At 50.0% G+C, this 71,483-nt stretch overlaps 1 protein-coding gene and 1 long non-coding RNA gene across 2 annotated transcripts; one reads left to right on the top strand and one right to left on the bottom strand.

The window, feature by feature from the left end:
- Positions 1-23,921: 23,921 nt before the first annotated feature.
- LOC123354957 lies at positions 23,922-30,375 on the bottom strand. The gene is made up of 4 exons (XR_006574978.1): positions 30,080-30,375; positions 28,007-28,110; positions 25,463-25,577; positions 23,922-24,119 (listed from the first exon to the last, which is right to left on the bottom strand). It is a non-coding gene; the product is annotated as an uncharacterized LOC123354957 (long non-coding RNA).
- A 19,975-nt stretch (positions 30,376-50,350) lies between these two features.
- On the top strand, positions 50,351-53,768 carry LOC123354625. The gene is made up of 4 exons (XM_044996738.1): positions 50,351-50,467; positions 52,271-52,998; positions 53,159-53,410; positions 53,728-53,768. The coding sequence occupies exons 1-4, from the start codon at positions 50,433-50,435 to the stop codon at positions 53,766-53,768; spliced, it is 1,056 nt and encodes a 351-aa protein (XP_044852673.1). The 5' UTR covers positions 50,351-50,432.
- Positions 53,769-71,483: the final 17,715 nt, after the last annotated feature.

The raw sequence follows: 71,483 nt of genomic DNA, 5'->3' as shown, positions 1-71,483 counted from the left end.
CCCTTGTCACTCAGCAAGGTATGCAGGGACCTGCCTATGGACAGAACTCTAAGGTTTTTCTATGCCTTGTGCTGGATAGAGTGTCCTTGGGACAAAGAAAGCAAAGACCACATGGCAAGAGACTATACAAGGCTGATGCCTCATCTCCATAGAATCATAGACTCTCAGGGTTGGAAGGGACCTCAGGAGGTCATCTAGTCCAACCCCCTGCTCAAAGCAGGACCAAACCCAACTAAATCATCCCAGCCAGGGCTTTGTCAAGCCTGACCTTAAAAGCCTCCAAGGAAGGAGATTCCACCACCTCCCTAGGTAACCCATTCCAGTTCTTCACCACCCTACTAGTGAAAAAGTTTTTCCTAATGTCCAACCTAAACCTCCCCCTCTGCAACTTGAGACCATTACTCCTTGTTCTGTCATCTTCTACCACTGAGAACAGTCTAGATCCATCCTCTTTGGAACCCCCTTTCAGGTAGTTGAAAGCGGCTATCAAATCCCCCCTCATTCTTCTCTTCTGCAGACTAATCAATCCCAATTCCCTCAGCCTCTCCTCATAAGTCATGTGCTCCAGCCCCCTAATCATTTTTGTTGACCTCCGCTGGACTCTCTCCAATTTATCTACATCCTTCTTGTAGTGTGGGGCCCAAAACTGGACACAGAACTCCAAATGAGGCCTCACCAGTGCTGAATAGAGGGGAATGATCACGTCCCTCGATCTGCTGGAAATGCCCCTACTTATACAACCCAAAATGCCATTAGCCTTCTTGGCAACAAGGGCACACTGTTGACTCATATTCAGCTTTTCGTCCACCGTAACCCCTAGGTCCTTTTCTGCACAACTGCTGCCCAGCCATTCGGTCCCTAGTCTGTAGCAGTGCATGGGATTCTGCCGTCCTAAGTGCAGGACTCTGCACTTGTCCTTGTTGAACCTCATCATATTTCTTTTGGTCCAATCCTCTAATTTGTCTAGGTCCCTCTGTATCCTATCCCTACCCTCCAGCATATCAACCACTCCTCCCAGTTTAGTGTCATCTGCAAACTTGCTAAGGGTGCAGTCCACACCATCCTCCAGATCGTTAATGAAGATATTGAACAAAACCGGCCCCAGCACCGACGCTTGGGGCACTCCACTTGATACCGGCTGCCAACTAGACATGGAGCCATTGATCACTACCCGTTGAGCCCGACCATCTAGCCAGTTTGCTATCCACCTTACCATCCATTCATCCAGCCCATACTTCTTTAACTTGCTGGCAAGAATACTGTGGGAGACTGTATCAAAAGCTTTGCTAAAGTCCAGAATTAGCACATCCACTGCTTTCCCCTCATCCACAGAGCCGGTTATCTCATCATAGAAGGCAATTAGGTTAGTCAGGCATGACTTGCCCTTGGTGAATCCATGCTGACTTTTCCTGATCACTTTCCCCTCCTTTAAGTGGTTCAAAATTGATTCCTTGAGGACCTGCTCCATGATTTTTCCAGGGACTGAGGTGAGACTGACTGGCCTGTAGTTCCCTGGATCTTCTTTCTTCCCTTTTTTAAAGATGGGCACTACATTAGCTTTTTCCCAGTCATCTGCGACCTCCCCCGATCACCATGATTTTTCAAAGATAATGGCCAATGGCTCTGCAATCTCATCGGCCAATTCCTTTAGCACCCTCAGATGCAGTGCATCCGGCCCCATGGACTTGTGCTCGTCCAACTTTTTTAAATAGTCCCGAACTACTTCTTTCTCCACAGAGAGCTGGTCGCCTCCTCCCCATTCCGTGCTGCATAGTGCAGCTGTCTGGGAGCTGACCTTGTCTGTGAAGACAGAGGCAAAAAAAGCATTGAGTACACTAGCTTTCTCCACATCCTCTGTCACTAGGTTCCCTCCCTCATTCAGCAAGGGGCCCACACTTTCCTTGACTTTCTTCTTGTTGCTAACATACCTGAAGAAACCCTTCTTGTTACTCCTAACATCTCCGGCTAGCTGCAACTCCAAGTGTGATTTGGCCTTCCTAATTTCACTCCTGCATGCCTGAGCAATACTTTTATACTCCTCCCTGGTTATTTGTACAATCTTCCACTTCTTGTGAGATTTTTTTTTGTGTTTAAGACGAGCAAGGATTTCACTGTTAAGCCAAGCTGGTCACCTGCCATATTTACTTTTCTTCCTACACATCGGGATGGTTTGTTCCTGCAACCTCAATAAGGTTTCTTTAAAATACAGCCAGCTTCCCTCGACTCCTTTCCCCGTCATGTCTTCAATCCCAGTCCCAGCTGCTTCTGCCCCACCCATGTCCCCAAACCTCTTCACCCCTCCAACTATCGGCTGTTGGTCTTCCTTCGCTGCTACCCCTTCCTGACTGGCAGAGAACCTCTAAGCTTGAGCCCTTTCTCTTTGCTTCTTTGCTGCCTGTGTGAATCACAGGTAGAGATGAGGAGCCATCACTTTCTGCATATTTTCTGAACATTCATCTAGTCACTGACACCTTCATTCATGCAGAGTTAAGGTTGCCCAGCAGTACGTTGGGCACTGCTAGAATGTAAAGTTCAGCAAAAGTCAAACCTCCAAAAACTAGGAAATACAGAGCTAATGTACACACCAATGCAACCTTAACTCTGCTCCCTGGAGCTGGCAACAGACACTGGGCATTCTCCGCCTATACTCCAGCTGCACTCCCTGTGTTAGGTGTAGCTGCACTGACAGGCAGAGGGATTAGTTAGAACAGCTCGGTGGAGGTGTGATTGTGATATGAGATGATCTGGGTCTGAGTCCCCCTTGTGTGCGATGAAAGGAGAGAGGTGCATGTGTACCTGGAGCTTCCAGTCTGTCTCCTTTCTGCACTGAGTGGTGCATGTTGTCAGGAGGAAATGGGACTGTTTGCCATGGGAATGGTCAGCAGTGAGATGGGATCTGCGAGCAGTCTGTGTGCTTCACGATGGGTGAGTGAATGTAGAATATTAGCTGGAACTTCTGCGAGTAAGGATGAAAGAGCTGTAAAAAGGGGTGAAGAGGTGTTCAGTTGACCAAGTGTGCGGCTGTGTCTGAGTGTAGAACAGGTGTCAGTAGCTCCTGTACAGCACAGTTCACGTGGAAACCAAATTCTGTCTTAGCAAAGATAAAGTGCTTGATTCTGTGCCATGGTTGTCGTTTTCCCTAGTACTTTAGTGATAGGCACTAGCTCAACTGGCCGGGGGCGCATAGATATGGTGTAGGAGTAAAGAAAGGGGCATTGCTCACATGGGTCAGAATTAGGATTACATTGGCGTGTACCTTATCTCTTCACTTCCTGATTATTACAAGTTTGAGTTTTGCTGATGTCTCTTCTGGAGGGGCACCAGGCAGCTCTGGGCAACCTTAAATCCTGCGTTCATAAAGTTTTTTAGAGTGAATTTCCCAGCATTTTGCACAGAGCGATGTTGGCGGGAGGAGTTAGCAGCCCTGTAGGCAGTTGTGGGTCTTGCACAAGTTTGCAATCGGAGGCCCAGAGAAGTTTTTGTTATGGTGGAATGGGAATAATGGTCATGCTACAAGTCTCTCTCTCCTTCCCCACCTCTTCCTTCTCCTGCCACCATTTCCAGCTCTGTCTCTCCTTGTCCATCCCCCCAGCCCTCTCTGGGCACTGTAGGAGCCGGCAGCTGTCTCCTGTCCTAGGCTGCTGCACACACGTCTTGCAGGCAGCAGCAGCAGCACACGCTCTGGCGCTTGGCACCTTGTGATGTAGCCTGAGCTGCACACTGAGCTGGGCCCCTCACTGCTACTTCCAGCTGGGCCCCTGCCCCTGGCCCAGCCAGGCCCTAGCTCCACCCAGTCTGCCCCTCCCCCACACAGGCCCCCGCCCCCATACACGTGTAGCGTGCTGTGGAAGCCAGGAAATAATTAACAAGGATTTGAAGGGATCTTAATGAATGTCAGTTACTTAGCATGAGTTAGGCTAGCTGTGACCCTAATGACGTGAGATTTGTAGAAGCAAGATAATGTGAGACAGAGTGAACTGTGTACAAAGTTATTACGACCTTGCAACAGTCTAACCAAATATGCAGGCTTGCTTTTTCTTAGTAGTGAGACAAATAAGATAGCAGAAAAGCTTATGTATAAACAAAATGTATTTGTTGCTTTTTACCATCTGTATTATTGCTAGAAATTGTCTGTAACAAAGATATAAAGCTTGCTGTAATTGTTTACCAGTTGAGAGACCTGTCCGGGACTCGGGCGACCCTGTGTCCTATGGCACTCTCTCCCTCCATTGTAATTACTGGAGAAATAATAAAGTATTTGATTTTGCTGCACCCAAACAAAAAGCGAGAACTAAGTTTTTCTCCGACAGTGCCTTTAAACTATTCATGCTTTGGATTTGGGACGATTAAATGTGTGTTACCGTCAGCTCCCCCCCACCCCAGTTTCAGGTGTTTCGTGGGGCCCCGATGGTTTTCCAGGGGTAGTTTGGGAGGCAGCAAGGCTGCTCACTTGAGCCCTGCGTTACCTTGCAGCTGACTAGTGAGGAGTGACGACTCCCTCTTGGGTGGATGGGCCAGTCCCGGGGCACGTTGCCTCTTGTGATTGATTTTCCATTCCAAGGCCATAGAGTAGATTTTCAGGATAGATGCTTTGTTCCTTACATGTGACCCATACACTGATCTCTCAGTCACTGAGTCCTGACCAGTGATGAGCTTTCTGTAGACACCTCACAGGACCATGCTCCAAGCGATGTGTTTGGTATGATGGGTTTGTCAGGTTTCAGGTGAGAGCTGCTGGCAAAGACCAAGTGACCCTTTGCCAAGGGATCTCTGTGTCACTGTCTGACCCCCCTAGGCCAGGGAGAGGGCGACTTTCTGCCAATGGCCTTCAGGACGGGTGCTGAGTTCACTGCAGTGCCCCTCGTCCCCTCTCCATTTCCCTTCTCGCTGTGCTGTCTGGGACGCTGCCCCGCTTCCTGCTCCCCAGGCCACCCCATGTCTACTCCATGTGCCAGGCTGCTGGCAGCCCCCAGGGAGAGGCCGTCCAGCCCATCAAACTGGTGCCCAACTGCTGGGCCTCAGGCCTTCTGGGGTGCAGCTCTGAGAGTCCCATTGCCCCCTGCCCAGGGGTGTTACAGGATACGTCCTTCTAGTGTGTCAGGGCTCAACCCCCTGGCTGAGGCCTCAGGGCACTTTTCTTCCTCTCTCGGGGCACCAGGTGAAACAGCAAAAGAGCCGACTGTCGGCAAACAAGGGTCAATAAAGGAATGAAAGAAAAGAAACGGGGGGAGGGGGACTGTGGACAGATCCCAGCAGGATATGGGCCCCTCTTACTTCTGGGAGCGTCTCAGTCCCCTGCGGAGTTTCCTGGGTCTCCAGCGCGAGTTTCCACCTGCTCCCGCTTTGAGCTCCAGGGATCCCCAGACTAGGTGAAGGCCAGAGCCCCGAATGCTGCCAGCCCTCTCCTTGGGGCTGGAGATGCTCCACAGACTGTTCCCACCCCCCGAGTAGAGCACGTCTCTCCTGTTAGCTCCTGCTCCAGGCCTGGCAGGGTTTGCAGGTGTGGAGGGGCTGGGCCAGTCCAGACTAGAGCAGCAGTTTAACCCCTTCTCTGCCGGTGTGGGGTTTATTTAACCCTTCACAGGCTCACAGGCCCAGGGAATGGCCCCCTGTCAGCCCCATGCCTGAGGAGGTGGGGTGACCCACTGGCAGCATTGCCCTGGAGGGTGCTGCTCCCACTCCCTCCCCTCCCCCTTTACTGCCACCACAAGGCCTGTCACCCTCACTGCCTGCAGGGTGACCCCAGGAGGTGTTTTGTTATCCCTCCCCCACGCCCCAGGATCCGTCGTGCCCCCTCCGTCACTCACCTCTGTCTGAGGGGACAAGGCGGGTCCTGGGGCGCGGGCGATGCTGTGCTGGGGATCCATCACTGAAGGGGCGGCAGCCTGGACCCCCCTTGAAGGTTGCCGGGATGCTGACGTGCCCTGGAGGAGAACTGGGGCCTGACGGAGTCCATGGACCATTTGGCCCGCACTGTGTCCTTGTAAAGCCTGCTCTGCAGTGCTGCCAATTGCTGCTGGTGGCGTTGTGCCCGTAAGTCTCTGTAACGCTGTCCCCAGTGACTCGACAGCACGAGCACCAGCCTCCGGCAGACTGGTGAGAAGTAGGGAACAAACCCCAATTGGGTGTGAGGTCTGTATGGAGATTTCACCAACCAAGTATCCAGTGTAAACACTTCAGGCTCTGTAACAGCATCAACATGGGCTCCCAGACCATCCCCTTGGGTGATCCCATATATCTCACCACGCAGGTGAGCTCACCTTTGTGACATGGTACCTTCCCCCGGGGGTTCTCAACCTCTTTCTTTCTGAGCTCCCCCGCCCCAACATGCTATAAAATCTCCACAGCCCACGTGGGCCTCAATACCTGGTTTTCTGCATATAAAAGCCAGGGCTGGCGTTAGGGGGCAGCAAGCAGGGCAACTGCCTGGGGCCCCGTGCCACAGGGCCCCCCACAAACCTACATTGCTTAGGCTTTGGCTTCACCCCTAGATGGTGGGGCTCAGTGCCCCAAATTTCAGCCCCATGTGCTGGGACTTCAGCTTTCTGCCCTGGGCCTCAGCAAGTCTAATGCTGGCCCTGCTTGGCAGCCCCCTGAAACCTGCTCCTGGCCCCACAGTGGTCCCCAGGCCCCTGGTTGAGAACCACTGTCTTACCGCACGAATCCCAGCAATGTTCAGGTTACTGTCAGTCCCGAAGAACCAGCCACTTACTTAGGTCAATTGAATCTAGATCTCACAACAAAGACAACACTTGTAGCCAGTCCTGTCATAACCTGTATTAAGATTTATTTAAGGGGAAATGAGAGTTGCTTACAAAGTTAAAGCAGGTAATCCTAGAAGTGCAGACGAGTTAGTCTTAAATATCAAAAGGTAATAGAAGCTTCTATAATAAGCTAATGGGAACAGTCATTTGCTTTCTTTAACATCCCATAATACTCTATCTGGTGTGGATGGACCTTTCCTGCCAGGCAGGGTGTAATGCATTCAGTTGCCAATCAGCACTTCCCCTAGGTAAAGTCTCTCTCCTGTCTGGTGATTTACAGAGCCATAGAGACTCACAATCCAGCTAGCCAGATGTTAACCCAGGCAACAACTCACAAGCATTCAATAAAGTCTAAACCCTAAACAAATTCTTATCATTCTAATACCTGGTGTCTCTAGCCTCTGTTTGCCAGAAGCTGGGAATGGGTGACAGGGGATGGATCACTTGATGATTCCCTGTTCTGTTCATGCCCTCTGAAGCACCTGGCACTGGCCACTGAGCTAGATGGACCGTTGGTCTGACAATAGGCCATTCTTATGTTCACAGTCTCTATGAGGCAGATCTACTCATTTGAACTCAGTGAGGAGCCACAGAAAGAAACAAGATGTGCTGAGGCAAGAAGGCCCGGTCTCAGAGCCCCCGGGGTCATGCTTGCCAAAAGCTAAAACTAGGCCCAGCCCATGAAAGGGGGCACTCCCAGGAGAGACTGTGTAAAGGCTGGAGCATCCAACTTTGTAAACCTGCCTTGGGGACAATGACAGGGAGAATCCCTCAAAGTGACTCCTTTGATTCTGCTCTTCTCTGGCCTTTGGTTCATAGAATCATAGAACTGGAAGGGACCTCGCGAGGTAGCTAATCCAGTCCCCTGCACTCAAGGCAGGACTAAGTATTATCTAGACCATCCCTGACAGGTGTTTGTCTAACCTGCCTTAAAAATCCCCAATGATGGAGATTCCACCACCTCCCTAGGCAATTTATTCCAGTGCTTAACCACCCTGACAGTTAGGAACTTTTTCCTAAGGTCCAACCTAAACTGCCCTTGCTGCAATTTAAGCCTATTGCTTCTTGTCCTATTCTCAGAGGTTAAGAAGAACAATTCTTCTCCCTCCTCCTTGTAACAACCTTTTATGTACTTGAAAACTGTGATCATATCCCCTCAGGCTTCTCTTCTCCAGACTAAAAAAACACATTTTTTTCAATCTTCCCGCATAGGTCATGTTTTCTAGACCTTTCATCATTTTGTTGCTCTTCTCTGGACTTCCACCAATTTGTCCACATCTTTCCTGAAACGTGGAGCAGAATTACTGCTTGTGTCTTGCTTACAACACTCCTGCTAATACATCCCAGAATGATGTTTGGTTTTTTTGCAACAGTGTTACACTGTTGACTCATTGAGTTTGTGATCCACTATGACCCCCAGATCCCTTGCCGCAGTTCTCCTTCCTAGGCAGTCATTTCCCATTTTGTATGTGTGCAACTGCTTGTTCCTTCCTAAGTGAAGTACTTTGCATTTGTCCTTATTGAATTTAATTCTATTTACTTCAGACCATTTCTCCACTTTGTCCAGATCATTTTGAATTTTAATACTATCCTCCAAAGCACTTGCAACCCCTCCCAGCTTGGTATTGTCCACAAACTTTATAAGTGTAACAGAGAAACCCTGTTCCTGGGAGGGTTTTACCGTGTCTCAGAGGGTTACACCCTGGTGGGAGGGGGCTAGGCCTGTACTGGAATAAGGTCACTCTGTGCTTCACAGTGTGGCAGAACATAGAAGGTCCATTAGCAGGGGAAAATCTCGCAGGAATCGGCTTGTGGAATGGACAAAAGCCCCGTCTGAATTCTCTCACATTGCCCTTCTCATCCTGGAGGCTACAGGATAACATCCACGTTTCGCTCCAGATCAACCCATCCTCCCAGGGGGAAGAAAGTGGCTTCAATGGAGCTGGCTCAGGTAAGGGATTACCAGGGAGCTGGTGGTGAGTTCTGCTTGGAGGGAGAGGAGCAGTAAATGCATAGGAGGGTGAAAGCTGCTGGAGGTGGTGGGAGGCAGGAACTATCTAGGGTGGAAAAAGGGAGGGGACCGGATGTGACAAACCTGCTGAGACTTATGAAATGTAGGGTGTGATGGGTTGTCACCCCGGGGTGCAGTCTGGGGAGCTTCTGGGAACCGCTGTACCCTCTAACCTTCAAGCTGGGCTGGCCCTTCTCATACTGCTTTGCTGGTGATTCAGCCAGCCTCTCCAGGCCCTGTTATCACCCAACATGACAGCAGCTGGCGCCATACACCCAGCTAAGCTACCTGAGTGCTTTACCTAAGCCAGTCAAGGACAGAGAGAAGACAGCAGCCAATTTCCCAGCTCCCTAACCTTGCACACCTGCTGTAATATAAATCCAGAATTATACCATCTTATACTGCACAGGGATCTGTATAATGTCAGCTCATTAATACAGTTCACCTTCCCCTCGATATGGGACAGATATTCACAACAAGCTTGTGCTAACCCAGCTGAGATTTTCCCTGGACACTTCACTCAAAATACACAGGTTAAGATAAAGCATAAAAGAAGTTTATTAACTACAGAAAGACAGATTTTCAGTGATTATAAGTGATAGCAAACAGATCAAAGCAGATTACTTAGCAAGTAACCAAAAACTCAAACCAAGCCTAACATACTAGATGGATAGAATTTGAATGAGCAATTTCTCACCCTTCCTGATGATACAAACACCAAGTTTCCATACACAGGCTAGAAATCCCTGTACCCTGGGACCAGCACTTCCCCCGGTTCAGTCTTTGTTCCTCAGGTGTTTCCAGTTCTCTTGTGTGGGGAATGAGGCCAAGAGATGATGTCACACCCCACCTTATGTAGCTTTTCCATATAGCAGGAACCCTGGGTTCCAAACTCACTTCCCAGTCCAGTTTGTGGAAAAATACAGGTACCAAAATGGAGTTCAGAGTCATGTGGTCTGGTCACCATAGTATAGTAAAGAGAGTCTTGCACTGTGCATACTTACAAGTTACGGATACCATTGGAAACAGATCAAGGGGCAAGGGAGCCCATCAGAAGAAGGCCTCCTTCAGTTTACACTGTCTTGGTGACCTGACAAAATGGTAACTAAGAGAGGTATTTTATCCACTTCCTTATGGTAATAGGATGGCTATATACTATTATCTGCCCCTTTACTCTGATTACAGTAATGTCAATAGCTGCCCCAACCCATATGTGGCCTTTGGGAAGTCCATAATTAAGCATCAAGCATTAATACTCATGATTTACATCACTTATTTATTAATAATTCTAATACATGAATGCAGCCCAACTGCTGAGATACTGCATAGCAACCTAACTGCTAAAGCCCACCCCTGCTTTCAGAATCCTGTGGGTATTGCACCTGTTGGTGAGTATGTGTTAGTTTTTAAAAATGTGGGGTCAATATATCTCACCTGGGATTCTCTCCTTATCCTGAGGCCTATTCAGGTAAATCCCAGACTTCAGCAGAATCACTCCCACAAAGCCCCAACCTAATATAAGACTTTACCTGTAGCAAGCTCAGGCTCTCTTTACATTACCGCGGCCAGCTGACCTATGCTGCGCAACTCCAGCTGCATGAATAATGTAGCTGGAGCAAACATAACGTAGGTTAAGTTACTGCCGGGTGTGCACTGCGGGGGGTTGATGGGAGCGCATCGGGGTAGAGTCGGGTAGAGTACAGGGGTTGACTGGAGAGCCATCTGCAGTCAATCTGCAGTTGATTTGGCCGGTCTTAACTAGACCCACAAAATTGATCACCAGTTACTCGATCTCAGAGCGTCGATCCTGGCTGTAGTGTAGACGTGCCCTTAATCGCCCATTTATCTATTGTTGGAGAAAAACTCAGTTCTCACTCTTTGGTTGGGTGCAGCAATGTCAGATACTTTATTTATTCTCAAGCAATTGCAAAGAGGGAGGGAGTGCACTAGGACACAAGGTTGCCCCAGTCCTAGGCAGGTCTCTCTCCAGGTAAACAATTCCAGCAGCATTTATACTTTTTGCTACATACAATAATAAGCAGCAGCTGCATTTTGTTTATACATAGGCCATCTTGATATCTTATTTTTCTCACTTCTATTTAGATGCTAGTCTGCATTCCTCATTATCGACACAAGGTCGCAACTTCTCCCACAGTTCTTTCCCCCTCGCCTCACACAATCCTCGCTTCTACAAATCTCGCGTTAGTAGGGTTACAGCTAGCCTGACTCTTGCTAACAGAGACTGTCATGCATTAAAATCCCCTACAAATCCCTGTCAGTTCTTTCTCTGCTTCCACACCATGTTCACCTCCTTGCCCCTCCACGCATGTTCCAAGCTAATAAGCAATTTTCTGATAATGACGTTTTATCTCTAGTGAATATAAAATTGCCCACAAGACTTGAGACTAGGTCAAAGATCATAAAATCAGGTCGGGGTCAATAGGAGTGAGAGTTTGGAGAGACTCTTGGTCCCCCCTCTCCCCATCTGCAGCAGTCACAAGCTGTCTTCCCTCCGGGCTCCTTGATCTTTGAGCCTGTCCCTCCTGAGGTTGCGTGGCCCAGTTCTTGTTTCCTACCTTCTCCTTGTCCAGAAGGATTAGAGGCTTTTGCTCCTGAATGTTTGTGTTTAATTCCCCAGCCTTCTCCACACATTGGGGGAGTTTAATTCTCTCTCCCATTACACCTGAATCACCAGATTTCCTAATTCCCCAGAATGTGCTTTTGCGATATCACAGCTCTGGGATAGCTAAGCCTCTGACCTACCTCCATGGTGTACTCAAGGAATGGCCTCTCAGGTATCAGGCCTCTAGCCAGCCCCTCTCTATGGGTAGGGACCCACATGCCTCTCCTTTTTGACCTGGTTTGAGGACTGCAGCTTCTCCTACACTGCGTTCACTGGACTAACCTCCAGTTCCCGTGCTTTGCTTTCTCTCCAATGGTTGTGAGCAGTGTGTGTGTGTGTGAGATAGAGGTGGGAATTTTGGTGATACTTGTATGATGCCAATACACACCTCAGTTTCCCTCTCTGATTGGTGTTGCTATGATTAGAAAGAGCAGGAGACATGAAGTGTTTTGTCACATAGCTGTCATGGGGTGATATGAATGGGTCATTAAGGACTGGCTGGGGCCAATCTACATCAATGGAATACCCAACAGAGACAAGGGAATAATTGTCACCTGTCCACGGGAGGCTCTCCCCTTGGCTGAGTGAAGCATTTATGGACTTGTTATGGTTTTGGGAGCAGGAAGAACTGGGCTCACAGATGCAGGGAGCTCTATTGGAGAGAAGACAAATGGACAGGTACAGTGAATGGAAACCAAACTGTTTTCTACAGCAGCGTGGCTCAAGGGCATTGGCCAGTATGGACTATATTGTCTTCTTTGCTTCTCTGTCCTAATCTATGAACTTTCCATGCTGTGTTTCGGTTGACTAATAAACCCTGCTCTGTTTTAAAAGTCTGCCCAGTGTCACAGCACAAACTTGCTCTCTGCATTGAATGACAAACAGTCTCTCAACAGGAGTGTTGTTCAGCTGGGCATGTTGGCAGAACTCACAGGTTGAAATAGGGGTGTTAAAGCCAGAGGCTCAGTCGTAGGTGAGCTATCCTTGTGGAAGAGTGGGACCCCTTCGGGGTGCAGTGCCCTCAGGGGGCACTTCCCAAGGACTGTTTAAAAGCCAGGGCATTGCCCAGATCCTGTGGATCCATGACGCTGTCATTGTGCCTTATGGGGAAAAGATATAAAGCAAGAAAAGCATGAGAATGCATATTTACCATCAGTCCTCTTGGGAATCCTGCATCATTTCCAAAGTGTATTAAAAACCGTCTTTAAAAGCTTACATCTGGGTTATCAGGTCATATCAGTTTGTAGCCCCAAAAGATCCCCCCCCCAATCAGATCAAACTCAGCTGTTTCTCCCCCAAAAGTCTGTCTGTCTTCTTCAGTCTCCTGAAAGAGGTAAAATCAGTCACTGCCCCTTTCTGTGTGGGGCAAAGCTTCAGAAGATGGAGTTCTGCATAACCAGCCTTGAGATCCAGCCTTAGTGACACCAGATTGCACAGGAAACCTATCCCTCAGCCTCCCTGGTATCATCTGGCCCATCTCCGTCTGTGAAGTATTCGTGCTTTCAAGGGCCGGCTCAAAGATACAGATAACAGACAACTAGGGCCAGTGTTTGCTGGCAACGAAAACAGAGTAATTCACAAGCATGAGCAATATATAATCCTTTACAGCCCGAAAGTGCATGGGGGGAGGGGACAGGAGCCAGCTGTGAGGAGGAAGTGGGGTCCAGACACTGGGCATTGAGAGCCTAGAGCCGGCTGTGTGCTGGGGAGACGGCACATGAACCAGCTGTGTGCAGGGGAGATGAGCAGGGGAGAGGTCCTGTTCATGCAGTCGAGAGCAAGTGCAAGCACCATCTGCTCTGCAGCACAATGAGGGAGCCCAGCGTCCCACTGCCAAATGCCCCGCCTCCCAAGGGGAAGCTCCAGCGTGTTTTTTCTGAGCCCAGAGTTGTATGAGGAGCGAAGAAATTGGCAGCAAGTCTCAAAAGCAGCCAGCCCCCAGCCTCTGCCCTGTGCCCTGGGGAGGAGTCAGGTGTCTCCAGGCAGAAATGTGGGGTTTGTGACCCTGCATCCCCACTCACTCTCTGTTCAGCTATTCTGGATATGAAGGGTGATTCCAGAAATGAAGAGTAATTTCAGGGGAAAATGCAGTAATAGCAGCAATTTCCAGAAAACACTGGCCCTAGGCACAACATTAAATACAATAGTCACAAGTTCTATACCTGTGTTCATCAGATCTGTCACTCTGCCTTCATATAGTTTACTCTGCTGGTGGGTTCCACCTCTTCCCTCATCTGTGTCTGTCTTGTCGATTTAGACTGTAAATTCTTCAGGGCATGGGCCATTTACTGTTCTGGGTTTGTGCTGTGCCTAGCACAACAGGGGCCCACGGTTTGTTGGCTCTTAGGCTCTAAGGTAATTAATATGATTTATAATAATCATAACTCTCCTGCCACTTTGAGCCAAGGAAGCCGGCCATGGGATGTTACATCTTAAAAATGAGCTGGGGATTAAAACCATGGAATATTCCTTGTGACAAGTATCACACAAATTCCAAGGACCTTCCTTGTTTTCTTTGCTTTCCCAGGATTTCCAATTTCCAAACCTGATGTGATCTCACAGCTGGAATGAGGGGAACAGCCGTGGGTCTCAGACCTCTATGGCTCCGAAAAAAAGTGCTCCTGAGAACTGTCTGCACAGGTGAGGAATTGGTTAAACCATCTCAAAAACTGTCCATGGATACAGGAAACCTTTGGGATGCCCTACAAAGACTCTCCAAGTTGTGAGCTCTCCAAGTTCAGGATTCTTCCCTGCAGATGTGCAATCATTTGGCAGATGTCATTCATGACTTCCCACCTGTCCTGACTGACGGTTGGCAGCAGGTCCCTCCCAAATATCACTTTCCCCTGAGAGTTCTGGTGAGATGCACACACAGAACTGATCCCTTCCTCTCTCCTCTGGGGAAGGGTCTGGGGAAAATCAGCTCCTGATGGGTTTGATCTCTCCTGCACATATTTTGGTTTGTTCATCCTTTTTCCATTCCTCTCTCTGAGATTTCTTCTCTCTCCGGTGCAGGGAGTGACCTATGTCTGGATTCGCTCTGTCTCTGTCAGGTGATGGGGTGGTGTGTGAGAACGAGGAGACACCCCAGCAGGAAGATGCTGAGCAAGTAGAACCACATGGGATGTTATCAGGAAGCGCCAAAGGGAATGTTTCCGGGAGTTGTGCACTCCCAGAAAAAGGAAAAGCCTGTGAGACTAAGCACAGGCCAGAGGAAAACTTCAGTAGCCACTCAGACCTTATTACACGTGAGAGCATCAACTTGAAAGAGACACGCTGCACATGCCATGAGCGTGGGAAAAGCTTCAATGGGAACTCAGACCTTCTCACACATCAGAGAATCCACAGAGGAGAGAAGTCCTACATATGCTCTGAGTGTGGGAACAGCTTCAATTGGAGCTCACACCTTATCAGACATAGGAGCATCCACACAGGAGAGACACCCTACATATGTTCTGAGTGCGGGAAATGCTTCAATCGGAGCTCAAGCCTTATTAGACATCAGAGAACCCACACAGGAGAAAAACCCTACACATGCTCTGAGTGTGGGAAACGCTTCAGTTATAACTCAGTCCTCATTTCACATCAGCGAATCCACACAGGAGAGACACCCTACACATGCTCTGAGTGTGGGAACAGCTTCAATCGGAGCTCACACCTCATCAGACATAGGAGCATCCACACAGGAGAGATGCCCTACACGTGCTCTGAGTGCGGGAACAGCTTCAATCGGAGCTCACACCTCATCAGACATAGGAGAATCCACACAGGAGAGATGCCCTACATGTGCTCTGAGTGCGGGAACAGCTTCAATCGGAGCTCAAACCTTATCAGACATAGGAGCATCCACACAGGAGAGACGCCCTACACATGCTCTGAGTGTGGGAACAACTTCAATCGGAGCTCACACCTCATCAGACATAGGAGCATCCACACAGGAGAGATGCCCTACACGTGCTCTGAGTGCGGGAACAGCTTCAATTGGAGCTCACACCTTATCAGACATAGAAGCATCCACGCAGGAGAGACGCCCTACACATGCTCTGAAGAGTCCTGTGGCACCGTATAGACTAACAGAGGTTTTGGATCATGAGCTTTCATGGGTGAATACCCACAACGAAGTGGGTATTCACCCACGAAAGCTCATGCTCCAAAATGTCTGTTAGTCTATAAGGTGCCACAGGACTCTGCTGCTTTTACAGATCCAGACTAATATGGCTACCCCTCTGACACTGTACACATGCTCTGAGTGTGGGAAAAGCTTCAATCGGAGCTCAAGCCTTATTAGACATCAGAGAACCCATCCAGGAGAAAAACCCTTCACATGCTCTGAGTCTGGGAAACACTTCAGTTATAACTCAGTCCTCATCTCACATCAGCGAATCCACACAGGAGAGACACCCTACATGTGCTCTGTGTGGGAATAGCTTCAATCGGAGCTCAAACCTTATCAAACGTCAGCGAATCCACACAAGCCAGATGCCCTTCACATGCTCTGAGTGTGGAAAATGCTTCAGTTATAGCTCAGCCCTTACCACACATCGGAGAATCCACACAGGTGCCAAACCCTATGGATGCTCTGAGTGTGGGAAATGCTCCATTCATCGTTCAGCCCTCATCTCACATCAGCACTCTACCCTGATTCTTCTGAATGCTGCCCCAGAGGGGCGTTTTCTTCTTTCACTCATGGCTGCTAGTGCGGCTCTCAACACTCAACTGAAGCAGACAAATAAGCAGGCTGGTAGCAGAGTCTGAGTGAGGGAAGATCTCAGCGTTTTAAGGGCCTAACTGGCTCCTACGATGTCAGTTGATTGCCTCAAGTGTTCTCCTCAAGTGGGATCGGAAAAGCAGCAGGAAAAAGGAAGCTCCCTGAGAAACTTGTGTGAATCAGTCCAGGCTCCTGGGGGTGCTTGAGAGGTACATAAGAGGCTCCTCCTCCTCTCTCTCCCTGCAGCTCCTGCTGCTTTCTGTGATTCCCTCTCAGCTTTTCTCCTGCCAGCCTGTTATGTCTCTTGTGACCTCCTTCCTCCAGCACAGCACTCCACCCTCTCTGTGCATCTCGAGCAGAGAGAATACATATGCACCAGCACCAGACACAATTTTCTACACTCTGGGTCCTAGTGGTGCCCCCGCACAGTCTGGCACCTGAGGCGGCCATCTCTATTCACCTCATAGTGAGGCCAGCCCTGTCCTGTGGACACAGAGACCCTAACTCTCATTGAGGTCAGCCAGGAAGGCTGGATGTGCACATTGCAGGAAATAGACTGTCAGGGCAGCATAATCCACTGAAAAACTGCATCCTACTAATTGCAACCCAGGCTCTCCCTGTGTGGCTCTTCGTCCTGCCTCTGTTGCCTAGAGCTTGAGCAGAGCTTTCTGAGACAGCTGCTGCTGCTGCTAGCCATCGAAGCACATTTCCCATCGTCTCTCTTCTGGCTGCAGATGCTCGACTGCAGCAGCTCTGCAGAGGTCCCAGCCTCATTCTTTAATGTCCATTCTCCCCGTGCTTGCATGGCACTTCATGGACCATTGAGTAGCCTCAGGAAAACATCCCAGTTGTGGACACGGGCACCAGCAACCAATTCCCCAAGTGAAAGTCCCCTTCGCAATCCAGGGAGCCTTAGCCTGGGTTGTCTGGAGCACAGGGTTTGACCCATGGTGACTGCAGACACTGCCCCTGCTGCACAGCCACACGGTGATGCCTGGGACCCCTCTAGCCCATCAGCACTCGGCCCTCCCGCATTCTCACTCCAGATAGTTTGGGTGATGGAGTGAGAAACTATATGGCAGAAGTGTCCTGTAGGAAGGAGGAAGGACAAGGGATTTTATCCAATATATCTGAGAAATACATGGGCAGTAAAATGCTACCCTTCCATTTAAAAAGCAGGGTCAGATGCCTGCTCAGGGAAGTTTTATGGGCAACTCCAGCAGCTGCCAGTCAAACAAGGCCAACTACAGCTCAACTGTGACTTGAGTGAAGTTTTGGAGTGAGATTTAAGTTCTGTGCACATTGCCCAACAGAACGGTGACAAACAGGGGCTGGATCAGTTTAAGAGAAGGAAATAACTGGAGAAACCCAAATCCCAAACTTAAGACCTTCCAGCACTATAATAGTTAAATAGCTACTGCACCGCATAGGCAAGTGGATACTATTTAGGTGGCATCACTGCAGCTGGGGTTAAATGGAGAAATGGCATTCACATAGGAGTAGATGCCCTCTCTAAACCAGACCCATCCACGCATCATTTCCTCCCTGGATTTGCTAGTGTAGAGAGGAAATAAAGTCAGTTGCTCATAGTGTTTGTTAGCAGCCTCTTGGAAGGCAGATATTGACACTACTAAAATGTTACTGTTATTGATCCAGTTCCTCTCCCTGCCTCCTCTACGACAGCTAGACTGCTGCATTCTTACAGAGGGGATTGCTGCACATGGAAGCGAAACATTGGTGCAATGAGATTTAGTGAGCGGACGAAGGAGTGAGAAAGAGGACTTGGCAGATACTTGAGTGGCAAATTAGGTCCTATCTGAGCACCAAGTGCAGTCTAAAGCCTCAGTACAAGAGATCTAGTCTCAGCTGGGTTGGGAGGGGGCGGTGTGGGGAATGAAGGCCTCTAGTTACATTAAGAGCATTAGTCTATAGTTCTTACTTGATAGACACCGGGAGTGTCCCTCCAGGGACCTGCAACAACAAGACTTGCAGCTGTTGTACCTAGAGGGAAACAGAAAAAGTCACCCAACATTGACTCTACCTCCTCTATAGTAATCAGCCCAGAGCACGCTGATCTCTAAGAAGAAGCTGGAGCTGCAGGAATTAATATTAACGACGAAGAGGGAGCTTTTCCCTCTCCGCCCGTGCTGAACCAATGCTCCAATGTTATTTGACGGCAGTGTTGCCTTTCACATGAGACACAAGATAGAGTTTACGAGCACATCTTTGTTGAGGAGCTCCTGGCACTCTTGTAGGGACAATGGGGGAAGCAATATCCTTTATGTTTTAGGCAAATGAAAAGATCCAAAATCCTTTTTTTAAGATCTCATGATTTTTTGGGTCCTGACTTGCAATTTTTGGGTGCTTGAGTAGGTGCTGTTGACATTAGCCTCTCTAAGGGCTTGTCCAACAAGCACTTTATGGAACTTGAGGTGCACGGTAGCGGGTAGAGTGCTTTGACCTACTGCTGTTGGACAAAGCCCTCAGTGCACAGGAGGTTAGTGCGCTGGACATTCACATCCTAAGTCTCCGTGAGGGCAATCCCTTCCATTGCATCTGTATGTAAAACTAATGAAAGGCAAAAAGCTAGGGCCTAACCCTCTTCCTACTGCAACAAATGGGAGTTTTTCCATCACCGTCAATGTAAATGGGATCATTCCCTACCGGGTTAACACTCTTGGAATCATTGGTTCAATCCTGTTTCACTGAAGTCAATGGCAAAATCTCTTCCAGGACACCCCTGGGAAGTGGTAGAGGAAGTAGCAGTGGGTGGCAACTTGGGCAGCAGTGACCATGAGATGGTCGAATTCAGGATCCTGAGAAAAGGAAGGAAGGAGAGCAGCAGAATACGGACCCTGGACTTCAGAAAATCAGACTTTGACTCCCTCAGGGAGCTGATGGGCAGGATCCCCTGGAAGAATAACATGAGGGGGAAAGGAGTCCAGGAGAACTGGCTGTATTTTAAAGACGCCTTATTGAGGGTGCAGGAACAAACCATCCCGAAGTGCAGAAAGAATAGGAAATAAGCCAAGCTGGTCTCCTGCCATAACAGAGAAATCTTCAGTAAACTTTAACACAAAACGGAAGCTTACACGAAGTGGAAACCTGGACAGATGACTAGAGAGGAGTATAAAAATATTGCTCAAGCATGCAGGGGTGTAATCAGGAAGGGCAAATCCCAATTGGAGTTGCAGCTAGCAAGGGATGTGAAGGGTAACAAGAAGGGTTTCTACAGGTATGTTAGCAACAAGAAGGTCTGGGAAAGTGTGGACCTCTTACTGAATGGGGGAGGCAACCTAGTGATGATGATGTGGAAAAAGCTGAAGTACTCAATGCTTTTTTTGCCTCTGTCTTCACAGACAAGGTCAGCTCCCAGACTGCTGCACTGGGTAGCACAATATGTGGAGGAGGTGAGCAGCCCTCAGTGGTGAAAGAACAAGTTAAGGACTATTTAGAAAAACTGGACATGCACAAGTCCATGGGGCCAGATGCAATGCATCCAAGGGTGCTGAGGGAGCAGTCAGCATGGATTCACTAAGGGCAAGTCATGCCTGACCAACCTGATTGCCTTCTATGAGATAACTGGCTCTATGGATATGGGGAAAGTGGTGGACATGATATACCTTGACGTTGGCAAAGCTTTTGATACGGTCTCCCACAGTATTCTTGCCAGCAAGTTAAGGAAGTATGGATTGGATGAGTGGACTATAAGGTAGATAGAAAGCTGGCTAGATTGTCGGGCTCAACGGGTAGTGATCAACGGCTCCATGTCTAGTTGGCAGCTGGCAGTAAGCAGAGTGCCCCGGGGGCTGGTCCTGGGGCCGGTTTTGTTCAATATCTTTATTGATGATCTGGATGACAGGATGGATTGCACCCTCTGCAAGTTCACAGATAACACTAAGCTGGGGGGAGAGGTAGATACGCTGGAGGGTAGGGATAGAGTCCTGAGTGACCTAGACAAATTAGAGGATTGGGCTAAAAAAAATCTGAGGAGGTTCAACAAAGACAAGTGCAAAGTCCTGCACTTAGCACCGAAGAATGCCATGCACTGGTACAAGCTGGGCAATGACTGGCTAAGCGGCAGTTCTGCAGAAAAGGACCTGGGAATTACAGTGGATAAGAAGCTGTATACGAGAGAGCAGTGTGCCCTTGTTGCCAAGGCGGCTATCAGCATATTGGGCTGCATTAGTACGAGCACTGCCAGCAGATCGAGGGAAGTGATTGTTCCCCTCTATTTGGCACTGGTGAGGCCACATATGGAGTAGCGTGTCCAGTTTTGGGCCTCCCACTACAGAAAGGATGCGGACAAACTGGAGAGAGTCCAGTGGAGAGCAAGGAAAATGATTAGGGGAATGGGGCACATGACTTATGAGGAGAGGCTGAAGGAACGGGGCTTATTTAGTATGCAAAAGAGAAGAGTGAGGGGGGATTTGATAGCAGCCTTCAGTTACCTGAAGGGGGGATTCCAAAGAGTATGGAGCTCGGCTGTTCTCAGTGGTGGCAGATGACAGACCAAGGAGCAATGGTCTCAAGTTGCAGTGGGGGAGTTCTACGTTGGATATTAAGAGAACTATTTCACTAGGAGGGTGGTGAAGCACTGGAATGGGTTACCTAGGGAGGTGGTGGAATCTCCATTATTAGAGGTTTTTAAGGCCCGGCTTGACAAAGTCCTGGCTGGGATGATTTAGTTGGGGTTGATCCTGCTTAGAGCAGGGGATTGGACTAGATGACCTCCTGAGGTCTCTTCCAACCCTAATCTTCTATACTCCCATGGGGAAAGTACACCCACCTAACTGAACCACCCTTTAGATTGGCGTGGTGCCTCTTCAAGCTTCTTATGATCAGACTTGAGGCTACTGCACTGTCCCATCTTCTCTGTGGCCCTCTCTGTCCTGTGTGCATCCCAGTGGAGTACCAGGAGTGCAACTGTGCCTGGCCCTTCTGCAGGGAGATTCAAGGGAAGGCCGTTGCTTACCTATGCAAGGACAAAGTACATTCTAGCTTCCCATAGCAACAATTTGTAAAACACCAAAAATAAGACATGATGTCTGCACATTTTTTAAAAATATATATTAAAAGTAAACCACTGTTACTTAATAGAAAAGAATCCATAGAATGCAATGAGCTTGATCCACCACTTCTTGATTTCTGAGCGTATTCCTGGTTTATGTGTATATAGGCGAGTCTCATCTTATGCGGGGGTTCCATTCCGCGGCTAGTGTGGAAAGTGAAAACCGCGTATAGTCAAAATTGCATTGAGTTGAATGGTGGGTAGAATCACCCGCACTACAGGTACAGTATTAAAATTGTTATTTTTCTCTTTTTTTGCTTTTGCCAACCGTGTAAAACTGAAATCACACATGTTAAATGTGCGTAAGATGTGACAGACCTGTAGTCCCCTTTTGAAAGTAACAAAACTGCTCAGATGATTAACAGTATCAGAGGGGTAGCCGTGTTAGTCTGGATCTGTAAAAGCAGCAAAGAGCCCTGTGGCACATCTGTTAGTATAGAAGGTGCTACAGTACCCTTTAATGCTTTTTACAGATGATTAATGTCCACCAGCAGCATTTGCAGAATGGCAAAAAACATAAGGTCCATTCTCGAATTAAAAGATTGATGCTTCCGAGCAACCAGGCAAAATATTCAGGATTAATAAATGTGCATTAAGATATTTAACATTTTATAATGGTAATAAAGACATTTTGTGTAGCAGGTAAAAAGTGAAAACATTAAAAATATAAGTAGCACAGACATTTCAAAGGATTTTGAATCTAACAGAATGTATAAAATCATATAAAAGACACTGCCTGTACACGTTCATCGCTAAAGTAATTGACATTAACGTGATTGATTGTGTACTGAAAGAAAAACAGCTGCTTCCTTCTTGTGTAAGATGAGGCTACTGCAAGCTGTACTGACCAAACCTAGAACTGAACTATTTCATCACTCATTTGTTCTGTTGGTCAGAGCCCATGATGGTGTGATGGACCTTAAAGTACTTTCATCAGCATGATTTGGCTAGGACCGCATTGCTTATGGATGGCAATATCTTCTTTAGACATTGTGGAGTTAAGTTGTAGCCAGAGAGCTCTTGGTCCTTCAGTTCCTAAAGAGGACCAGGATATATTCTGTGTGACGCTTGTGTATTAATTAAAGATGTTTACACCTGCCATAGATCTCCCTATTTTTGTGTGCGTCTTATTTTCTGCCTGTACTACCACACTACAGACATTATCCTAGTGGAAAAGAAAATGAGATACTTGGTTGCCAAATTAATTGGAGTTGGCCAGATGTGGAAATTTGATTTTCAACTATCCAGAGAGCTCAGATGTGACAGGGCTGGAGTTCCAAAAATAATGCACTAGCTGTAACCTTCCAGTAAGGCAGCTACTACAGTACTAATGAACAAGAAAATAGCTATGACTAGACCTGACTGGAAAAATTTCAACAAAATGCTTTTGTTGGAATTGGCTGATTTATCAAAAGCAAAATGTTTCAGGGGACCATGTCAATTTCAGCAAAATTCCACCAGAAACCAGATATGGTTTTGATGGAACCCTGCCAGGCAGGCAGGTTTTTGATGGAAACCTGCCTGGTTTCCTGCCAGCTCACCCACCTGGTGCGTGGATTGGGAGCTGGGAGCCCCAGGAGCCCAGATTTGTATGTACTGAACAGCATGTCTGTTGGGTGGATGGTGAGCCAGGAAATCCTGGGCGCTCCAAGCTTCACAGGCTTGCAGCACCTTCACAGAGTGGGCTCCTAGGGTCTCTGGATCTGGGCATGTTCAGAGTGCCTTGAACCTGGGGCTCCCAGTAGAGCTGGGGATGAGAATGGTGATTCAGTTTCACAGAGAATTTAGAAATTTGTGGTTTTCTTTTTGAATTGGAATAAAGCCAGACTTTAAAATCTTAAAATCCTACATGAAATGGTATTATCGTTCTCCACCCAGCTCTCCCCCCTACCCAGTATTGCCAAATCTTGCAATTTTCTCATGAATCTTGCAATATTTGGAGGGGGGGGTTGAGGCCTCATGTGATTACATGAGAGTCTCAGAAAGCAAGTTTCTCGCCTTCCTGATTGCAGGGAAGAAACTTGAAAACGTGACATAACAGCACAGAAACCAACGAATAAAAACAGCCCAAAATATGAGGTTAAAAAAAAAATCTCCTGATTTTAGGCCAAACTCATGATTTGTTTTGAGGTGTGGAGAGGTCTGATTTTTGACAGCTTGGGTTTGGCAATACCGCATACAAACATAATTCAGCTCAAGTGACTGATAAGTCTCCAATTTAGCACTGGATAAAGAAAATGACAGCATGAAGTTAGGAATTGTTTTCTGTTCTATTCCGTGCAATAAAACCTGTCACTTACTTACGCAAAACATATGCCTTGAAAACTGGTTATACGAGTCAGGATTCACACAGCTCACTCAGGTATATAACAGGTTTTGACCCTAGGGTTGAGGGGAAATTATCTCTTTAGAGGAGAGAGAAAATCTGAAGTGTTAACTCCTTAGCCAGCCTACTTGTCTCAGCCACAGAACACAGAAAGAGACAGGCAGGATCCTACTACAGCCCTTACCCATGAAAGGCTGACTGGATCTGCACATTTCTTTAATATTCTGTAATGTGTAGAATTGTAGCCTACAGTGAATTTAACAATTTCATTTTATACCTTAGTTACTATTAGTTATCACAAAACAACCACACAATTTATAGTCTCTGCTAGTCCCCCCCACAGCCAGCGGTGGCTCCAGGCACCAGCGCAGCAAGCGCGTTACTGGGACGGCAAGCCATGGGGGGTGGCCCTGCCGGTTCCTGCAAGGGCGGTAGGCAGGCTGCCTTTGGCGGTGCCCCTGCGGTAGGTCCACCAGTCCTGCGGATTCGTTGGCAATTCGGCAGCGGGTACGTCAAAACCGTGGGACTGACAGACCTCCTGCAGGCAAAGGCGACGAAACACCACGACAAGATTTGCTGCATCGAAGTTCATCTCTCCCTGGTAGATTGTGTTGTGCTGTGAAGTACATGACCTACTTTGCTTACTTCACTTTACCTGCTCATGTCACAATAGGATAAATGGGCTATTGTCAGAACTCTGATTTACGTTGGCCTGGCTTGCATGGTAAAGATGAAAGCGCTTCTTCAAGGCTCCCAGGCACAGCTGCCTTCAGGGAGGAGACCTGGCAATTCAATATGGGGCACCTGAGCAGCTCTGCAGAGCACTGCTTCAGGCCACTAGCTCAGCCTGACTCATAAGGTGACAGAAATAATACGTAGTGACACTGCAAATACATGGCATATAACGACACTAACTGCTGTTCACGTTCTGCCCAGGCATGGATTAAATTAATGGAATGTAAAGGCCCACTCTGAACCTTTGCTGAAAACTCAACCCAATTTTTTAAAGTTCAAGTTTAACTTATTGTTTAAAAACATATTTTATTTTAGCCTCTCTGTGTCCTGGTTTCATCCCACGTGGAAGAAGAAGATATACGGGAAAGCTGCAAGAAATAAGAACAGCCAAAGGTCCATCTAGCCAAATATCCTGTCTTCCAACAGTGGCCAGTGCCAGGTGCCCCAGAGGGAATGAACAGAGCAGGGAATCATCTGGTGATCCATCCCCTGAGGCCCATTCCCAGCTTCTGGCACACAGCCCAGGGACGCCAAACCTGCCCATCCTGGCTAATGGCCGTTGATGGACCTATCATCCATGAACTTATCTAGTTCTTTCTTTAACCCAGTTATAGTCTTGGCCTTCACAACATCCTCTGGCAAAGAGTTCCACAGGTTGACTGTATGTTGTGTGAAGAAATCCTTCCTTTGGTTTGTTTTAAACCTGTTGCCTAGTAATTTCATTTGGTGACCCCCTAGCTCTTGTGTTATGAGAAGGAGTAAATTCCACACATTTCATGATGTTATAGACTTCTGTAATATCCTTCCCCCTTAGTGACCTCTTTTCCAAGTGAAACGTCTCAATTTGATTAATCTTTCCCCATACAGAAGCTATTCCATACCCCCATGTCAAAACCCTACAGAGATGTATACAATGGGGCAGAAAGAGAAGCTGGGTGGGAGGGAGCAGAATCCAGTGTACTTGGCTGGCATAAGGACACGGGCAATCAATTAGGGTGAGGTGAGCCAGCTAAAGGGCCAACATCTCAGTGGCTTATTTGAGAGCAAAAAGGGCTAATTCCCCCGGGCTGCTCAGAAGGTTGGGGACAAGCAAGAGGCAGCGGCAGTGAAATGGTCTCAGGGAATTTTCTCCTGATTTCGTGCCCACTTCTAGCCATGAACAAGATACAGCAGCCAGTGGCTGGAAATCAATTCCACCCAGGCGCCCCCATTTCTCATTTGTACCTTCTTGCTCAGAGTGATACATATTGGTTCAAAGGTGGTCTCCCCAGCAGTCACATCAGTGGGATCTTCCAGTTTGAAGGATCCTTCAGAATCTCATTTGGTCCTCAGGATGGTCCTAGGAGTGAAGACCAGACATGCACATTAGCCTAGTCCAATGCTGCCCCACCAATCAATCTTATTCAGGAGACAGACTTATGGATCCTAGTATTTTACCTGCCCTTGCTGTGAACAGCAACGCTAGAGAAAGCGGCATGGGCACTAGAAGGCACATGTCACAAGGCAACTGGTGACGAGGGATCAAAGATCAGCTTAAACAAACCTGCTCTACTAACTTTAGCTTAAGAGTAACACGGTGCATGACCAACTTCTGCTGGTGAGAGAAAAGAGCAGCTCTGTGTAGCTCAAAAGCTTGTTTCTCCACCAGCAGCAGTTGGTCTAATACAAGATGTTACCTCAGTTACCCTGAGACCCAATACAGCTACACCCCTGCACACAGCTTAAGAGTAAGCAGTTGCACCATGTAGCAATGCAGCGCCTCCTGCTGGTCTCTTCTGGGAATTAGTTCTCCAGCCATTGGACCACCCTCTGCAGGTCTGTATCCCGCTGCCTCTTTGCGCCCCGTGTCCTGCCCAGACCCGGTGCCCTGTTATCTGGGGCGCTTCCCCCCCCAATAAACCCTCAGTCTAAGGGTCTCCCCTCCCCGGGGAACCCCCACCCACTATCCCCTCCTCGCCTCAGTATACAGCTACTGCCAGTCATTGTCTAGCCCCCACGCCCTGGGGCAGGCTGCAGTATCAGCCAGTCAGCACTGGCAAGGAGGGTTTGGACCTGCTGCCTTGGCCTACCCCTGGGCTGCCCTCTGCAACCCCCAGGACCTGTTGGCCTTTGTGATGGAGTAGGGACTTCTCTGTGTGGGGGATGGGAGAGTCGGGGAGGACTTTAGGAGATGGACAATACCTGAGCCTGTAACCTGAGCGAGGCAGCGGGGAGAGGAAGTCAACACCTTTGCCCGGGAAGCTAGACAAAGCCAGCTGGAGAGGGTTGGGTCAGTTTCGGTTTGGGGCTGGGGGGTGGAGTCCAGGGAATTCCAAGCTGGGAACTAAGCTTCCTGCACCCCCAGAAGGACCTGATTGAGGGGTCCTGGCTATGCCTACAAGCTCTGCTGTATCCTGTGCTCCTGTTGTCCAATAAACCTTCTGTTTTACTGGCTGGCTGAGAGTCACTGTGAGTCCCAGGAAGAGGGGTGCAGAGCCGGACTCCCCCACACTCCGTGACAGCCTTATGCAGGCTGCAGCCTGGGGCTTTCCAGGCTGGAGCTCCCCAGCTCCTCAGCCTTTCCCCAGCCCTGCTCCACTCAGGTACCCTGTCTCTAGCTCCCCGCAGCCAGGGCCTTCTCCCTCGACAGACAGACAGAGACTGCTGAGCTCCTGGCTCACTGCCTCTTATATAGGGCCAGCTGAGGCCTGATTGGGGCGTGGCCCAGCTGCGGCTGTTTCCCCAATCTGCCTAGTAGCTGCTTTCCCTGCCACAGCCCTCTCCCAAGGCTGTTTGAAGCCCTTCAGGGCACGAGCGGGGTGACCACCCTGCTACACACAGGAACAGGAAAAAGGGGATCATTTCTCTGAAATACTACCTCCTCTTTGCATGAAATGGTACAATCCAACCGTTTTTCAATGGCCACAGTGAATAGTTTTCAAAGAAAGTTAATACTGACACGACACATAATAAAACTATTTGCTCGTCTCTTTTAAAGCAGAGGCTAAATTTGTTAGTCTCGTTCTTATCTCTACGTACATCAGGATCCTGTGAACAGCAGCAAAGTAGGTAGTTAAAAATCAAAGCCACTGACATTAGGTACTTCCCTCCTCCCCCTTTTCACCCCCCGCCCATGATGTTCGAAAGTCTTTGTATCAACTCAATCTAAAATCAGCTAATTTTGCGTTCTAGGTTACCAGGGTGGGAAGTTTGGAGCAGAGGCCTCCCAGTACCCGACTGCTAGTCAAACTCAGTTGCAAAAAAGGCAGATAAGGCTACTATTTGGAATCCGAAATGATCAGGATGGTCTGTGAGGCAGTTAAAACCAGCTACGTTCCTCTTCGGATGTTTTTAAAAAGCGATGAATAAATGGAGTGGAGGACGTTTTTTGCACAGTTTGGACCAGAGGCACAAGTTCATGTCAGCTACCAGGCAGAAGGGGCTGCCATTACCTGTCCTCTGAGAAGCATCTGCCAGGTTGCAGCAAGTTAGCCCAAAAGACTGGAGACCAGTAGGAAGACTCCCACATTCAAATACTTTAATCCTGCAGGCTGGCAAAGCAGATGGAGCTACTAACCTGGCAAGATGCACCAGGGCGATTATACTCAGTGCCATTTACCATCATTTCCAACACAGGGACAGACCTAACGTTGCCAAGTTGGGTGCGCAGGCACCACTAGCTTGTGGAGGCCCATGTTCGTCTTTCTGAATTAGATTCTATGGAATTATCGGGTAGATGTTGGATGCATCCAGCGCCAAGGTCCGAGCGCCAAATGCAGTAGTACTCACCAGCAGATACATTTTGTTGCATCACAATGACAGCCTGCGGCACAGCCTCACTTCTGCTTCTTGTTGCCACAGTGCCTGTTTCCACATCGGCCATGGCAGGAACGCTTTTAAGAGAAGAGAGCTCAAGGTAATAACAGTCCCGCTGCTGCTGGGCTGTCCCCAGAGAGCCACAGCAGTCAGAGGCTCTTTAGCAGTGCTCGGACTGGACATAAATTGCCATGCCCCTCACCTCACTGCCACTCTAGCCCCACAAAGTGATCATGTGACCCACTGAGCCATCTCCTGGGGTAGATGTTCATTCCAAATGTTGGTGTTTCAGCACCATCACTATCACTTTCACCACCTCGCCAGGTCAAATTCAAGCTTGAGACCTCTCCATGTCCCCATTACACATGCCAGCAACAGCCAGTCTCACTCACAGGTCTCAGTGCATGAAACGAGAGTTTCTCCCAGATAAAGCTAATGCACAGCCCAGTTCAGCGGTAAAAGGGTTTTGTGGCACAGTTTGAAATTCAAAGTGTGAAGTACAATCAGCCACTCTCACCCCTGCAACGGAGGTTCTGAAACGGCTCAGTTTTTAAATGATGTTTGAGCCCAGCAGTTCAGAATTACAAACCCCCTTTCATGCCAAGTAGCGGATGCCCCCACCCTTTAGATCAGCTGAGGAGCCTGCATGTACATAAGAACATAAGAACATAAGAGAGGCCGTACCGGGTCAGACCAAAGGTCCATCTAGCCCAGTATCTGTCTACCGACAGTGGCCAATGCCAGGTGCCCCAGAGGGAGTGAACCTAACAGGCAATGATCAAGTGATCTCTCTCCTGCCATCCATCTCCATCCTCTGACGAACAGAGGCTAGGGACACCATTCTTACCCATCCTGGCTAATAGCCATTTATGGACTTAGCCACCATGAATTTATCCAGTCCCCTTTTAAACATTGTTATAGTCCTAGCCTTCACAACCTCCTCAGGTAAGGAGTTCCACAAGTTGACTGTGCGCTGCGTGAAGAAGAACTTCCTTTTATTTGTTTTAAACCTGCTGCCTATTAATTTCATTTGGTGACCCCTAGTTCTTGTATTATGGGAATAAGTAAATAACTTTTCCTTATCCACTTTCTCAACATCACTCATGATTTTATATACCTCTATTATGTCCCCCCTTAGTCTGTAGCTTGCAGACGTGTCAGAGTATAGATTTTACATGACTATATCTGTAAAAGAGATTTGAGGCAGAAGGCAGTCAGCCCTCATAGGGCTTTGGGGAAATTCAAGCTGAGAATGGCTCATTGGTTCTTACTGACTGAAGTGTTCAGCACATGCAAGCCCCGTCCACACTGACTCTCCCTCAAAAATCTTCCTGGAGAGCAGGAGCCTGAACAAGGTGTCGCTACGGGAATCAGGAAGGAAGGGGAAATTCCCACAACGTTTAACGCATTTCTCTACCTCCCAAATGCCATTCCTTAGCTGTGCGCATGTGGTTCATTTGGTACCCATCCCTGCTCGTGGAGAAAGCTGCATGGCACCAGTGTCATCGATATTTTTGCCTCTTTGTCATCTCCCACTCATCTTCCATTCTGTCCCCCTTTCCCATTCCCTGGGTAGTGCTTAGTGTTCCAACCCCATCTTCTCCCCACGGGGTCGGCAGCCCTGTACACACAGGAGCCGACCTCAGCTTCTTTTGCATCACACGACAGCTGGGACCGTCTGCAGGGGGACTTTGCAATCCCAGCCAGTTTCTCTCTGGAACAGCCACATGCGCGAGCAGAGCAGTTCAGAGAGTTACAAGTGCCTTTGATGCACAGGAAGTACAGCTGCCCTGGAGCACTTCCTACGTCTGCCGCTATCTAAAGGGTTCAGGTGGGTGGCAGACAAACCATCCATCCAAAGTACCACTGGCCACAGCTAAATGCCCTCTGGTGCTGCTGGGGTAAGTGGTGTTTGCTTCAGAAAGCCAGTGCAAACCCCCCAGTTCAGCTGTGTTTCATTCTGCATGTGCCAGGCAGCATCATGCCACATGTAAGTGGTCCCCTCAGTCAGAGCTAGTTACCCAAGCCGAAGGCAGAGAAAGGTACCTGGCTCATACCCCGACAGGCTTTTCTTGGATCCTTCGGCTGCTTTTTTCAGCACCCACTCTGCATCTTCCATCTCCCCACCAGACTCCCCAGATTCAGACATTTCTGGTGTCTGTGCACAGAGTTTTGCAGTTGTCTGACAGCGACTCTTTGGCTACTGATGGAAATGAGATGGTTTGTCCGACTTGGGACTACTCCTGAGTCCCAGCAGCATATCACACCCAGCTTCCTTGAACAGCCAGAGAACTGCAGGACCAGGGAGGTGCCAAGTCATCAGCTTGGCAAGGATTCTTAACCGTTCAAAGCAGCAGCTGGTTTAGCTTGTTATCTTTAAACAATTTGCAGAACCTTGCACTGCCCCTGGCAACACAGCTCTGGGGGGAGATGTTTGGGGAGGGGGCAGGGGGGTATTTGGGGGGGCAGGGGGGTAGAAGGGGGCTGGGAGGTATTTAGGGACAGGGCGTAGAAGGGAGCTGGGAGGCATTTGCAGAGGGGGGCAGTGGGTGTTTGGGGGTGGGGTGCAGAAGAGGGGGGTTGGGAGGCATTTGGGGGGTGGGAGATATTTGAGGGCAGGAGGTAGAAGGGGGTTGGGAGGCATTTGGGGGGTGGGGGTAGAGGGGGTGGGAGATATTTGAGGGCAGGGGGTAGAAGGGGAGAGGGAGGCATTTGCAGAAGGAGGCGGGGGGCGTTTGGGGGTGGGGTGTAGAGGGGGGAGGTATTGGGGGCGGGGGCTAGAAGGCGGTGGGAGATATTTGGGGAGGGGGAGGGGGTAGAAGGGGGGAGCTCGGGGAGTATTTGGGGAGCTCAGGGCCCCCCCTCCGCCTTTACCCGCTCGCGCTCCGGGCCGCCCCACCTTCTGCTCAGGAGCCACCTTGCGATCGCCTCGCGGCCACGTGACGCCCCCGAAAAGCTCCGCCCCTCCCGACACAGCCAATAGGAAGAGGAGACAGAGCCCTGACCAATCGGAGCGCAAGAAAAATCCCCCCGCCCCCCATGTTTGAGTGCGAGGGTGGGGGCTGCCTGGAGTGACCAGCCCCCCCCCCGGGCGTCCAGACCCACCCCCAGGGTGCTGCAGTGTCCAGACCCCCCCCCCCAGGATGCAGCGGGGGGGGGGGCAGCCACACCGGATCCGGGGGCACTTTGCGCAGCCACTGCTGTGATGAGCTGGCGAGTCTCAGCCTTGAGGGCCAGGTGCCCCTGCTGTCACCCCCCCTCCCAGCCCCCCAGCTTGTCTAGGGGGCGCCTCCCTTTACCCCCCCCCCCGCCTCCCTTAGAACCACGTTGTGCCCCGGAGGCCTGGGGCCGCGGAGCCGCTGGCAGTGGTTCTGTAGGGGGCCCCTCGCACCAGCCTCAGTCCATCCTTCCTGGGGACGGGGACCCTGATTTCCAGCCTTCCCTGGGGGAACCTCCCCGAATGGGCTCTCTGCTGCGGAGCCCCAAGCCCCTCCCACTCCCGATCAGCAGGGGCAGGGGGCCCGAGGCTCTGCTGCTTTGGAGGGAAGTAGAAGATGCGTCTCTGGTTTTTGCAGAGCCGACATAGGGAGAAATCCCTGGTTCCCAACTCCAGGCAGCCAGCAGAGAAGTTGCTGACGAGAGAGACCTCGAGCTGCACCAGGACCTGGTGGGCCTGCAGTGGCCATGTGGCATAATGCACAGAGCGCGTCTGCCTTCTAGGGGCGGTGACACCCACGGCCCAGTCACGGCAATGCACAGAGTGCGTTTCCCACCACTCTGGGTCATGCACAGAGCGTGTTTCCCATGGAGTAGCAGTGACACCCAGTGACCAGCAGGGGTGGCATCAGCCTTGTCCCATTTGGTGGGGGACTGAGGTGGGCTGGCCAAAAAAATTTGGGGGTCTGCACCCCCCATCACCTGGCCCTACCCTTCATGGGGGCCATGCCTCTGCTTCTTCTCATTTAAAGGCTAGACTCATCTCCTCTACCCCCTGTCCAGGGTTTCCAGCAATACAACCTTTATTGAAATAAAATAGTAAACAGGGTTTACTCTAAATAATCTAAATCTATCCAAATTTTAGTATGAAATCCAAAATCCTCTTCAATATCCCATTAGAAACCAAAACCTAGACAAAAAAAAATTGAAACCAAAAACAATGCTTAAGTTAAAACCCAAACATTAAGGAAAACTTTGTTTTTAAAAATAAATCTAATAAATGCCACAAATTAATAATTTCAACATTGTATTAGAAAAGTGTGCTGCAGCAGGATGATAAACGAAGATATAATAAATACAGCCTCCTAGAAAGGAATTGAATACTGGGCAAATCTGTATAAAACATTCAGAACGGTGTCAAAACTGCTATTGCTCCACTCCAACTAAAAAGAACCAAAAAAACCCCAATAAATCAAAACAGTCACAGCCTGAAACAAACTTACACAGAAGCAAAATAAAACCTGTGCCAACACTGGAACAAATGATGTAAGTATCTAATTCTAACGTCTTGTTTGTCCCAGGAGGAAAATGTTTTGCACCCCAATAACCAGGCTGTCACTGCAGCTTTTCTTCCACTACATAAAATTTTTACCAAATATCAATTGCCCTCAAAATTCTCTAAGAGAAATTGAAATTGTATCTTTGCACTAACATCCCAAGTGTGCAAGTCCGTCCTCTCAGAGCAGCCCCACACCCCGCACTCCTTGAGCCCAGGGCAGAAGGGACCTGCTGTGGCTACAATCCCAACCGGTTTGTGCATTTGTGCATTGATGAGAGAAAGGGAAGTGGAGGAGCTTGGAGCTCTCCGGCGCCACCTGCTGGGAGCAGAGGGAATTGACTGAGCTAATTTAAATATCACCTTGTTCTCTGCCAGCAGGCTCCACTGGAGAGCTCGGGAGTGACCTGACCATGGCAACACCCTATTTGCATATTAAAATTCGGCATTTTGGAGCCATTGGGGTGAAATGTGAGTACGTTTGGGGTTGGGACCCACATGAGAAGGGATGTGGACAAATTGGAGAGAGTCCAGTGTCTGTGTGTTCCACTTCCCAGAAAACCCAACGGAAGCCTGTCCCGAAGACCCAGACCATCAGCAAGGATGAAAACATCAGGAGCTGGCAGAAAAAAACCCCGGCGGGCACCTCTACAGGAAGATTGAGCAGCAGAAGGCCAGCTTCTTGGGACCTCACATCCAGGTGCAAGAACATCTCAACAGCTCCTCAGGAGGAGGACCCCAGAAGATCCTCACCTGCTTCCCAGGTCCAGGATGCTGAACACCGCCCTGCTGCTCCCGAGATGGACGACACTGGAGGAGCCCCCCTGAGGATCCAGGACCAGGATGCAGATGGGCGCCCCACCGAGAAGGACGCCACTGGAGGAGCCTTCCCAATGACTGAGGACCAGGATGCTGATGGCCGCTAGGAAGGACGTCTCTGGAGGAGCCCCCCCACCGACTGAGGACCAGGACGCTGATCGCTGCCCCACCTGGAAGGATGCCGCCAGAGGAGCCCCACAGACAACCCAGAACCAGGATGCTGAGCGTTGCCCTGCTGGGAAGGATGCCGCTGGAGGAGCCCCCCCAGATGACCCGGGACCGAGATGCCGAGCGCTGCCCCGCTGCTCCAGAGAGGGATGCTCCAGAAGGAACAACCTCCTCAACCCGAGACTCTGAATCTTCTTACCAACCGCCTGTCTGGAGAAGGGCTGCTTGAAGGGGAATGGACTCCAGAGCCCTGGATATCAATGCCACGTGCTGTCCTTCCAGGCAAAGAGACATCATGGCCAGTGAGTCCAGCACATCCCCAGGAGCGACTTCACCTCCTCAAGCTTCTCCACCAGACCCAGAGGAATCACCTGATGAGTCTGCAGGCACAACAGAGGTCCACCCCACGGAGGGTGAGGCAGGGGATGACAACCACATCTACCTCCAGTACCCACTCCCTACAGGTCTCCTCCTCTGCCCCTTCTGCCTCCCCGTCCATAGATTCCAGACCCTCGGGCCCTCAGCAAGCACGTTCGCAAGACCTACAACAAACGGATTGCTTTCTGGTGTAGCCGCTGCAATGCCCCCTTCGAGACCCAAAAGAAATACAAGTCCCATCACGCCACATGCACGGGACCCCTCACGATCACGAAGGTGAACCCTGCTGACGTCCTTCAGGCTCCAACCCCGACCCCCACTGATGGTCCGGCTTCAGCACCCCAACCAGCATCCCCACTGTCACAGCAGGTAAGGGGGGACCAACCGCTAATCGGAGGAAAGCACAGCCCCTGCCTCGAGGACCGATGATGCCACCAAAAGGACCAGCCCCATCTCCAGAATCCCCATGCTGGACCCTGCTGTGAAGGGGATCACTGCCACCTCCCAGGTCAACAACCTCACTAGATGCTTCAGCAAGCTCATAAAAAACACCTGGCATGACACAGCCACGAGATGGTGCAGCGCTCCCCCACAGGCAACTTCATGTCGCCCTGCCATACAAGCAACTAACACTGCACCCCAGGCCACATGGCGAGATCCAGCTGACGGAGGAGCCTCCCGCAGCCCCCGGTTCCCACAGCCGGACCCCGCCCCCAGGAGACCCAACACCTCCTCCAAGGTTACCCAATGAGCCTCCGACCGCCAAAACCCCCATGCCTCACAGAAGACCCCTCAGCTAGATACCACCTGCAGACAGCCGGATACCACCTGCAGAAGATCTCGAACCATCCCCAGCGCTTCCAAACAGAACTGCGCCCCCACAAAACCCAGCACCGGTGCTTCCAGAATCCCACTTCCTCCCGAAAGATCCAGCGCTGGCTTGGAGACACCGAGAGCGGCCCCCCCCCCCCACGACATCAGGACCCCCGCCTCAGGGCCCACCTGAACACCGCTCCCCAGGTCAAGGAACAAGGAGGCCAGAAACTGTCTCTGCAGCACCTGAACCCATGGAAACACTGCAGCAAGAGGAACGATGGCCCCGAGCGAGGGTCACCACACCATGGGAATCTGCCTGGGTGGGAGAACTGGCAAAGGCCAAGGACTTCGAGACATTCAACAGCCTGACGGACAGACTGACTGCAGAACTCTCTGCGGAAATTGCTGCCAGAAGGAGGGAACCCCAGGAGGCCTCACAGGCCACGCACAGATTCCCCGCACCGGGGCATAACAACACCGCCAGAGAAAGCAGGAGAGGGCATGTCGGCCATCGCTATGATCCGGCGGCTGCATCCCATATACAGAAACTATACAGGATGAACCGACCGAAAGCCATGAGGGAGATCCTCAACAGGACCCCCTCATACTGTGCCATCCAGCCCGAGAGACTCCACTCCTACTTCAAGGACATGTTCAATAACGAGGCCCAGGCCGACTTGCGACGCCCAGAGTGCCTTCTCCCGCTACCCTGGATCGACGTCACGGAAGATCTGGAACCAGATTTTTCCCCTAGGAGGTACAGGCGAGGCTGACAAGGACCAAAAACATCGCCCCTGGAAAAGATGGCATCCGCTACCACCCACTGAGGAAGCAAGACCCCAGCTGCTTGGTGCTTGCTGCCATCTTCACCAAATGCAAGCAGTTCCATTGCATTCCTCGCTCCTGGAAAAAGTCCATGACTGCCCTCATTCACAAAAAAGGGGACCGAGAGAACCCCAGCAACTGGAGGCCCATCTCCCTCTGCTCCACCATCTACAAGCTGTACGCCAGCTGCCTCTCGGCAAGGATCACGGAGTGGTCAGTTTGCGGGGGTGCTGTCAGCTCAGTCCAGAAGGGTTTCATGTCCTCCGAGGGATGCTACGAGCATAACTTCCTCCTTCAGACGGCCATCCAGGAGGCCAGGAGGTCCAAGAGGCAGTGCGTCGTAGCGTGGCTCGACCTGACCAACACCTTTGGGTCCATACCTCACCACCACATCTTCACCACCCTGGGAGAGTTTGGGATGCCGGGTACCTTCATCCAGATCCTCCGGGACCTCTACAGGGACTGCAGCACCACCATCCGTGCCACGGACGGAGAGACGGATGCCATCCCCATCCGCTGTGGCGTGAAACAAGGATGCCCCCTCAGTCCTATCATTTTCAACCTGGCCATGGAACTGCTCATCCGAGCCATCTCCAGCGGCCCGACCGGCTTCTACCTGCATGGCAAGAAAATCAGCATTTTGGCCTACGTGGACGATCTGGCCCTGGTCTCTGACAGCTCGGAAAGCCTCCAGCAAATGCTCGATGTCACCAGCCAAGCCGCTGAGTGGATGGGCCTGTGTTTCAACCCCAAAAAGTGCGCCTCCCTCCACGTCGACGGTGGCACCAGGGCGCTGGTCCGTCTGTCGCGGTTCCTTATCCAGGGCGAATCCATGACCTCCCTTGAAGAGGGAAAGATATACCAACACCTCGGCACACCCACAGGAGTCCACGTCCGGCAGACCCCCAAAGACACCATCGCGGAGATCCTGAGAGACGTGGCCCAAATCGACTCCTCCCTGCTCGCCCCCAGCAAAAGATCAACGCCCTCAACATCTTCCTGATCCCCCGCATCTCCTTCATCCTCAGGGGATCGGCCGTGGCCAAGGTGCCCCTGAACAAGGCAGACAGCACCATCACACAGCTGGTGAAGAAATGGCTCCACCTTCCCCAGAAGGCGTGCTCGGACATCATCTACATTTCACACAGACAGGGCGGCGCCAACGTACCTCGGATGGGTGAGCTGTGCGACGTGGCGGTGATGACCCATGCCTTACGCCTCCTGATGTGCCCAGACCCAACAGTGAGGAGCATCACACAGGAGGCCATATGGGGTGTGGTCAGGAAACGGATTGCCAGGGCCCCCTCCGAGCGGGACATTGCCACTTACCTCAGCGGCTCTCTGCAGGCTGAGTTCGGAAGAGAGAGGGGAGACCTATCCTCTCTCTAGTCCCGCACCCGCAACACCTGAAGACATCTGGGTAAGAGGCTTGGCTGCTGCTGGGAGTGGTGCGAGGAATGCCAGGAGCTGGGAACACTGGTGCCACGTGTAAAGACCCCGGACCACACCATCATCACCCTGACCGCCAGAGCCATGCTAGAAAGGTCCCTGAAAGACGCCATCCACTACCACTGATTTAACGGGGGCAAGGGTCCCGGGGAGGCAGTCAGAAAGGAGCAGGGGTTGGATGGGGCGGTGGAGGGCAGTTAGGGGTAGGAATTCCAGGGACAGTCAGGGGACAAAGAGAAGGGGTGGTTGGATGGGATAGGGGTCCCGGGGTGCCATCAGGAATGAGAGAAGGGGTTGGATGGGGTGGCAAGGGGCAGTCAGGGGACAGGGAATGGGGGTGGATAGGGCACGGGTCCCGGGGGGAGGCTGTCAAGGAACATGGGGGGGGTTGGATGGGGCATGACCCCCCAGGGGTGGGGCATGACCCCCTCATGGGGTGAGAAGGAGGGAACCGGTTGTTAATATTTTGGCAGCTCATCACTGTGCAGAACTATTAACTAATGTTTGTAACCTGTCCTTTAAATCGGCTTCTGTACCCAAAGACTGGAAGTTAGCTAATGTAACACCCATATTTCAAGATGGCTCTAGGGGTGATCCCGGCAATTACAGACCGGTAAGTCTAACATCGGTACCAGGCAAATTAGTTGAAACAATCATAAAGAATAAAATTGTCAGACACAAAGAAAAACAAACTGTTGAGCAATAGTCAACATGGTTTCTGTAAAGGGAAATCGTGTCTTACTAATCTATTAGAGTTCTTTAAGGGGTCAACAAACAAACATGTGGACAAGGGGGATCCATCCTCCCCCACCCACTGGCCACAGGCCCCACCCCTCCAGCTCCCGTCCTCCCCCACCCACTGGCCACAGGTCCCACCCCTCCAGCTCCCATCCCTGCCCCTTCAGTCCTGGCACACCCCTCCTCCGCTGCAGCCCCCATCTCTCTGGCTTTCATCCTCCCCCACCCACTGGCTGCAGGCCCCTCTGTTGTGCCACCAGTGCACCTCCCTGCTCCTGCCCCTAGCCTGGCCACGGCAGCACTGGCAGGCCCCACCTCAGCAGCTGCCCCCCCAGCCAGAGCAGCGCCAGCAGGCCCTTCCTGTGCATCCCAAGTACACACAGCTGCTCCCAATCCCGTCCCAGCCACCCAGTCTGCTGCAGCAGCTGCCAGCATCCCCTCTCCAGTATCTGTCCCCTCCACGCCCCTGCCAGCTGGCCCTGTCTCCTCTGCCGCCCCAGCACCCGCAGCCCAGGCCTGCCTCCTCGCCATCCCTTCTCGACAGCCGCCCCTTGCTGCAGGCACTCTGCTGGTCACTCACTACCATTGCCCTGGCCTGATGGCTCGGGTGTTGGCTCGCAGGCTGGACTTGCCAGGGCATTGCCCCCCACAGGCAGCCAGGGGCCGTGCCTTGCATCCCTCCAGTCCTGCTCAGGGCCCCTGGGCTCTAGTGGGGGGAAGGGGCTCTTGGAGCTGGCTCTGGGCTGGGCGGGGGGTACTCCACGCTGGTAAAACTGGCCCCAAATGGCCACAGGACAGCCTTGGCTTAGGCCTGCAGGTTGGCGGCTTCCAGCTGTGCTTTGTGTTGGTAAGTGACAATAAAGTGTTTCCCACAGTCCTGGCTCTGGGATTTTCTGCCCCCCTCTATCCCACACCAGCTGAGGGCAAATAGAGGCTTGCTCAGCCCTAGCCACGATAGAGACAATCACATGGGCCAGGCCTCCAGTGCAGCTACCAAGTGTTCACACGTGGGGCAGAGAGGTGGGGTTTGGCTGCCCCTTTGGCCGGCGAGTGCCAAAAGCTGAGCTGGAGGGTAAGTGCAGTGGGGCAGGGACAAGGGGGTCCCTGAAGGGGGCTGGACTCCTGAACGAGGCTTCTAGCTGTCACTGCAAAACACACGGCTACTGGCACAGGCATCCCTTAGGGCTGGACTCAGCAGTGCTGAGCACCCACCTGTGAGGACCAGCAGCTCTCAAATTAGGCCTTTCCATGGCAGCACAGTCCAGCTGCCCCATGCTCTCTGCTGCCCTCCTGTGCAGGAACAAAGGGGGTTCAGCTGGTGGAGAGCTGGGGTACCTTTTGGCTGGGAGTCAGGACTCCTGGGTCCTGCTCTTCGCACTGGGGTGGTCTGCAGGGCATGGCTGTGTCTGTGCACCCAGCTGCCAGGGGCTACCAGCCTGGGAGATGTACTAAGGAGAACAACTACAAACCTCCCTGCAAGGGTCTGGCTGAGCCCTCCCCATGCCAGGCTCTCTGCCTCTGCCACCCTGGCTGCCCCTGTGAGAGCTGAGTGCCTAACGGCAGACACCTAGCCCTAGAGTGGGCATCTTGCCAAACAGCCTGCTGCACAAAGGGGCTGTGCCTCAGTTTCCCCCTCAGTTACACCATGGTTTTGCTGGCCCTACTGCTGTGTTGGTGCTTAATGAGATGAGCAATGGGCCCTGCCCAAAGTTCACAGCCCAGTGGCACCTTTCACCCTCCCGTGGGTCTGTTCCTGTGGCTGGGGGGAGGGGGCTGAAGGAGTCATTGGGGATGTGAATGCGAATCCCTCCATGCTTTGCCTGGGGAGAGCTGGCTGCTTTAACCCTTTGTACACCAGCTCTTCCTGCGCCAGCCAGGGAGTGCTGGCCTGCCCTGGAGCAGGCCTCCAGTCTATCTATCTATCATTCACTCACATGCAAGGGGGTCCCCAGGGCTCTGTACTGGGACCAGTGCTGTTCACAGTCATCAATGATCTGGAAAAGGGGGTAAACAATCAACTGGGGTAGGCTGCAGAAGATACAAAGTTACTCAAGATAGTCAAGTCCAAAGTCGACTTCGAGGAGTTACAAAGGGACCTCACGTGACTGGGTAACACAACAGATGACATTCAGTGCTGATACATGCAAAGTAATGCACACTGGAAAAATCCCAACTGTACATATAAAATGATGCGTCTACATTAGCTGTTACCGCTCAAGACAGAAATCTTGGAGTCTTTGTTGCTAGTTCTCTGAAAACATCCGCTCAGTGTGCAGCGGGAGTCAAAAAAGCAAACAGAATCTCAGGAACAATTAGGGATGTGCTAGATAATAAGTAATGGTCTCAAGTTGCAGTGGGGGAGGTTTAGATTGGATACTAGGAAAAACTTTTTCACTAGGAGAGTGGTGAAGCACTGGAATGGGTTCCCTAGGGAGGTGGTGGAATCTCCTTCCTTAGAGGTTTTTTCCTGGCTGGGATGATTTAGTTGGGGTTGGTCCTGCTTTGAGCAGGAGGTTGGACTAGATGACCTCCTGAGGTCCCTTCCAACCCTGACATACTATGATTCTATGAAAACTTTGTATCAAACTTTGCATTGCCCTTGGTATAATGTTATAGCCCCTAAGGATAGAATAAGATAGAAGAAAAATGATTGAGTTGGGGATTGGTCTTGCTTTGAGCAGGGGGTTGGACTAGATGACCTCCTGAGGTCCCTTCCAACCCTGAGATTCTATGATCAGGCAAGTGAGAACCAAGCCAGGTCCTGTCCCAGCTGCAAAGGGATTGGGTTCGGTCCTGCAGTACACACCCAGCATGGCACTCAGGGCCAGGCCCCAGATGGCCATAACCCACAGCTGCTCTGCAGAACAGCCTGGGACCCTGGGATGCCCCTCTGTCACACACATCCCCAGGGGGCCGGGGGTATGGATGCCCTGGAAAGCTCTAGCCAAGCAGTGGGATGGCTCAGCACTGGCCAGCCCTTTAAGAACTGAAGGTACTTTCAGGCCAGGGCAGAGCTGCCCGCAGCGGGGCTCCAGCCAGCGAGCAGGGGAGGCCGGTATGTGCCCCGGGAGCAGCCAGGGTTAAACATGGCCCTTTCTCCCCTATAGAACGCTGTGAGCTCTCCCCTTCCCGTGGTAGAGCCACTTGGGACAGGGGCATCCCCCTTCCCCCAGGGCTCCTCAGGGGCCGGGATCTCAGCGGCTGTGGGAGTAGGACTCTGCATTGACTGATGATACTTTGCCCTCTGCTCACATCTGCAGGGGGAACCCAAACCTAGGAGCTACCCCACACATACCGGGTACCTGTTCCTGCTTCCCTGGGGGCTGACAAAATGCAGGCAGCTGCAGCTCCTCAGATGGTCGCCCTCTCCCCAGGTGCAGGTCCTCAGGCCCCTGGTGCACAGCTGGCCCCACTCCCAGCCCCTCCCAGCTCACAGCCATTTGTTCCCCTGCACAGGCCTGGCCAGATTCAACCAGGCCTGCAGCAGGATGGTCCCTGGAGGGTCTGCTCCTAGCCCAGCTGGGGAGGGGGGAGTTGTGCTCCTGGGGGCCCTGCAGCCCCTATTCTGCCTGCTCATCCCCTGTGTGGTTCTGATCTTCTCCTGCTCCACCGTCTGGCCGCCTGTCAGAGGGGGAGGCAGCTGCACTGGTGGAGGCTGCTGGGAGACCAGAGCCTCCCAGCTAGGGCAGTGTCTGCTCCCACTGCCTGCCATGGCCCAGGCCCTGCTGTAGGACTCAGGGGCAGCACCCCCTGCTCTGAGGAAGGGCTGGGTGCTCCCAGAGGCTGCCCTGCAATTCTAGGAGGCCTCCTGGAAACCTGCTGCAGCCAGGCCCAGCAAAGGGCTCCCTCCTGGATCAGGGCATCTCAAGGGACTGTCTCTTCCAGTGACCCAGATGCATGTCCCCTGCCAGTGCCTTCCAACACCCCTGCCATGGCCTTGGGCTCTGGGGTAAGTAACCACTGGGGAGCAGGGATTGCACAGCCTAGCTCCTGTCTATTCTGCAGCTCCCCTTCCTGGGCCCACATCCCAGGGTGCTGCCTGGGTCCTGTCTCAGTTCCACCCCCAGCCCGTCCTTGGGGTAAGCTGCTCCCAGCCTCCCACATCTGTCGGGGACCAGCCCTGCTCCCTTTGGTTCCCTGGCTGTGGCTAGCACTGCCCCCAGCTGGGTGGGCTGGCCCTGGGGCAGCCCCAATGCCATTTGGGGTGTAAGCCCCCTGACTCAGTGTTGTGTATTTGGTTGTCATGGTTTTTGTTCCTATGGCAACTGAGTTAGATTATTAGGGGATAGCTCAGCCAGCTTCGGCCGGCTGAGTGAGCTCTCTGTGTCTGTAAATAAAATGTCAGAGGGGTAGCCGTGTTAGTCTGGTTCTGTAGAAGCAGCAAAGAATCCTGTGGCACCTTATAGACTAACAGAAGTTTTGCAGCATGAGCTTTCGTGGGTGAATACCCACTTCTGCATCCGAAGAAGTGGGTATTCACCCACGAAAGCTCATGCTGCAAAACTTCTGTTAGTCTATAAGGTGCCACAGGATTCTTTGCTGCTTCTGTAAATAAAATGGTAGTTTTGTTAGCTGTCTGCTCTCTGGCCTCAAGTGATTTCTTCCTAAACCGGCTGCCCCCAAGGATATAACAAGTGGCGATGATGGATGGGATCCTGGTGCTGCTCCAGTAACAGAAGGAAGTAGAAGTCAAGGTAAAGAACAAACAAATAAAAATACTGCTTGTTTACACTGACTGTGAAAGTGAAACTAAAATCATGGCTACTCTGACCAGGCCACTGGAACCTTTCGATGAGAATATAGAGCAGTGGCATGTGTATACTGAGCGTTTTGAGCTTTTTGTTATTGCAAATGACATTACAGAAGCGAAGAAGGTGCCAATATTCTTAAGTGTTCTAAAGGCTAAAACCTACTCCCTGCTACGCAGCTTACTACACCCTGTTAAGCCAGCGACTAAATCTTACAGTGACATTGTGGAAATCCTGGGGTCCCATTTTTCCCCCAAACCACTGGTAATTGCTGAAAGATATAGGTTCCACAAAAGAGACCAAAAGGAAGATGAAACAGTTGTACAATTTGTAGCAATTTTAAAAAAGCTAGCAGAACACTGTGAATTTAAAGAGATGTTAAATGATGCCCTGCGTGACAGGTTAGTGTGTGGCCTCGACAGTGAAGCTATACATAAGCGCCTACTGACAGAGGCTCAGCTTACATTACAGAAGGCTGTTGATATTGCTGTCTCCATGGAACTGGCTACAAGGGAGGCGCAATACATCGGTGCATCCCCTAGAGTGCAAAAAGTGTCACAAGAACCGACCCACAAAACGGTGCAGAGTCAAGAATGTTACCGCTGTGGTAAGCCGGGTCACCAGGCATCAGAATGCTGGTGTAAGGATCTGGTGTGTCGACACTGTGGCAAAAAGGGACACATTGAGTGTGCCTGTAAACAAAAGAAAAAGAGGCCTGTGGTCTGGCCGACAAAAAGAGGAACCCTGCATACCCTAGAGCAGACCCAGGATGATCAAGGAGACACCTCATCGCAAGAGGAAGTGCCACTGCATGTTTTGTCTTTGGCAGTGGGCTCACATGAATACGGGTAACCCCGTTGTTGGATGGCAAACCTATACGCATGGAACTGGACACCGGTGCAGCCGTCTTGCTGGTCTCCGAGACTGTGTATAAAGAAAAGCTACAGCATCTTCCGCTTAAGGCAACAAAAACTGTTCTGAAGACGTATACGGGAGAAGCTGTGCCCATGTTGGGCACTATTGATGTTAAGGTGGAGCTCAATGGACAGGCTGCTAAATTGCCACTGTTTGTGGTGAGAGGTAACTACCAAGCCTTAATGGGTAGGTCTTGGCTTGGGAAGATTCAACTGAACTGGGCAGAAGTGCACCAGATGACTAAAGAAGAAACCAGTCTAACCCCTATTCTAAGGAAACATGCTGCTGTTTTTGGAGATGATTTGGGAAGTATGAAGGGAATCACTGTGACACTGAACATTAAACCTGACAGTCCACCAAAATATCTGAAAGCCCAAACTGTGCCATATGCCATCAGGCCAAAAGTTGAAGCAGACCTGGAGCGCCTCGTCACCAATGGAGTCCTAATACCAGTTATCCATAGCTCATGGGCCACTCCTATCATTCCAATAGTGAAGAAAGATGGCTCTCTCCGGATTTGCGGTGATTTTAAAGTCACTGTCAACCCAGTGTTGTGTGCAGAGCAATACCCGCTTCCCCGCATCGATGACCTCTTCGCAGGCCTGGCTGGGGAACAAAAGTTCAGTAAGATTGATCTGAGTCAAGCATATTTACAGATGCACGTCGATGAAAAGTCCCAGAGCTGTTGACTTTTGTGACTCATAAGGGGCTTTATCGATACTGTTGCCTGCCCTTCGGAATAACATCTGCTCCTGCCCTGTTCCAGAGGGCTTTGGACCAGATCTTGTGTGGCTTGTCAGGAGTTCAGTGCTATCTGGATGATATCCTGGTCACTGGAAGAAATGAAGAGGATCACTTAAAGAATTTAGAGGCTACCCTACAAAGACTGGAAGAGTATGGCCTACGAGTTCGCAAAGACAAGTGTGAATTCTTCAAGCCCTCTGTTGAATATTTGGGACACATCATTGATTCTGCAGGTCTTCATAAGGCCCCTGCAAAAGTTAAAGCTATTGTGGAGGCGCCCCCACCTCGAAATGTAAGCCAGCTGCGCTCATTTCTAGGACTACTGAACTATTATGGAAAGTTCATCGCACAGTTAGCCACACTGCTAAAACCACTTCATGAGCTCCTTGGGCAGAACAAGGCCTGGAAGTGGACTGAAGCCTGTGATGTTGCATTTAACAAAGCTAAGGATGCATTGCTAAATTCTGAAGTTCTAACGCACTTTGATCCATCCTTACCACTGCAATTGGCCTGCGATGCCTCCCCTTATGGAGTGGGAGCAGTCGTGTCACACATTATGCCTTCGAGAGAAGAGAGACCTTTTGCTTCACGCACTCTAAGCAAAGCAGAAACTAACTACGCCCAAATCGAACATGAGGCATTAGGAATTGTTTTTGGAATTCGGAAGTTTCATCAGTACCTGTTTGGGCGAAAGTTTACTCTTCTCACAGACCATCGACCTCTGACATCAATTTTTGGACCCTACACAGGCATTCCCCCATTAGCAGCTAGTCGTATGCAACGTTGGGCATTGTTACTTTCAGCACACACATATGAAATCAAATATCGGAAATCCACTCTGCACGGCAATGCAGATGGCCTCTCAAGGTTGCCTTTGCCGGTCAAACATCAAGATAGTGCCCAAAAGGAAATCTTCTACTTTGAACAGGTAGAGAATACACCCATCACTGCTACTCAGATAAAGAAGGCAACTCGCGTTGACCCAGTATTGTCCCAAGTTATGGACCTGGTGATGCATGGAAAATCTCGACGAACCTCTCCGGTCTCACCCGACCTTGTTACCTACATGTCCAAGCGGACGGAGTTGTCGGTCCAACCTGGTTGTTTGTTGTGGGAGAGACGTGTCATTATTCCACCACCATTGAGATCACAGATGTTAGAACAGCTACATTCCGGTCACTGTGGAATAGTGCGCATGAAGGAAATTGCACGAAGCTATTTTTGGTGGCCTGGATTGGACAGTGCTATTGAAGAGAAGGCAAAAGCTTGTATGTCATGTCAGGGTGTGAGGAATGCACCCCAGTGGGCACCCCTACACCCATGGGACTGGCCTGAAAACCCGTGGCAACGTATTCATGTTGACTTCGCTGGCCCCCTTGAAGGAAGCATGTTCTTGGTGGCAGTAGATGCCCATTCTAAATGGCCAGAAGTCTCTCTAATGCAGTTCACTACTGCAGAGAGTACTATCCAAAAACTACGAGGACTCTTTAGTCATTTTGGTCTGCCAGAACAACTTGTGAGCGACAACGGACCGCAGTTCGTCTCTCAGGAGTTTCAAAATTTTATGAAGGCAAACGGGATACACCACATCACGTCAGCACCATATCATCCATCCACCAATGCATTAGCTGAAAGATTTGTGCAGAGAATGAAACACGCTTTGACATCAGCAAGGGGACAACACTCCATTCAAAAGTGTCTGGATACTTTCTTACTTTCCTACAGAAACACACCTCATGCTACGACCCAGGCATCCCCAGCCTTTCTAATGATGGGACGACAGCTACGCACTTGCTTTGATCTGCTGAAACCTTCTGAACCCCGACAAATTGTGCAACATCAGCAGCAATATCAAGTCATCAGACGGGCACCCAGAGCAAAGACCGAACCTTTAGCCCGGGACAGCCAGTTTTGGCTCGGAATTATACTTCCAGAGCTAAATGGGTCCCAGCCACAGTCATCACTCAAATAGGACCTGTTTCCTACACAGTCTGGACTGCAGAGAATCTTACCTGGTGGCGACATGTAGATCAGCTGTTGCCAGGTCATGCCAGTCCTCAGGACACATCTGCAGTTCAGGGGTCTGACTTCACCTCTTCTGGTGAGACACCGAATCACGAATCACCTGTTCCTGACTGTTCTTCTCTATTACTGCCGGTGGCTGAGATACCCCTTTGCCCAGCATGAGCTGATACCACCTCCTCACCTGTTCATGCTGCGGACCCTAAGCCCATGGTACCTTTGGGTACAACAACACCAGAAGTTCGCCGTAATCCACCTAGAGACAGAAGGCCTCCTCATTGGCTGGATCTTTAGTTAGGGCGAACCCACGGATATGGGGCAAAATAATCCCCAGGGTTTAGCCGTGAATGGAGGCAGTCTACCCTCCTTCTCTAGTCTACTGTGTTTTATTTAGGGGATGTTCTTATTAGGGGGGGAGGAATATGTTGTGTATTTGGTTGTCATGGTGTTTGTTGCTATGGCAACTGAGTTAGATTATTAGGGGATAGCTCAGCCTGTTTCGGCCAGCTGGGTTAGCTCTATGTCTGTAAATAAAATGGTAGTTTTGTTAGCTGTCTGCTCTCTGGCCTCAAGTGATTTCTTCCTAAACTGGCTGCCCCCAAGGATATAACACAGCCCATCCTTGCTGATCACTGCCACTAACCCAGCACTGTCCACCCAGCACAGCCTCTAAACCATTTTGTGTGGCTCGTGCTGCTGGGCTGCCAGAACTCTCTCTCCTTTCCCACTGGGGTCGCTCTAGATTTGGGTACCTATTTAGCTGGAAGCATCTGGAAGGGTGGTGGAAGGACACAATCTGTGGTCACACTCCCAAGCTCACAGCCATACTCACAATGAGGAGCCCCAGCAGAAAACATCCCAAACCACTGGGGCAGAGGGAGAGTCCTTGTAAATATTTCTGTGTCTTCTCTATTGAATTCAAGCTGCTGGAGCTTTTATTACTAGTCTGTGGGCTCCTCTCCCCGTGGGGAGGGGAACTCAAGATCACTAACCAGAAGTGTGACTGGAAACTAGCCCCACGACTGCCAAGTTGGCTGGTTTTATTTTTAACAGCCCAAGACCTAGAAAGTGAAACTCGTGCGTCTCTGCCTAAGCAGCACGTAGTGGGGAAAAGCAGCAGCTCTGACACAAGGACAAGGTCTCCTCTGCTGTTAAGAACAGAAGGAAAAAGGGTGAGAATAAAGGATTTGCCAGACTGGACAGGCTCCGATGGCCATCTAGTTTGGTATCCTGTCTCTGACAGTGGACCAGAGCAGCTGCTTCAGAGGAAGGGGCAAGAAATGCCACCGTAAGCAAATGAGGGATAATCCACCCCTGACATTGTAGTTTTCTAACTGATCACTAGCTGTTCACTTAAACCTGACAGGTTTCGTTTGATTGCCTTTCCAAAACTAATTAACATTAAAACTCTAGGTAGCTTTGGGGATAAAATGTCCCATTTCTTTTGGGCTCTTGCTAATCTGGGTCCGACTTTCTGAGGCAGAGTTCCACAATCTAGTCACATGTGTAGGAAAATGTCCTTTGATCAGTTCTCAAATTCCCACTTTGTTGTGTGGGAGGTGTGCAGGCCGGCCATTTCTGATCTCCCTTCGCTAGACGTGTCCTGGATGAAAAGTAAGATCACCTCTCTAAGGCCATGTCTCTCTGTGGAGCACTGACACAGATAAGCAGGGTGGTACAGGAAGTTACCAGGAAACCACTCCTCATGTGCCTTCAGCTTAGACTGCCATTGCTGCACTCTCACCAGGCCAGCTTATTGTGCATACACCCAAATGAAACCAGCTAGGGCAGAGACAATCTAACTGCATCTGCACTATGGATATTTTCCAGCACCGCTGTCAGTCAGGGCTCGCACCCCTGACCTACAGGGCTGTGGTGGCAGCAGTGTGTAGTGTCGACCTGGCCTCAAACTAAAAAGTAACCGTCTTCATGGGGATATTTCCAGGCCCCCTACTCGCTCTCTTTGCCTGGCTCTGAACCCCACTGAATTCTGCACTATCCTGTTGGGGGGGAGGGGGCGCGAGCAGGATTGTGCCATAGACATAAGGACAGGAAGGGATGTTGAGAGGTCTCTAGTCCAGTCCCCTGCCCTGAAGCAGCACTTAGTATTATCTAACCCAGGGGTTCTCAAACTGGGGGTTGGGACCCCTCTGGGGGTCCTGAGTTTATTACAGGGGGTCATGAGCTGTCAGTCTCCACCCCAAGCCCTGCTTTGCCTCCAGCATTTATAATAGTGTTAAATATAAATTAAAACCACTTTTTTGGTATAAGGGGGGTCGCACTCCAAGGCTTCCTATGGGAAAGGGGTCACCAGTACAAAAGTTTGAGAACCACTGAGCTAGTCTGTCCTCAAGAGGTGTTTGTCCAACCTGCTCTTAAACCTCCAGTGAGAATCGGTTTCAGAAGGGTTGCCATGTGCCACCTTAGAGACTAACACATTTACTTGAGCATAAGGTTTTGTGGGCTAGAACCCACTTCATCAAGTGCGAGGAGTGGAAAATACAGGAACAGGTATAAATACATGAAAAGATGGGAGTTGCCTTACCAAGTGTGAGATTTTTTTTCAGTGAGATTCTGTAACTTCCCTAGCTAATTTGTTCCACTTCTTAACTACTCTGACTGTTAGGAAGTTTTTCCTGATGGCCAACCTAAACCTCTCTTGCTGAAGTATGAGCTCATTACTGCTTGCTCTGTCCTCAGTGGTTAAGGAAAACAATTTCTCACCCTCCTCTTTATGACTGTGTGTTATGTACTTGAAGACTTATGTCCCCCTCAGTCTTCTCTTCTCCAGACTAAACAAACCCAGTGTTTTCAATCTTCCCCCAAAGCTCATGTCTTCAAGACCTTTAATTATTTTTGTTGCCGATCTTGGCCCCCGAGTGTGTTTGGGCAGCGGCCGGTGCGACGGGGCCCCAGTCTTGGCCGCTGTCTGTGTGTAGGCAGCGCCCAGCCCCACAGGGCCCCGATCTTGGCCGCCGGGTCTGGGGGCAGTGCCCGGCCTGATGGGGCCCCGAACTCGGTCACCGTGTGTGTGTGGGCAGCGTCCGGGGCCCTGATCTCGGCCACTGTGTGGGGGGGCAGCGCCCAGCCCGACGGGGCTCTGAACTCGGTCACCGGGTGTGTGTGGGCAGCGTCCGGTGTGACGGGGCCCTGATCTCGGCCACCGGGGGGGGGGCAGCGCCCAGCCCGACGGGGCTCTGAACTCGGTCACCGTGTGTGTGTGGGCAGCGTCCGGCATGACGGGGCCCTGATCTCGGCCACTGTGTGGGGGGGCAGCGCCCAGCCCGACGGGGCTCTGAACTCAGTCACCGGGTGTGTGGGGGCAGCACCTGCCCTGATGGGGCCCCGAACTCGGTCACCGTGTGTGTGTGGGCAGCGTCCGGCGTGACGGGGCCCTGATCTCGGCCACCGTGTGTGTGGGCAGCGCCCAGCCCGACGGGGCTCTGAACTCGGTCACCGTGTGTGTGTGGGCAGTGTCCGGCGTGACGGGGCCCTGATCTCGGCCACCGTGGGGGGGGGCAGCGCCCAGCCCGACGGGGCTCTGAACTCAGTCACCGGGTGTGTGGGGGCAGCACCCGGCCTGATGGGGCCCCGAACTTGGTCACCGTGTGTGTGGGCAGCGTCCGGCGTGACGGGGCCCTGATCTCGGCCACCGTGTGTGGGGGCAGCGCCTGGCCCGATGGGGCCTCGCTCTCGGCCGCTGGGGGTGTGTGGGGGCAGCGGGTGAACCCCAGCCCCTAGTCTGGCATGCCCCTTCTGCCCCAGCCCCCCCCGGCCATATGGCTTGCTCCACAGCACCCTGGGGGGGGGTGACACACCCCTCCCCCTCAGCCCCAGAGAGCCTGGTGAGCAGCTGGTGTGCTCCCCACCCCCCCAGCATGTGAGAGGGGTGGTGCAATCCCACCTCCCCCCGCGTGTCACCTGATTGGTGCAGTCCCACTCCCCTCAGTCTGCCCCCCGTCCCAGCAAAGGGCCTGGGAAGCTGAACGGAGCCTGTGAGCAGAGCCAGGCTCCGGCCCCGCCCCCTGGCCCCAAATATGGATAGGCCCCGCCCACACCCCAATAAACCTCACCCCGGAGAACCAGCAATGCCCCCCCCCCATTTTCAGGCCTTGCCCCTTCCCACAAAGGCCCCCTCCACGCCCGCAAGACACACTGCCCTATCGGCTCCAGGCCCCGCCCATCGCGCTCCAGGCCCCGCCCCTTTCCCCGATGACCACGGCCCCGTCCAGCCCCGCCCTGTGAGCGCGTTTCTGCTGCGTGCGAAGCTGCGACATCAGCGACCATGGAGAAGCCGAGCGAGGCCGCCCAGAGCGCGGGGTGAGGGGCGGGGTCAGGGGCGGGGCGCTGCCCTCCCCTCCCAAAGCCACCTATGGGCTCCTGCACCCAATAACCCCCGGTGCTCCATGGCCCCCCTCCAATCCATAGACCCCTGGCCTCCCATGGAGCAGCCCAGCCAGTCCCTCCAGTCCCTCCCGGGACCCCCCGTACTCATAACCCCCCACATCACCTATGGGACCCCCTGCACCCAATACCCCTCCAGTGCCCCATGAGAACCCCCAGCCAGGGAATCTTCACTCCCTCCTGGGACACCACTCCACCCCATATACCCCCAGGTCAGCTATGGGACCCCCTGCACCCAATAATCCTCCAGTGCCCCATGAGAACCCCCAGCCAGGGAATCTTCAGTCCCTCCTGGGACACCACTCCACCCCATATACCCCCAGGTCAGCTATGGGACCCCCTGCACCCAATACCCCTCCAGTGCCCCATCAGAACCCCCAGCCAGGGAATCTTCACTCCCTCCTGGGACACCACTCCACCCCATATACCCCCAGGTCAGCTATGGGACCCCCTGCACCCAATAATCCTCCAGTGCCCCATGAGAACCCCCAGCCAGGGAATCTTCAGTCCCTCCTGGGACACCACTCCACCCCATATACCCCCAGGTCAGCTATAGGACCCCCTGCACCCAATAACCCTCCAGTGCCCCATGAGAACCCCAGCCAGGAAATCTTCAATTCCTTCCTTGACCCCCACTCTACCCCATAACCCCCCAGGTCACATATGGGACTCCCTGCACCCAGTACCCCTCCAGTGCCCCATGAGAACCCCCAGCCAGGGAATCTTCACTCCCTCCTGGGACACCACTCCACCCCATATACCCCCAGGTCAGCTATAGGACCCCCTGCACCCAATAATCCTCCAGTGCCCCATGAGAACCCCCAGCCAGGGAATCTTCAGTCCCTCCTGGGACACCACTCCACCCCATATACCCCCAGGTCAGCTATAGGACCCCCTGCACCCAATAACCCTCCAGTGCCGCATGAGAACCCCAGCCAGGAAATCTTCAATTCCTTCCTTGATCCCCACTCTACTCCATAACCCCCCAGGTCACATATGGGACTCCCTGCACCCAGTACCCCTCCAGTGCCCCATGAGAACCCCCAGCCAGGGAATCTTCAGTCCCTCCTGGGACCCCCCCCTCTACCCCATAAGCCCCCAGTCCCCAACAGGATCCCCTCCTCCACCACATAGACTCCCCTGACCATAGACCACAGGACCCCTCTCCAGCCCCATACAGCCCCAGCCAGGAACTCCCTGCCCTGCACAGGACCCCTCTTCCTCCATGCCATAGACCCCCCGACCATGGACCACCTACTCCCCATGAGACCCTCTCCTCCATCCCCAGAGAAATTCCTGCCCCCCATCAGAATCCTCATCCAGCCCCATAGACCCCCTGCCCCACATGGGAACTCCCCTTCCAGCTTCATAGACTCTCCTCCTCCAGCCCCACCAAGCCAGGCCACGTCCTCCCACAAACACCCCATCTGTCATCCCCCCTTAGTCAGGACCACCCTCCCCCGCACTCCCCACAGGGAAAGCCCATCCTATCCACACAGCCATCCCAAATCCTACACATACTCAGACTCTCGGCTTGCCCCACAAATACAGCCCCCCCCCAAATTCATATGCCCCACAATCCCCCATACAGACCACTGCCCCTTTCTCGACAGACACCCATTTCACCCCATAGCCACATTCCCCCATCTCCAGAATTCCCATCTGTTGGAGGGGTTGATATCACCCTCTCTATTACCCTCTTTTCTGTTCCCCCCACAGATCCCTGCAGCCCAGAGAGCCCAGCCCCGCAGGGTCACCCACCTCGGACCAGGCCAAGGTGGAGACGATGCCCGTTCTGCCCTCCTACCCCATCCCCATCTCTGCCACACCTTGGACCCTGGATCGCCCATCCACCAGGGGCCTCTTTTCCATCACAGTGCCTATCTGGCTGGATGCCCCCACCTTCCTGCTCAACCACACCCTCCTGGGGTCCTCTGTGGCCAGGAGCCAGATGCCCCTCTCTTATGGCCAAGGGCTACTGGTCACAGGCCATGGCGGAACTACGCCACATGCAATAGGCTGCAGGTGCCATCCACAATACTGGTGCAGCCCCCAGTGGCCTTGTGCCAATCCTCTGCAGCCCAGTGGCACCCAGCCACCTTGGGTGGGGTTCTGTGGGTCTGGCCCCATGCAGAACTCCTTTCCAAGATGGGATCCGCATGGGTCTGCCTCGGCTGGGGGGAGAATCAGGGCACAGGGGGGCAGAAAGATTTTATTTGCCCCTCTGGGGGCTGGAAGCCGTAGGGCAAGGTGGGCTCCACCCCATAGAAGGCAGGACTTGGGGGTTCATGGAATGGTCCAGGGCTCGGGTTATGCACCCAGGAAGCGGAACCAAGATGGCCACCCATGGGGCACCCCAGAGACCAAGAGATGGTCTAGCGGATGGCCAGAGAGACAGGGCTCTGGAGCAGAAGAAACTGAGCCAGCCAAAGCCACGGGGGAAGATTGTGAGGGGGATTACAAGGGGTCCCAGGGAGTGTCTTGGAGGAAGCCACGTCTTCCCAACCAAACCTCCCAGCTTCCCAAGGAGAAGAATACTGGGAAAAGGAGTATGAAGAGTCCAGAGAGCCCCTGAAATCAGCACCAGCCGTTCCCCCTCCTCCAGAGGTGGCTTCGAAGGCTCCAACAGCTCCCCTCCAGGAGAAGACAACTCCCACCTAGCAAAGATAGCAGCTTTACCACCTAGCAAAGACAGCAGCTTCTACAGCGATCTTGAGAACCTCTTCACTGACCTGCCCAAGAAGTCTAGCACCGTCTCAGATCCACACCTGAAGAGACAGCCCCCTGGGGACGCTGCCGAAAGTGGGATACGTCCCCCAGAAGAAGGAGGACAACATGGCCAAGTGTCTGTCAAGCTTGGTGAGTTTTCCCATCCAGGCATGTAGACCCTTTCTGCTCCACCATGGAGAACGAGGACAGATTGTGAGCCCTGGGCCATGGAAAGGCTCGTGTCTGTTCCTAAGCTGGTGGTTCTCCTGTTAAACTGCACCTCCATTGACAGCTCCACCAGCCTGCTGGGCTCAGCCCAAAGGCCCCAGCACTGGGCTGGGGACAGTTTCAGCCAAGCGTTGGTTTGTTAATAACCAAGTTCTTTCTCATCCTTCAGACCCTCCATCCATTCCTTGCCTTCTACTCACGATCCTCCATTCCCAACCTCTGTCTTTCTCTGTCCAAAGATTTTGACGTTGAATTAGGTTTAAAACTGGGACGTGCCTAAAAAACAAAAGCTAGATCCAGATTTCTGTTGTTTGTCTCTCTTAATTTGTTTCATTCCAAGATTTGGTTTAATAAAAGCCCTAAATGCCAAACCCAAATCCCATATATTCTCCCCTAGCAGAGTGCCAGTTCATGGGGGTTTGTATCATTTAGTTAGTAACTCTAAGGTTTGCTTTTCTGTCCAGGTTAGAAAATGAAGCTCAAATGTGTGCCCCGTATTCTGCTAATTTACAATGTGGTTTATGGCTTTATAAATCCCCCAGATGGCAAATACTTAGCATGTGCTTAGCGGACGTGTTACCCAGGGCACTCAAGTTAACTGCTGCCTAATTTTTCAAGATGAGGGCCTATATTTTTAACCTTGGAGATCTGGGGATTAGTCCTAGGTTTAAAACCCACCCCAAATATCCCATGTATTTTACCAATCTCCCCACCCCATCCCTGATTTTGTATCATCACATTTGGAATTTCTCAAGATTTGTGGTTTTCTTTCTAGGTTAAAAAAAAAACACCCAAAGAACCAGGGTGTTTTGAAGTCTTACTACAGTTGCTCACCTGACAGTGTTAAGTTGTGCTTGCAAATACAGTTGGATTTTGAGTTGTTTGAACAAGTTGAAACGTTTCTCTGTTTGGCAATGTTTGTCTCTGGGGTGATTTAACACTTTGAATTCAGCTCTCTGTATCAGTCTGTATTGACCTGCTAGCTACACCGGAAATCAGAGCGTAAAGTGGAGGGTTTGACTGATTGCTAAACTATAGATGTTAGACATGCAATACAGTTTCTCTTGACTGTATGGAGATTTAAAAAGTGAATTTAATTCATCACACATGCTGTATATGTCGTATCTACAATGTAACTTCTGTGCACTACAAAGGAAAAAAATGTGAATTTAACTTACTACATTTATGGTTTATCAATCATTCAAATCGCCCATTTTCACCTCTGTGTATACCAGAGAAATGTTATTGCACTTAGAACGACATAGAGGTTAAATTTCAATATGATTGGTTGCATATGACATACAGATGTAACAACAGAAATTTGCTAGTTTAATCTATATAGCCCAGATGTTATATTGCATATGATAAATATAAAGAGAGAGAGAGCACAGAAAAATTGTATTGCTGCTATCTATATGAAAAATAATTCTACCTAAAACCATTTCTGTGCCATGTGTAGAGATTAAAATAGTGAATTTGAATTATTGCATATATATTTATTTTTGTATTATTGCATATGTACCCCAGACAAATTATATTGCACATAGAACTATATCTTGTGATATGTATAAATTAAAATGTTAATATGACTTATTGCAAATATGACATAGATGCATTAATAGAATAAAATGGTGAATTTCTGTCTAGTATATACATTATATCACATATATGATATATCTAGCACAGAAATTATATTGCTATGATCTCAACATATATGCAATATAATTTCTGTGCTATGTAGAGATTAAAAAAGGTGAATTTGACCTATACATAGACATATTGCATATATTATTTGCATATTATGATATCGTATATCTGCAATCAAATTTACCATTTGAATATATAGCACAGAGAAATTGTGTGATATGTGTATCTTGAGCAATAAGTAAATTATCTGTTTAACTCCTTGTATAGTGGAGAGAAATTATACTGCATATGTGAATATATATTCCAGCAATGGCGTCTGACCTCACAAAGAATGATTCATCAAAGATCCATGTGTATCAACACCAGGGAGCATTATTATTGGATTATGGCTTGGGGGGTTATCTTTAACAGAGGCCGTGAGTTATTGAGATTAAAAGATGCTTTCAGATTCATCATGAAACCTGTCCCTTTTGAAATCCAAAGAGCAAAGCGTCACCCTTTGGTTACGGTGTTTGGCGATTTTTTTTTTAAAAAGCATTGGGCTTATGCGTGTGGTTTACCTCAAGAAACAGCCTCAGATCTTCAGAGCAAAAGCCCAAGAGTTGAATTGGGTGTTTTTTCTTGAAAGGGGACCAGTGTCGGATCTCTCAGGATGGGAGACGGGGACCACAGTGGGACCCTCAGGATGTGAATATCGGCTATGTCCCAAGGAGGCTTCATAATAACTGTAACTGAATGTAACTTAGGACCGGTTGGCGTTTGTCGAGTTCTCTGCAGTTGTGAATAAAGGTTTTGTTCGTATTTCAGCTGGGTTGTGGTTTGAGGGATTATATTTTGGTGGGACTTTACTTGGAGGATTTGGGAAAGTTAAAGGATTGGAGAATGGGACATGGGGCCTTTCCCCTCTAGGGGGCACTGGCTCTGATCCAGCCCCAGGATGGGGCCTGGCTGGCTCAGGGGTGCCGGAACTGAGGTGAAAAACGGCCTGTATTTTCAACAGGCCAGTTCCTATAGAAGCAGCAGTAGACTTTCTTGGAGTGCTGGCTCCTACGTAGCCCGTCACTGAGCTGTTGTCTCTGAGTAGCAGGGAGAAGCACAAGTGTTTGGGATCAAATTAGCACCATACAGGGAAAATTGAAGGGTATCAGGAGGGGCTCTGTGCCTGACTCCAGAGGGGCTGCATCTCAGCACCAGGTGAGGGATCCCAGTATAAACTGCCTCCACCCCAGAAGTGGCTGACTCTCAGCACCAAGAGAGAGAACTCTGTGTGAAACCTGGACACCTTTCTCCACCACGCTGCCAGGGATGCCCCTGTCTGGCCACACAAGGCTCTCAATGGAACTGACTGAGTCGTCAGGTTGTATTGAGCCTCCTTGGGGGCAGGATTGCTGGAACTGCAGTTCCAGGCTTTCTCAAACCACCTGCTCCCTGCCATGCCCACCCCCACCCCCTGGGGGCGTTAAGTCCTTGTAGTGGGTGATTTACATCAGTGGGAGCTACAATTTAGTGCAGATGCTTACAGAGTTAGGTCGACACTGGGGCGGCTCTAGTCATTTTGCCGCGCCAAGCACGGCAGGCAGGCTGCCTTCAGCGGCTTGCCTGTGGAGGGTCCGCTGATCCCGCAACTTCATCCCGGGGTGGTGGTTGGGGGGGCGGTGAGGGGACAAGGAGCAGCATGGGTTGGGGATTCTGAGGGGAACAGTCCGGGGGCAGGAAGTGGGTGGGGTCAGTTAGGGGGCAGGGCCAGGCTGTTTGGGGAGGCACAGCCTTCCCTACCCTAAAGCTCATTCAGCAGTCTGAGGCTTGCAGACAGCTATTTAACACAAAGAGCCAAGCTGTTATCTTTTCCCTTAGGGCTGCCATCCCTTTCACTTCTCAAATGCCAAATTATAGTCTACATTTAATTTCAGTGCCATAGGGAGATTCATGTCAGGGGAGGGTAGCGTCATTTCAAAATAGCCACTTTAGATTAACAGAAATAGAGCCAGGAGAGCCACGGGGAGGGATCACATGAGAAGAGCAATATCCTACACCACGATCCTCCTTCTCTACACTATTATAAATGCTGAGGGCAAAGTGGGGTTTGAGGTGGAGGCTGACAGCTCGCAACCCCCAGTAATAACCTCGTGACCCCCTGAGGGGTCCTGACCCCCAGTTTGAGACCCCTGGGTTAATTTAATTTTAGCACCCTGTGTCCATTCACATGCATGTGCTATTTTGAGCATTTCAGTTTTCACAACATAGGCTCATCCCAGATTCTGGAACAAGCTCACATGCTCAGTTCGTGGAGTATGTACATAAGCTATACTAAAGACAAACCCACAGTAACCGTCTCCAGTATGTGAGGGACCCCATGGAGCCAGCCTCTAGGAAACAGATAAATGCATGGAGGTTAAGTCCATTAATGGCTATTAGCCAGGCGGGGTAAGGAATGGTGTCCCTAGCCTCTGTCAGAGGGTAGAGATGGATGGCAGGAGAGAGATCACATCATACAACATGATGGGGGCTAATTTAGCTACAACGAGTCAGGAAAAAGATCTTGGAGTTATCGTGGATAGTTCTCTGAAGATGTCCACGCAGTGTGCAGAGGCGGTCAAAAAAGCAAACAGGATGTTAGGAATCATTAAAAAGGGGATAGAGAATAAGACTGAGAGTATATTATTGCCCTTATATAAATCCATGGTACGCCCACATCTCGAATACTGTGTACAGATGTGGTCTCCTCACCTCAAAAAAGATATTCTAGCACTAGAAAAGGTTCAGAAAAGAGCAACTAAAATGATTAGGGGGTTAGAGAGGGTCCCATATGAGGAAAGATTAAAGAGGCTAGGACTCTTCAGTTTGGAAAAGAGAAGACTAAGGGGGGACATGATATAGGTATATAAAATCATGAGTGATGTTGAGAAAGTGGATAAGGAAAAGTTATTTACTTATTCCCATAATACAAGAACTAGGGGTCACCAAATGAAATTAATAGGCAGCAGGTTTAAAACAAATAAAAGGAAGTTCTTCTTCACGCAGCGCACAGTCAACTTGTGGAACTCCTTACCTGAGGAGGTTGTGAAGGCTAGGACTATAACAATGTTTAAAAGGGGACTGGATAAATTCATGGTGGCTAAGTCCATAAATGGCTATTAGCCAGGATGGGTAAGAATGGTGTCCCTAGCCTCTGTTCGTCAGAGGATGGAGATGGATGGCAGGAGAGAGATCACTTGATCATTGCCTGTTAGGTTCACTCCCTCAGGGGCACCTGGCATTGGCCACTGTCGGTAGACAGATACTGGGCTAGATGTACCTTTGGTCTGACCCGGTACGGCCTTTCTTATGTTCTTATGATCATTACCTGTTAGATTCACTCCCTCTGGGACACTTGGCATTGGCCACTGTCAGTAGACAGGACACTGGGCTGGATGGACCTTTGGTCTGACCCGGTACGGCCATTCTTATGTTCTTACATTCTAACCTAAATGCTCCCAAAGTTATGGAGACAGATATGAGTCAAGGAAGCCAGCAGAGTATCAGAAACCTGGAAAAATCTCTGCCTGGATGGGCTCAGGTGTTTGGTCACAAGCTGAGGTGGTTCAAAAGTTTTGGATTTTTTTTAAGCAGATTTTTTTTATTGTTTCTTTAAACAATCAAACACAGCAAGCAGCAAATATTTGACCACACACTTCTGAAACCCCAAACCATGTTCAGGTTTTGGCAGACTTATTTCAGGTTTTCAATTAAAAAAACATAACAAATTTTGAAGGAAAGCAGACATTGTCCATGATTTTTTCTGCTTTTAAAACCACCCTAGTTTTCGATCCAAAAAAAGGTTTGACGGAAAATATTTGTCCAACCCCTTTAATGAGCTTTAGTGCCTTTTAGCTCTAGCTGATGCTGAGAACCAGTGATACCTTGTAAAGGTGACTTGAAAAGAAATTTTCTCAAAACTGGGTTTGTGCTGAGATGCAGAAGGTTTTTAAATGTTTATTTTTCCCAGGGCCACCCCAGGAGGGGGGGCAAGTGGGGCAATTTGCCCCGGGGCCGCAGGGGCCCCCAGAAGAATATAGTATCTTATAGCATTGCAACTTTTTTTTATGGAAGGGACCCCCAAAATTGCTTTGCCCTAGGGCCCCTGAATCCTTTGGGTGGCCCTGCTCCCCTCTTCCACTCCTTGTAGGCTTTCTGCTTGTTCTTAATCAGTCTAGGAATTGGGAGGCCTGTGCCTTTAAGAACCCAGCCCCACGAACTCTGGGGCTGACAAGCGGGTAATATGGTAACTCAGTCTCCATGCCTGTTCAATCCTCTGCCTTTATACTGATGTCACCAACAAGGGTATCAGCGGTGTTTTCTTTGTGATGTGGACATCTTTTCACACCCAGCGCTGAGACTATCAAACTAATGTCCGGTAACTCTTCAGACAGCCCCCAGATTATAACTTTTGGCAGGGAAAGCAGTGGGCAATAGTAGTCTTGGCACATCGGGTAGCAGCTCCCAAGGGGGTTTCTGTGATCCAACCCGTCACAGTGGCCCTGGCTGCTGACTGCCAGGAAGTTGCCACTGCCTCCACTTCTGGATTGAGTAACGTGGCTTATGCCAATGAAATGAGAGATTTGGTAGATAAGTGGGTGCGGGGGAAAGGCACTGGAAGCTTTAAAGGGATGTGTGATGTGGTTACTCAGGAACAATTCCTGAATATGTGCAGTGATGATGTAAAACAGTATTTGTGGGCCAAAAAGGTGGATGCAGTGGGTGAATTAGCTGGGCTTGCAGAGTCTTCTGAGCAAGCTGTTATGGAAAATTAGCCACACGGTTGATTTTAGATCAGACAGCCTGAGGCACCTTTATTGTTATACAAGCATGCATGCAGGGAGTGACAGCGTAACCCCATGCAAGGGGTGGCTGCCCTCCTGGCAATAGATTTTCACCAAGCTTATAAAGGCTAAAACCGCAAATCAACATTTACTAAAATTCCCTTATTTGGGATTATTAATAGCAAATTAAGCAAGCTAACTCAGTACTTTTCCATATTTGGTTTTTCCTGTTATTGTTCTTTGTTCGTTGGTGGTCTGCCTGCCTTAAGACCCCCTCCTTTGCGGTTGCATTGGATAAGGCTCTTGTCGCATTCTGAGCTGGTACATATGGGCCCTCTTTGTTCCTGCCCTCAGTTCCCCTTTCTCTGGTCTCCTCCCCCCCCCCCCCATACCCCTTGTACAGTTTTGCAGAAGTTATAAACCTTTTGCTTTTATATGGCAATTACTTTAGCTATTGCTTTTGGGCCTAATAAGGCAAGGGGTTAAGGCCTGCAAAATCATGCCAAGCAGCAGGTGGGTGGGGGGGCAATTCTTCCCTATCAAAGCACAAGCTGCAGTCAAACCTAAAGCACTGGCAGAGGGGTCCAGGGTTGGGGGAAAGCAGAATCACCGTTTTGCCCCTGGGAAGAAGGAGGCTGGGCGGTCACCTCCCCATTCCCCTGGTACTGGTCCCAAATTTCCTGTGCAAGCAGAGGAGCCCAAGAGGTGCTAGCATTGTAAGTCCACTGAGCACCTGAAGAATAAGTGTCCCGTGCTGAGTGGGAACAAGCAGCAAGTAACACATGAAGCTGCTGCCTCTTTCCACACAGGATTTGTAAAGCTTGCTTCCACACAACCAAGCAATGAGCATGTGCATGCTGTTAAAATTAATGGTGACGTGCTTCTGGGATTGAGGGACACGGGTGCTGAGATTCCCGTGGTCAGGAGGGACCTGATCCAGGAGAAGGATTCGTTGCCAGGTAAAATGGCAGAATTAGAGCTGGTTGGGGGTTACAAAGTCCTTGCACCTTTAGCTAAGGTACACATGCAAACTCGGGATTTGCAGGCTGAACTGACTGTTGCAACGGTGGCGCACAATTTTGCACCATTTCTACTTGGGAATGATTTCTTCAGTGTGGCAGAATCTGTCCCAGGGTTGGTTAGCAGGGAGCAGGAATCCTGTGGTAACAGCCCCGGGGGAGGGGGGGTGTTGAAATCACAGGGACTGCTGGGGGAATAGAAGGGTGTCTTTTAGATTCCTCTGCAGCAGTAAAGGATGCAGCTTTGGGGGCAGGGATGGTTGTGGCCAGTTCCTGCAGCCCGGGGGCTCCAGGCAAGTTCCAGAGGGAGGGGCGGGAAAAGCCAGCTCCTATCCCGTAATCATCTCCCCAGGGGAGGGAGATGTACCACCTTGTAACAAGGAGGCCACCCCAGCTGCTGACTGCCAGGAAGTTGCAGGTCAGCAGCGGGCAGGGCCTGCCCTGGGGTGCCCAGACACGTGTCCTGAAGGTGGGGGTTGGGGTCCTGGTGATAGCTGGGTAGCTGTGAGCCCACAGCTGGACCAGGATCACCTTCCCTTTTGGGGGACACAGGGGTGTCTGACCCAGAGGGGAGCCCAGCCAGAAAGGGAGGGAAGAGGTTCCGCCCACCTTTTGTAGGGAGGGACTTTCCCAGGAGGAGGAGGAAAAGTCTGCATTTAAAATGCCAGCCCCCTCTCCTGTGGATCAGGTTTTAAGGGAAATCGGGGGGTCAGGTCTCCTAGGACGGGGGGGGTGGGTGGGTCCATCCAGCTGTCCTGTTGGGAACAGAAATTGGGGTGCCTAAAGGGGTCCAGAGCACCCCATTGAAAGATGTTGTTCTTGCTACACTTGTAAGAGATAAAACTCTCTCTCCAAGATTGGGGATGGGAGGATCTCTGCATGGGTGGAGCTTCACAAGTGTGTGGGGTCCAGCACAGAGAAATTCCAGAGGGAGGGGCTGAAATCAGGCATGGTTGCAATGCACCCTTTCCTTGCCAAAGCCCCAAACACAGGCCTGAATTAGAATCCTTCCCAAAGAGGCGGAAGAATCTGCATCAGAGTGTATACCAGAGGGCACAGAGAACTGGGAAAATGCAACAGACGCTAAACAAGTCAAACTGAGTGAACGAAGCCTGTCCAGCGTAGATTTGCTGTTAACCTTGTGTCTTTTGCTAATTCACCTATGGGATAAAACAAAGGAATTCATACTTCATAAAGTCTTTTACAATGTGGGGCATACCTGATTTGTGGAAGAAACTGTTGTACATGCTAGAGATGGTGACAAGACAGCCCCACAAGCATGCTAATTTTTAGCCTATACCTGGAAACAGACTGGAAGCTTGGCACAGCAGCAAAAGCACAACAGGCCCATGCTGCTGTGTAGAAGGGGAAACTGAGGCACACCGCCTCATTGCATTGGTGTCTAAATGCCAAGACACCTCCACTTTAACAGATATTGCTGTCTGTGTTCTGTTAGCAATACTACGCCCCGACCTGTTTTCAGGCCTCTGGGGACCAGGAACTCCAAAACTGGCTGGGACACATGAATGACATCATATGGGTTAAAGGTACGGAAAAGGAGTGTGAGACACAAACAGCAACCCTCCCCTTTTGCAACTAGTTGTAGTTTCACTACACTGTGTCAGGGTTCCCTCCCCACTCTGAACTCTGGGGCAGAGTTGAGGGGACCCGCATGCAAGATCCCCTAAGCTTATTTCTACCAGCTTAGCTTAAAAACTTCCCCACGGCACAAATTCTTCCTTGCCCTTGGACGGTAAGCTGCCACCACCAAGTGAGTTAGACAAAGATTCAAGGAAAAGAACCACTTGGAGTTCCTGTTCCCCAAAATATCCCCCCAAGTCCCTTCACCCCCTTTCCTGGGGAGGCTTGAGAATAATATCCTCACCGATTGGTACAATTTCCTCCCTAGGGCAATTCCTTCCACTAATATTCTGCTCTCCTGATATACCTCAGGCATGGGAGCCAGATCGCCAGCTGGTGGAAATCAGCATTGCATCCTAGCCCAGGGAGTGCTGTGCATTCAGGGACAGACCCAAACCCTGCTGAAGTCAATGGAAGTCTTAATGGGCTTTGCATAAGGCCCATACAGCAGTGGTTTTCAACCTTTTTTCATCTGCGGACCCCTAAAACATTTTAAATGGAGGTGCAGATCCCTTTGGAAAGCTTAGACAGTCTGCAGACCACAGGGGTCCATGGACAACAGGTGGAAAACCACCACCCTAGAGAGATCACGGTATCAGAGGAGATATCTGAATGTGGATTGACAGGAGTACATTACAATTGTTCCCATTACAATTACTTTGTTACAAGAAATGGTAATTGGCTGGCATCTCATCCCTCCTGTAGCATGAGCTCTATCCTGTGATTGTAAGTGTGTGGGAGCTGCGATCATGTCTTTATGTCTGTGGGCACTAGTAAAGTAATAGAACTTAGAATAAAAGAGAAGAACTACATTGACAAATAGAATCATAGAATCTCAGGCCTGGTCTACACTAAGAATGGGGGTCGAACTAGGGTACGCAAATTCAGCTACGTGAATAGCGTAGCTGAATTCGAACTACCCTAGTTCGAACTACGTACCCGTCCAGACGCCGCGGAACCGAACTCCGCGGCTCCAAGGTCGACTCTGCTAACTCCAGCTGCCGAGGTGGAGTACCGGAGTTCGAACTAGCGCTTCCGGAGTTCGAACTATCGCGTCTAGATCAGACGCGATAGTTCGAACTCCGGAAAGTCGAACTCACCGCGTCGACCCGCGCGGTAAGTGTAGACTAGCCCTCAGGGTTGGAAGGGACCTCAGGAGGTCATCTAGTCCAACCCCCTGCTCAAAGCAGGACCAAACCCAACTAAATCATCCCAGCCAGGGCTTTGTCAAGCCTGACCGTAAAAACCTCTAAGGAAGGAGATTCCACCACCTCCCTAGGTAACCCATTCCAGTTCTTCACCACCCTACTAGTGAAAACGTTTTTCCTAATATCCAGCCTAAACCTCCCCCTCTGCAACTTGAGACCATTACTCCTTGTTCTGTCATCTTCTACCACTGAGAACAGTCTAGATCCATCCTCTTTGGAACCCCCTTTCAGGTAGTTGAAAGCAACTATCAAATCCCCCCTCATTCTTCTCTTCTGCAGGCTAAACAATCCCAATTCCCTCAGCCTCTCCTCATAAGTCATGTGCTCCAGCCCCCTAATCATTTTTGTTGCCCTCCACTGGACTCTCTCCAATTTATCCACATCCTTCTTGTAGTGTGGGGCCCAAAACTGGACACAGTACTCCAAATGAGGCCTCACCAGTGCTGAGTAGAGGGGAATGATCACATCCCTCGATCTGCTGGAAATGCCCCTACTTATACAACCCAAAATGCCATTAGCCTTCTTGGCAACAAGGGCACACTGTTGACTCATATTCAGCTTTTCGTCCACCGTAACCCCTAGGTCCTTTTCTGTAGAACTGCTGCCCAGCCATTCGGTCCCTAGTCTGTAGCAGTGCATGGGATTCTTCCGTCCTAAGTGCAGGACTCTGCACTTGTCCTTGTTGAACCTCATCATATTTCTTTTGGCCCAATCCTCTAATTTGTCTAGGTCCCTCTGTATCCTATCCCTACCCTCCAGCGTATCAACCACTCCTCCCAGTTTAGTGTCATCTGCAAACTTGCTAAGGGTGCAGTCCACACCATCCTCCAGATCGTTAATGAAGATATTGAATAAAACCGGCCCCAGCACTGACCCTTGGGGCACCCCACTTGATACCGGCTGCCAACTAGACATGGAACCATTGATCACTACCCGTTGAGCCCGACCATCTAGCCAGTTTTCTATCCACCTTACCGTCCATTCATCCAGCCCATACTTCTTTAACTTGCTGGCAAGAATACTGTGGGAGACTGTATCAAAAGCTTTGCTGAAGTCCAGAAATAGCACATCCACTGCTTTCCCCTCATCCACAGAGCCGGTTATCTCATCATAGAAGGCAATTAGGTTAGTCAGGCATGACTTGCCCTTGGTGAATCCATGCTGACTGTTCCTGATCACTTTCCCCTCCTTTAAGTGGTTCAGAATTGATTCCTTGAGGACCTGTTCCATGATTTTTCCAGGGACTGAGGTGAGACTGACTGGCCTGTAGTTCCCTGGATCTTCCTTCTTCCCTTTTTTAAAGATGGGCACTACATTAGCCTTTTTCCAGTCATCCGGGACCTCCCCCGATCGCCATGATTTTTCAAAGATAATGGCCAATGGCTCTGCAATCTCATCGGCCAACTCCTTTAGCACCCGTGGATGCAGCGCATCCGGCCCCATGGACTTCTGCTCGTCCAGCTTTTCTAAATAGTCCCGAACTACTTCTTTCTCCACAGAGAGCTGGTCACCTCCTCCCCATACCGTGCTGCAGAGTGCAGCTGTCTGGGAGCTGACCTTGTCTGTGAAGACAGAGGCAAAAAAAGCATTGAGTACACTAGCTTTATCCACATCCTCTGTCACTAGGTTCCCTCCCTCATTCAGCAAGGGGCCCACACTTTCCTTGACTTTCTTCTTGTTGCTAACATACCTGAAGAAACCCTTCTTGTTACTCCTAACATCTCCGGCTAGCTGCAACTCCAAGTGTGATTTGGCCTTCCTGATTTCATTCCTGCATGCCTGAGCAATACTTTTATACTCCTCCCTGGTTATTTGTCCAATCTTCCACTTCTTGTAAGCTGTTCTTTTGTGTTTAAGATGAGCAAGGATTTCACTGTTGAGCCAAACTGGTCGCCTGCCATATTTACTTTTCTTCCTACACATCGGGATGGTTTGTTCCTGCAACCTCAATACGGTTTCTTTAAAATACAGCCAGCTTCCCTCGACTCTTTTCCCCGTCATGTTATTCTCCCAGGGGACCTTGCCCATCAGTTCCCTGAGGGAGTCGAAGTCTGCTTTTCTGAAATCCAGGGTCTCTGTTCTACTGCTCTCCTTTCTTCCTTGTGTCAGGATCCTGAACTCGACCATCTCATGGTCACTGCCTCCCAGGTTCCCATCCACTATTGCTTCCTCTACTATTTCTTCTCTGTTTGTGAGCAACAGGTCAAGAAGAGTTTTTCCCCTAGTTGGTTCCTCCAGCACTTGCACCAGGAAATTGTCCCCTAAATAAATGGTGAAGAGCACTGTGACGGTGCTGCTCGTGGGAGCCAGCTGAGGTCACTCAATTAGGGTGAACTGCAAACCAAACAGGGCAGACAAACCCCAAATGCTGGTGGTTATTCCAATACTTAGATTTACCAACCAGCACAAAACAGCTTCTACAGTACCTTACTGGTCACTTAGAAGTTCAAACCATGCAGTTCCCTTAAAGTGCCCAGCCTCAGGCCTCCGTCCAGACACACCTGTCAGATATGATGATGATTCCTAAGAATCTTACTTCATCATATAAAAGAAAAGGTTCTTCCAATCCCAAAGGATCAGCCACATACCCAGGTCCAATTATAACTTAGATCTTACCCAAAATACATGCTATAGCCAATTCTTATTAACTAAGCTAAAATTTATTAAAAAAGAAAAGATAGAGAGTGTTGGTTAAAAGATTAATCTACAGACAGTCTTGAATTCAATTCTTGAGGTTCAGATACACAGTAGAGATGAGCTTGTAGTTGCCAAAAGTCCTTTTAGAAATAGTCCATAGGTTCTAGTCCAATGTCCATATTCAGGGTGGCTCCAGTCAATGACTGGGGATCTCAATCCTTATGGCTTAAAGTTTCCCCCTCTTGAAACCCAAAGCAGATCTGAGATGAAGAAGGATCGTGTCCCAGGTTCTTATACATTTCCAGCAGCCTTTCGGCCTGAGAAAACAATAGGCCTAACTCCTTCTCCCAAACATCCTGGCAATTAGCACAGAGTAATTTATCCATTAAACAGTTCAGATACAGGTTAGCACAACCTTCAAAGAGACACATAGACAATAATACTATTTCACTCAAGTATCATCATAAATGTTAATATTCCTCTTTTGATCTTTGAATTAAAACTATAGCAATAGACAAGACTTGTTTGCTTGCATCACAAGACCTGAGCAAACATTTCCCCTTCTACCTCTAACAATGCAGACTTGCATTTCAAAGCTCTAGTCATTTACATATCTTCCTAACCCGTCCTCAAGGTTCACCCATGGGTCAGGTCAGTCTATGAGTTAATTAACTCTTTCTGGCCCTTTCCCCTTTCAATGAGATATTATATCACAGTCATAACGTCACACCCCCAACGCAAAATTGATGCAGGAAGGGATGACACAAACATCACTGACTGCATCCCAAAAGCTCCCCATCCTGGGTTTTGTTTTATTACAGCTTGTATTGGGTCAGAAGCCATGTCACTGTATAACAGAAATGGTTTACCCAACTCATGTTCAATAACATGATTGAATCTTTTTATGAACTTAAGGTAAAACTTGGTTAGAACAATAGTGGATTGGATCTGCTTTTGCAGCAGGGTTCCTGTATGTTTCATGTGATCTTGCCAAGAGCTAAAGAAACTAGCTATTTTATTTATACAAGCTTTGGCAAATGCCTGGAACCCAATTAACATTAAACCAATGTAGATATTAATGTTGTTCATTGTACAGGAATCTTTGCATTTAGCCATGCAAGCAATATGGTAGTGTGCCTCAGTTTCCCTTTTAACACAGCACATTAGGTTTGGAATGTCTTTTCTCCTATGAAAAGTTCCAAGACTGTTTATAGGCACTAACAGTGAAACATTAGTATAACAAGGCCTTTTAACATAAAGTGGGTTCTTATGCATTACTTTTAACATGTTTAAGGGATTTTCCAAAAGATTAGGCACATTGTACATTGTTACAGTTCTTGGCCATAGCAACACATTAGTTACAAAAATTAGCATTAGCAATAACAACAAATTCATTGCAAGTGTCCATTTACAATCATGTTTGTCATGCCACACCCTTGGCTCAATACCATTGGAGTTTGGGCATTTTAGGGTTAACCTGTGGCTTCCCTTTGCAAAATTCAGTCTTCTCTTTCCTTCTGGATTAAACCCTGATTTCTCTTGCTTAACAGAATTCACTGGCTGATGGGGCGGGCCCTCTGTGCTAACAGCTATTAGCAATTCTGTCTTCTCCCTGCCAGCCAAGTAATTTGCATCAACACAGACACTAGCTTTTAACTCTTCAGCTGCTATGGATTCCAAGGCTGGACTTTGTCTCACAGAGGTACCACACAAATCCAAAGAGTCTGAGGGTGAGAGCTGGCTTGCTCTCCCCTGCCTCCTCAAGCATTTAGCCATACAACTGTTCTGCTCTGAAACACCAGTAACTGAATCTGTCCTCAGATCCTGAAGCACAGACTGCTCACTTACAGATTCAGCATGGAGACATTCCTGTCCCAACAGCATTGTCTCCCCACCAACAAGCTGGCCACACACAGCCAGGTGGTTATAGGGCTGCTCAACTTCCTTAACAGCTTCTACTCCACCTGAGACCTTTTCAAAGCTGCCCACACTGGATCTCTCAAAAGGAAAGTCAGTGGATCCATTCACAACAGAAAATTTCTGGCTGTTAGGAACTGAAACTTTCTTGATTAAATCACTTTTACACCCTTCAGTTGCAGTAAACTGCTTGCACAGGCTACCATGAGGATTCCTTTCCCTAGGAGCTTCTCTAAGCAGCAATTCACCCCTCACAGAAATTCTGCTCTTACCCTCTTCACCCAGGGCTTGCTCTAAAGGAACACTTTCCTGAGCCACAACAGACTCTTTCTGGGTTTTACTTACATTCATGATCACCTTTGGCCCTTCAGGCAGATTTCTAGACAATTTCCTTTTAGGCAAACCTACAGACTTTCTAAATAACAGGTTAGAAGCAATCTCCTTCCCTTGGCCATGAACTAGTTCAGGAATCTTTTCCTTCTTGCTACAAGTTGTTAAACTGTCAGTAGGTAACACACTTAAATCACCTTCATGCTCTCCTTGTGCCCTGGCTAGGGTATCACCCTGATCAGACAGCGTTGCTGCACCCTTTTCCAACCACACATTAGCAACTGGCAAACTATAAGCACCAGAATTGTCTGGTCTCTGGGATTTTGCTAAGACACTAACTGGATGCAACCTAGTTACAGTGCCATTCTCCCCAGCAGACACAAACTTAGGACCGTTCCCTTCCTGGGCTTTAGCTGTATCCACAACCAACTCTGAGACAACTGCACTATTCTCAACCATCACAGGCTGACAGGCACCTTCTGTCTGCTCCACAGACAAAGAAAAGCTGGAGACACATTCTCCTCCACTAGACACACAGCTTGGAATGTTACTTCCCTGGTCCCAGCACACAGGGCTGTTCACAGACAACTGCTTGGAGACCGAGGTAGCTCCCTCCATAGGCAAGTCAATACCCCTGACAGACACAGGCACATTCCCTTCACTGTCACATTTCTCCACACAGGACACAGGTAAGGGATAGGGACACTCATTTTCCACTATCCCTCCCTTCCCAAACTGCTGACTGGACAAAGCCATCAGCTCACAAGGCTGCCTAGGCTTATCCAGACTTTCCCTGCCAGGCACATTGCCACTCCCAACAGATAAACTGCTGCTCTTTTCACTACACTGAGCTACTTCCAGCAAATCACAGTTACCCATTTTAGGTTCACTTTTACAAGCTGTACTAGCCACCAATCCATCACCTATCACAAATTTACCCTCTCCTTCCTCAGTTAGGGCTTTCACCTGACCATCTACTTTAATCTGCTTCTGAGAAATATTCTCCTCACCAATGAGATTTTTTTGCTCCTGATCTAATTCCAGATTCACTTCTGAGACATTAGACAGACATTCAGAAACTTCATTCACAGACAAACAGCTATTTCCCACCAGGTTAGAATCCCCCTCTGCATAGCCATAGCAAAACTGGTTAAACACAGAAAACTGCCCAGAGTAATACCACATATCCACATAGTTATAAACTGGATTTTCAAGAGGATACAGTTTCTGCTGTTCTTCCCTTGCTTTTTTGACTTGGAGCTGGAGTCTAGCAGTTTCTTGTTGCATCTTCTGGGTCTCCTGTTTCAGCTCCTGTTGCCTCTGTAGAGCTTTCTCCTCAGCAGCCAGCAGCTCCAGACGCCCCTTACGAGCTTTTTCTTCTCTCTCAGCAGCCTCCTTCTTTCTTTTAGCAGCTTCTTTCTCTCTTTCAGCAGCTTCTTTCTCTCTTTCAGCAGCTTCTCTTTCGAATTCAGCTATTTTTTTGCCTTTCCAGCAATCGAAGATCTGCTAGTTTCTGTTCATGCTCCAGTTGCAGTTTATTTGCTGCCTTATTTATTCTAATTGTTTCTGCATTTTCTGTAGCATCAGGTAAGGGCCGTGCTCCTGCCTCCTGATCACTGGCCATTAACAGATCTCTCATTTCTTGATTTGTAGCTTTCTTTCTAAAGCTTATCCCCTTTCCTGAACACAAATCTTCCAGGGCTTTTTTGTCAAGACCCTCATATGCTCTTTGCTCATCCATTGCAACTGCTCCTTAACCAACCAAACTCTCAATACCAAAATTCCAATTTGGATAGCGTGGGGTTCTGACCCAAAGCTTAATTGACCTGGTTCTGTGGATCCTTGCACGACTACGCCACTGTGACGGTGCTGCTCGTGGGAGCCAGCTGAGGTCACTCAATTAGGGTGAACTGCAAACCAAACAGGGCAGACAAACCCCAAATGCTGGTGGTTATTCCAATACTTAGATTTACCAACCAGCACAAAACAGCTTCTACAGTACCTTACTGGTCACTTAGAAGTTCAAACCATGCAGTTCCCTTAAAGTGCCCAGCCTCAGGCCTCCGTCCAGACACACCTGTCAGATATGATGATGATTCCTAAGAATCTTACTTCATCATATAAAAGAAAAGGTTCTTCCAATCCCAAAGGATCAGCCACATACCCAGGTCCAATTATAACTTAGATCTTACCCAAAATACATGCTATAGCCAATTCTTATTAACTAAGCTAAAATTTATTAAAAAAGAAAAGATAGAGAGTGTTGGTTAAAAGATTAATCTACAGACAGTCTTGAATTCAATTCTTGAGGTTCAGATACACAGTAGAGATGAGCTTGTAGTTGCCAAAAGTCCTTTTAGAAATAGTCCATAGGTTCTAGTCCAATGTCCATATTCAGGGTGGCTCCAGTCAATGATTGGGGATCTCAATCCTTATGGCTTAAAGTTTCCCCCTCTTGAAACCCAAAGCAGATCTGAGATGAAGAAGGATCGTGTCCCAGGTTCTTATACATTTCCAGCAGCCTTTCGGCCTGAGAAAACAATAGGCCTAACTCCTTCTCCCAAACATCCTGGCAATTAGCACAGAGTAATTTATCCATTAAACAGTTCAGATACAGGTTAGCACAACCTTCAAAGAGACACATAGACAATAATACTATTTCACTCAAGTATCATCATAAATGTTAATATTCCTCTTTTGATCTTTGAATTAAAACTATAGCAATAGACAAGACTTGTTTGCTTGCATCACAAGACCTGAGCAAACATTTCCCCTTCTACCTCTAACAATGCAGACT

This window comes from Mauremys mutica, chromosome 22, assembly GCF_020497125.1.
Source record: "Mauremys mutica isolate MM-2020 ecotype Southern chromosome 22, ASM2049712v1, whole genome shotgun sequence".
Lineage (NCBI taxonomy): Eukaryota > Metazoa > Chordata > Testudines > Geoemydidae > Mauremys > Mauremys mutica.
This window is presented reverse-complemented; position numbering and strand designations above follow the sequence as displayed.

Bases quoted from the DNA above. Each gene is read 5' to 3' on its own strand.
- LOC123354625 (XM_044996738.1), top strand. From the start codon at position 50,433: ATGGAGAAGCCGAGCGAGGCCGCCCAGAGCGCGGG. The intron at 50,468-52,270 runs GTGAGGGGCGGG...TTCCCCCCACAG, and splicing joins GAGGCCGCCCAGAGCGCGGG to ATCCCTGCAGCCCAGAGAGC. The intron at 53,411-53,727 runs GTGAGTTTTCCC...CTCTGTCCAAAG, and splicing joins CCAAGTGTCTGTCAAGCTTG to ATTTTGACGTTGAATTAGGT.